The following is a 69,140-nucleotide window of genomic DNA, read 5'->3' on the forward strand; positions in this document are numbered from 1 at the left end:
AATCCCTCACTTGGTAAACTTATCAATAACAGCTGTCATGAGGGTAGATGACCATTTGGTGGATTAAACAAGTGTTTAATTAATGGTAGATGTGGAATATCATGCAATTTTGTCACAAGTTTTGCTACACTTTCCTCTCTGCAGTGTCCCTATGTATTCCCACTTTCTGAAATATCACTGTCTCCACTGTAGAGTAGCAGTTTTCAAAAAAAATTTCTGGCGACCCAGTTTAGGAAAATTGTTAATACTCATGACCCAACGGAGCTGGGGATCAGGGTCTGGGAGGGGCTCAGGGCTGGGGCAGAGGGTTGGGGTGCGGGGGTAAGGACTGCGGGGTGGGGCCAGGAATGAGTGGTTCAGGGTGTGGGAGGGGGCTCTGCAATGGGGCAGGGGTTTGGGGCTCTGGGATCGGGGTGCAGACTCTGGGGGGGGGCCAGGATGAGGGGTTTGGGGTGCAGGAAAGGGCTCCAGGTTTGGGGCAGGGTCAGGGCTGTAGCAGGGGATTGGGGCACAGGCTTACCTCAGGCAGCTCCCAGCCAATGGCACAGCAGGGATGCTAAGGCAGGCTTCCTGCCTGTTCTAGCACTGCGGACTGAGCTGCGCCCCAGAAGTGGCCAGCAGCAGGTATAGCTCCTAGGTGAAGGCACGCAAGCGGCTGCACGCAGCTTTCGGACACAGGTGCCCCTGCCTCCCCCCCCACCCCCCCCAGCTCCCATTGGCTGGTTCCTGGCTCATGGGAGTGCGGAGCCGATGCTCAAAGCAAGGGCAGAACAGGTAGTAACTAGCCTGCTTTAGCCAGGCAGCACCGCTGATGGGACTTTTAACGGCCCAGTCAGCATTGTGGACCAGAGCCGCCCCAACCCAGTGCCTTACATTCCGTGACCCGGTACTGGGTAGTGACCTGCAGTTTGAAAATCACTGCTGTAGAGCATTCTCACACCACACACACGTTTTGCCCCCATCCCATATTCAGGAACATGGCCTGTACCAGGGCTTAAATTCTTATACAGTATTTCCCAAAGCCCTGGGGCTGGGAGCTTCTGCCCCATGCAGCGGCGCTGGGGCTCAGGGCTTCTGCCCCACAGGTTTGAAAATATTTACCAGGCTCTGCTCTGGACAGCTTTGGCTGAACTTAAGCCCTACCTAGCCCTCTCCCAGACAGTACAAATATTTCAAGTCTATTATTCCCTAACAAGAATAATATGCCAGTTTATTATCTCAAATAGTTATTCAGAAACTTTTGATATAAGCACACTGGATTAGATAAAACAGTAGAACAAGTTTATTAACTACAAATAGATGAATTTTAAGTAAGTTCAAGTAATGAGGCATAAAACTCAGCTATGGTTACAAAGAAAATAATAACATTTACTAATGCCTAATTAAACAAACTATATTAGATTCAAGCAAAGTTTCTCACCACATGCTTTCAGCAGTCTTATTGACCAAACTCTGTAGGTCAAGATCCCTCCCCCACAGTCCAACAACTCTTTCCCTTTTCTCTTCAGGTGTAGTGAATGCAAGGGGAGGGAGGAATAGAAAGGGGTGCCTTTGGCAGATGTTTGCCCCTCCTTTTTATAATTTCAGTCCCCCTCCTGGAAATCATTTCCACCTGGGCAATAGAAGACAAAGAATCTATGGGGAATGATGTTCCCTCCTGGCTTTTTCTCACCCATTTGAGCTTTCTCTGTTGCCTCTGTTTACTGCTTAAATGCAAATTAAGCAGAGCACACATTCCTTTGTCTAGGACAGACCTGTTTGCCATCTCCCATTTGGGCAGGGCTGTGGGGTTTGGAATGTGTTAATAACACCATACAGGCTACTATTATAGCATCACATAAAATATGTCAACATTGAATCAGGATAATAATGACTGACAAATTATGAGTTTTCAAGTGATTCATAGATATTTAGGTCAGAAGGGACCATTATGATCATCTAGTCTGACCTCCTGCACAACGCAGGCCACAGAATTTCACCCACCACTCCTACAAAAAAACCTTCACACCTATATCTGTGCTATTGAAGTCCTCAAATCGTAGTTTAAAGACTTCAAGGAGCAGAGAATCCTCCAGCAAGTGACCCGTGCCCCATGCTACAGAGGAAGGCAAAAAACCTCCAGGGCCTCTTCCAATCTGCCCTGGAGGAAAATTCCTTCCCGACCCCAAATATGGTGATCAGCTAAACCCTGAGCATATGGGCAAGATTCATCAGCCAGATACTCCAGAAAATTCTTTCCTGGGTAACTCGGATCTCACCCCATCTAATAGCCCATCACAGGCCATTGGGCCTATTTACCATGAATATTTAATTACCTTACAAGGCATATTTTTAACAAAGATTAGTACAATAGGGTGTAGGGTGCCAATACAAGGGTATTAGTATGTCACACATGCATTCTGGGAAATTTCTTTAACTCTGAAGCACTTTGGCCTGTGGCCCCCTAGAAAGAAGAATGTGAGGGTAGTGGGGATACTGAGGGGCAGGGGAATGTGAAGAATAGGAATTGACTAAAGAAGGGCAGGTGGGTGTCTGAGTTGATGCACCAGAATAGGGGGTGGCCAAGAAACAGAATGGGTGGGGTAGAAGACTGTGAGGAGAAAAGGAGAGGGAAAGGGGGACAGAAAGAAGGTACCTATTATGGTATCTGGGATATGGTGGGCCTCGACCCACCCAAGGCTAAATGCCCACCCCTTCAGCCCTCGGTGAGGAACCATTGATCCCAAACGACTTCTTGGGACAACAAATGAGAAAACAGGGACAGGAGTGTGGGTCAAAGATTAAAAATTAGGGATCTAGAAGGAGACATTGAGCAGAGAACTCTGGACTGCTCCTCAAAGCTGTCTAAAGAGCCAGTGGACACTGCCCAGAGAAACTCTGCCTGGAGGTGTGATTGGACGAGGGACCAGAACTAGGATCCACAGTTGCAGAGCCCTTCCTCCCACGCCATTCAGCTTCCTCTTCCTGGTTTAGTGGATGGCCATCTTGACAAGTGCCAGGAAGAGGCTGATGAGGTTGATGAAACCATGGATGTGAGAGGATAAAGAAGTGGGGGGAAAAGTGCAGCCAGAACCTCTCAATGAGGTTCTAGAGGAGCTGGAAGAGGGAATGCATCCTGATGCATTCTACATCAGGATCTCCCTCTTGCCACAGAGGGATGGGTGTCGGGATTCCTTGAACAGCATCAGGCACACATGATTCCATGAAGGAATGACAGTTAATATCTCCAGTGACCAGAGTGGAGTAAAGACTACCCCACTGGAGCTCCCTGCCCTCCACAGATGCAGCAAGTCTCATCACTTGACATCAGCATGGGACAAGAGGGCAAGGAAGTAGATAGTATGTGGCATGAGTGTGTACAGATGTTGTCTATGTGCAGTTTGTAGATGGACTGGCTGGATGGTGTTCGGCTGATTCAGGTGATGCATTGGGCCTAGCCAGGAAGGCTCATGGGTCAGTAGGCCAACAATGAGCTCCAGAGGTCCAGGGTGAGAGGTGGGGGGAGAGCACTTTCCCGCAGGGCCTGCTTGAGAAAAGGGAGAGAAGCAGGGGTACAGCTGCCCTCATCTCCTGGAACATGCTAAAGGGAAAGCACCGAGGGGACAACCCCATGACCTGTCCAAGTGCCATGGAGTCCACCCAGTCTGTCAGACCATAGTCCAGAAAGTCTCTGAGTCTGGTAACACAAGTCAGGGCCAACCTCTGGTGCACCAAGTGGGGACTCCACCACCTGCACATAAAGGTGTAGGCTGTATAGCAGGAGTTCTACAAGGAGAACATCCCCTTCAGCAGCCACTATGGATATGGCCAATGAAACTAGCTTCCGGTCCAGACAGAAGCCAGGCAGCTCAGAGAAGTCTTGGGGAGACCTTTAGGGTGTAGATAAAAGAGCTGCGATCATACAGAAGGAAGGTAAGGAACATGGAAGGAAACTGGAGAGTAGCACAAGCTGGGTGGGGAGGGAGGGACATGAAGAGGGTAATTGGCTCCCTTTTCCAAGCAGCCAGTGAGGATTCCAGCTTTTTGGTTGGTTGAATTTTGAAGCTGACAGGATTAAGCACAAGTGGGGGGATGAGTGGCTTTCCTCCTAACTTCTCAAAAACCAGAAGGTGGAATAAGTCACCCTCCTCGCTGGTTGGTTTGTTTGTTTATTTATAATATCTTGGTTTTTCAGTTTTCAGTTTCATGACTGGGCCTGGGAGTGGGGTTTGACTGACGCGTTATCAAGAGCAGGGGCAGACAGTTATGGTCTTTCCTCCGTTCCCCACTACCCAGCAAACCCAGGATGAGGGTATGGCCCTGGGGGTAGCCTGGCTTCAGTGCTCTTGGCCAGTGTTTTTCAAAATGTGGGTTGCGGCATGTAAGGCACTGGGTCGCTCTTGTCAGCACCCCCGACTGGGATATTAAAAGTCCCATCGGCGGTGCTGCCCAGCTACCTGTTCCAATACTGCGCTGCGCCCTGTAAAACGGCCAGCCAGGGCCAGTGCAACCACTAAGCGAACTAGGCGGTTGCCTAGGGCACCAAGTGGTTGGGGGCAGCCAAAAGCACGCTCCGGGAAGGCGGTGGAGCAGAGGTGGGCTGGGGCGAGGAGAGGACCACCTGTAGCAAGTAAGGGGGGGGGGGAAAGTATGGCGCACAGGGGAACCGCTCCCTGCCCCAGCTCACCTCTGCTCCGCCTCCTCCTCTGAGCGCGCCACCCTGCTTTGCTTCTCTCCCTCTCAGGCTTGTGTGCCAAACAGCTGATTGGCGCTGCAAGCCTGGGAAGCGGGAGAAGCGGTGGCGGCGGTGTGCTCGGGGAGCAGGCGGAGCAGAGGTGAGCTGTTGCGGGGCGTTGCTGCACAGCTCCCTGGGCCGAGGGAAGGGGGGGAGTTGCCACACGGCCCCCCGAGGGGAAAGGGGGTAGCGGGGAGCTGCCGCGGTGGGGGGCGCCTCAGGGCGGAGGGGGGCAGCGGGGAGCTGCTGGAAGGTGGGGGCACGTCAGGGCGGAGGGGGGGTGCAAGGTGGAAGTTTCGCCTAGGGCGCAAAACATCCTTACACCGGCCCTGCAGGCCGCAGCAGGTCCGGCTTCTCGGCATGGGGGCCAAGGGGCTCTGCGCGCTGCCCCCAGCCTGAGCACTGGCTCCGCACTCCCATTGGCCTGCTTGCGTGCCTCCAAGGACCTGGACCTGCTGCGGGTCGCTCCAGGCACAGCGTGGTCCGCGGTGCAGGACAGGAGGGAAGACTGACTCTGCACCCGGGCTGCACTGCTGACCAGGAGCCGCTGGAGCTAACCCCTTGCCCCAATCCCCTGCCCCAGCGCTGAGCTCCCCCTAAAGCCGGAGCCCCTCCTGCACCCCAAAACCCCTGCCCAGCCCAGAGCCCCCTCCTACACCCTGAACCCCTCATTCCTGGCCCTACCCCACATCCCTCATCCCCACACCCCAACCCTCTGCCCCTCATCCCCAGCTCCGTTGGGTCGCGGGCATCAACAATTTTCTTCCACTGGGGCCCCCCCGAAATAAAAGTGTGAAAACCACTGCACTAGGCAGCAGCCGGGGTCGGGAGCCATTTTTACAAGCGGACTCTCGCTTCCAGCGGCAAAGGTCATTGAGGGAGCCGGTGATCATCCTGCCGGAGGGCAGCTCTCACCTCGGCCTGGCTGAACCCCGGAAGGCAGCGGCCAGGAGGCCGGGCCAGGGCGGAGCATAACAGCGGGTTCCCGGCCCGCTCTCTGTCACGGTGCAAGCCCCGCCCCGCCCCGCTGCAGAGCCCGGTCCGGAGTCCCCTCCTCAGGGAAGGCTCAGTTTCCCCTGCCCGGGTGTCTGTGCAGAGCCGCTAGTCTCCCCATGGCGAGCTGCTTCCGCGGACCCCTCCCGGGGCGCCGCTCGCTGCCGGTGCTCCTGCTGCTGCTCCGCGTCTCCCTCGCGCAGGAGAGGGCGGCTGCCACGTCCCTGCTGAGCGGCTATTTCGGGACTAAGTCCCGGTACGAGGAGGTGAATCAGCACCTGCTGCGGGACCCTCTCTCCCTGGGGCCCCCGGACCCCGGGTACCTGCTGCCCTCCGCCGCCTGCGCCCCGCTGCAGCTCCGCGCCCTCATCCGCCACGGCACACGCTTCCCCACCGAGAAGCAGATCCGCAAGCTGGGCCAGCTGCACCGCCTGCTCCGCAGCCAGGAACGGCCGTGCCCCGCCGCGCAGCGGCTCGCCCGCTGGGACATGTGGTACCAGCCCGACATGGACGGGAAGCTGGCGCCCAAGGGCCGCCTCGACATGGAGCAGCTGGCCCAGCGTCTGGCCGCCCGCTTCCCGGGCCTGCTGTCGCCGCAGCGCCGCTTCGCCTTCGCCAGCAGCTCCAAGCACCGGTGCGTGGACAGCAGCGCCGCCTTCCGCAAGGGGCTGCAGCTGGCCCTGCACCGGCAGCCGCCGGCCAGAGGTAACGGAGCGGGAAAGGCTGGCCTGGGTGCCCCGGCACACACACGAGGTGGTGGGGGGAATACAGTGGGGCCCGCCCCGGAACGGGCCTTTGGGCCTCAGCACACCCCAGTGGCGCAGCTAAGGTGGAGCCCTGCCCAGGACTGGTTTACCTGCCCCCAACACTCATGGGGTGGGGGGCTAAGGTGGGGCCCTGCCCGGGACTGGACTAGGAGCCCCCAGCGCACACGCACGGGCTGAAGAGGAGTCCTGTGTGGGACTGGCCTGGGGGACCCCAGCGCACACATGATGAGGGGGAGGGCTAAGGTGGGGACTGGGCTGGGGGCCCCCAGCATACACCACTGGCGCAGGTAAAGTGGAGCCCTGCCTGGGACTGGCCTGGGGGTGGGGGTAAGGTGAAACTCTGCCTAGGACTCACTTGGATGCCCCAAGACACAAGTGGAGTGTGGGATGCAGAAACAGAACTTCCCCCTCCTCACACATGCGCACAAGGGGAGGAGGCGTAAAACCCACCACTGCATAAAGGAAGCCACCTGTCCTTGAAACAATCTTCTCTAGGATCAGTCTTCTGCCATTGTCTCTCCAGTGTTCTCTAGCTCTAAAGACCTGTGATAAATTTTGTTTTAAAATGTTGTTGTACGAGTAGGTAGAGGAAAATGTTTCCATTATAGGGTAGATATAATCTTAAGAATAGTTTGGTTAGCATGGTTCTCAATAGAACAGAGGTGGGCAAACTACGGCCTGCGGGCCACATCCGGCCCACGGGATCCTCCTGCCCTGCCCCTGAGCTACTGCCCCGGAGGCTAGCCCCCGGCCCCTCCCCTGCTGTTCCCCCTCAGCCTCAGCTCACTGCACTGCTGGTGCAATGCTGGTGCAATGGTGGTGGGGTTGCGAACTCTTGCCGGACAGCGCAGCTGCAGAGCCACGGCCTGCTCCGGTGCTCTGTTCTGCGCGGTGGTGTGGCTGGCTCCAGTCAGGCAGCACGGGCCTGTCCTGGCGCTCTGAGCAGCGCAGCCAGTCACCGGTGCTCCAGGCAGCGTGGTAAGGGGCTAGGCAGGGTTGGATCGAGGGCAGGGGAGTTCGGGGTGGTGGTCAGGGGGTGGGGGTGTGGATAGGGGGCGGGGTGGTCAGAGGTTGGGGAACGGGGGTTGAATGGGGGCAGAGGTCCCGGGAGGGGGTAGTTGGGAAGGAGAGGGGGGGTTCATGGGTGGCGGAGGGCTGGCAGAGGTTCCGGGGGCAGTAGGGGAGAAGGGGTGGTTGGATGGGGCAAGGGTCCCGGGGGGGGGGCAGTCAGGAATGAGAGGAGGGGTTGGATGGGGGCAGACAGGGACGGGAGGTCTGGGGGAGGTCAGGGGACAAGGAGGGATGGATGGGGCAGGGGCAGTCAAGGGGCGAGAAGCGGAGGGCGTCAGATAGGGGTGTGGGCCGGGCCACGCCTGTCTGTTTGGGGAAGCACAGCCTCCCCTAACCCGCTCTCCATGCAATTTCGAAAACCCAATGTGGTCCTCAGGCCAAAAGTTTGCCCACCCCTGCAATAGGATCTCTTTACATATCAGGGAAAGCAGTGTTAGAGCCCTGTTTGAAATACATACAATTGAAGCTAATGTAGTTTTCCATTTGTCTTATTCTGGACAGCGTTTAAATCTAATAGATTATAATTAACATCTTAATTCTGACGTTATCTTGGTTTTTGTTATAAATTAGGCTGTCTGACATGTTGACTTCCCATTCAGTCCCCAGAACAACTTTTGTAAAATCTGGAAGGGAATTCTTTAAATTATTTGTTTTTTGTGTGTATTGTAGGGGTTTTCCATTAAGAATTGTTTTTCCTTTCAGATATTGAGAATGAGACGACTGAGATTAATGACAAATTAATGAGGTTCTTTGATCATTGTGAGAAGTTTGTAACCTGTGTAGAAGAGAACGCTACAGCTATGTACGAAGTGGATGCCTTCAAACAGGGTCCTGAGATGAAAAGGGTTTTGGAAAAAATTGCAGCTACCTTGTGTGTACCAGTGCGTGACTTAAATGCAGGTAGTGTACTTATTCTGGTTTTTTATTCCTTAACTTTCATAAATGTTGTTTTCTAGGATCTTCAGATAGTTATGAAGAACAAATAGTTTAAAATGCTCTTTTATAGGCCTTTGGAAAGATTAGTGAAGACAGCATGTCATATCGCTATTTGAAAAGAACAGCTTTTAAGAATTACTTCATTTACCAAAGCCAACGTGGGTAATGTACCCTGACACAAATGTTGTAATACAAAGTCACAAAGAACGAGTTTTAACAGTTTAATTGAGGAACCCTTCTGGGAGAAGGACCAAAGATACAAAGGAACCCACAATTCTGGATTACTTTTAAGGAAAAAAGTATAGTTTTACCAAATCACATACAAATTCTAGTTTTATTCCTCTTTACTTATGTTAACTTAAATTTCTTAAATACAGTATTGTGATAATGAATATTCATTGTTAGTGAACAGTCAGAGAACCTACTGTAGAAAAACCCTTCCCGTTTAGCCCAAAGGAGATATTAACGTGATACAGGTTGAATAAATACTTCTCAAAATGTTCTTCTCTTGAAGAAAAGGCACAGTTCATAGTCTAAACTAAAACTGGTATAATGTGGTAAATGTTTTTGTTTTCCACATTGAAACTCTCCTGTATTAAATTCCATCTTCTATGCAAATTTTTATAGAAACTCTTATTTTAGAATGTCATAACAAAATGCACGAGTTGCCTTTGCTGCTACTGAAATAACTGATGTATTCAGAATCCTTATACCTTCAGCTAAATTGTAAGTGGACAAGTAGTTGCTAAAATAAGAATGATTAGAGTAGCTGGCACTGTGTTCTGCCTAATAGGGGAATTTTGTGCAAGCCTGTGGGGTCATTCAGAGAGAATGTAAGAGATTACTATAATTTTGTAAGATGTAGATTTTTTTTTTCTACGTGAAACTTGCAAAGCATTGAGTTGGACTTGCTGTCTTAAATCAGAAAAGTAGTGCATTTGTTCTTGCCATCTAATAGCCCAATAACAAGGGAGTAAACATAGCCTTATTTCTATATCTTGTAACTATTGTCGACTGCATAATAATAATACACACCTGTAGATGTAAATTACTAAACAGGTGATGGTTACACTCACGTGTCCCTGCCCTGTGAAAGGCTTACAAACTAAGGTCCTGATCATATATACATTTGAGTAGGCCCATAGTGCAAAATTGGAGCCTTAGCATACATTATGTGTTTGGGCTCTGGATTGGCTATTTTATATTCTTGTTTATATTCTTCCTCATAATAGGAGGGTGATGCTGGGAGTGGGTGGTAGAGAGCAAATAAACTTAATTGTCATCTGTCACTTATTTATTTGGATTTATTACAGATTTGGTTCAAGTTGCTTTTTTTACCTGTTCGTTCGAGTTAGCTATTAAAAATGTGAATTCTCCCTGGTGCTCACTCTTCAGTGAAGATGATGCTAAGGTAGGTGTTGCATGTATGTAGTATGGTGGCGATAACTTTGTGTAAAGTTGTTCTGTTCAGTATTTATGTAAACAGTTTGTTATACGGATATTCTTACAAAAAAGAAGTTTTAGTTTAATGTTTCTTTCAGATGTAATTCTGCAATATGAAAGATTTTACATGATTTACTACACTTATGAAAAGCAAATCTGAGCATCAATTAGAACATAATGTAATAGAAATACCCATTTTTCTGAGTTAACTGACAAATCGTTTAGACTTCTAAAAGAGAAACGTTTTCCCTCTCTCTTTTGTCTATCAGGCTTCACTGTGCCTGACAAAAAACATTCAAATGTTTGTCTTGTCTTTTCTTATGGGGGAAGAGGGATGACAAGGTGAAAACTGAACTTGAATGTGTATCATTTATTCTTGAAATTGTGAAATAGTACTCCAGAAAATCAGTGACAGCAACTTAGAGGAGCCCTCTTAATAAAAAAGTCCTGGGCACTCAATGAGGCAGGGCTCCTTTGGAAAAATGTACAGTATGTCATGACGCAGTTTTAGACTCTTACTGAGACTAAACACAAGGGGGCAGAACTAAGTCTGCATGGTAACTGTAATTTTGGCATTTGCCTACTTTTGCGTGCTTGACTTTGTAACCTTAAAATTTGTTTAACTTCATTCATGTTTAAAAAAGGAAATTAGGAAAAATTCAACAAATTCCATCATGTTGAACCATATTGACTCCCACGTGACTGGATCTAGAGGTTCCAATACTGATCACAGCACAGACATCTGCTACTTGAGCTAATGGAGTAATTGATAGCAGTAGTAAGTTATTGTCTACATGGGCCACCTGCTAGAGGGAGATGAGGCACGTTTTACCAATGGCTTTCCCAGCTGCTTGCCGAAAGAAGAATGGTGAGACTCAGGAATCTAGAATTCTGTTCCAGGTTCTGAGGTGAGGAGGATTCTTTAGTGGTTAGACCCTTGTGCGCAGTCACCCCCAGTTTGTCCCAGTCTCTCTCCCTTTATTTTTTTAGAGCATGATAGAATTAGTGTCCAGATCTGCAAGCCCTGAAGGAAGGAACAAAACATAAAAAACAAACAAGCAACAAAAAACAACGGAGTAAATACTTATAACCTTGTGGCTAAGGCACAGGATTTGAAGTCAGGAGATTGGAGTGCCACTCTTGACCCAGATACATACTTTTTGTGACTTTCAGCTTGTCTTTCTCCTCCTGAGTTTCCGCATTGGTAAATTAGGATTAACATTCTTGCCTAGCTCACAAGATTGTTGAGAGTAACTAGTATTTGTAATGCATACTTTACCACTTTCCTCCAAAAGATCTGAAGAACATTATTCACTTCTCCACAGAAAAATATTAGATTGGAATCTGAAGAGCCCAATACAGGGAGATAACTATGCCTGCTAATGTTTGTTGGTGTGGCTCCATATATAATAAGAGTGCCTATACTTCCATCCCCTCTATTTCAGTTCTTCTTATTACAGATATATTCAGGAAAGCTCACTGGTAACTGATGTTGCCGGAGGAGTTCTGGTCTAAACAGTGAAACTTACATTACATCCATTGCTTCATGAGGATTCAGCACTGTAGGATAATTTAGACCTACGCATTAGAGGAAAAAAAACAGAGTTTTCTATCCCTGTCACATGTAACTCACTATGATACTCCTAAGACATTTGAGCAGTTTTGGCAAGAATGTATCCCACTCCCCCTGGCAAAACAAAATAAGGTTTGGCGATATCTGCCGCTTGCATCAGTACTCTGTGGAATCTGCACTGTTGGTTTTTGGGTGGAAATTCAGGATGTTGGTTTTGACCTATAAAGACATAAATGGCTTGGGATCTTCCTGTCAAACAGATGGCTTCTCTTCTTGTGTGACACTGCTGCGGCACCGATCAGCAGAGATGCTTGAGCTGGAGCCCCTTGTTCTAAATATGAGGGAGTTGCTGGCAGGACATATTCTGTAAGGGGCCCTGGACTTTTTTATTCACTTGATCATTCTCCCAGCCCAAAATAGCCTGAACTTGTTGACCATCAAAGCATGCCATTTTTATCAGGCATTGGGGATGCGGGAAAAAGAAGAAAGGGAGGGTCTCTGTGAGATGAGGGTTTTTTGCTTCAGTTGAATGGCTTCTCCTTGTTTATTTTTGGTTAGTCTTATTAACTGTTTCATTTTAAACAAGGGGATTGTATTTGAGGTCAGGGTACCGAGGGCCATTTAGAGAGACACTTTTGTTTTTAGATATTGAACTGTATATATCATGTTTTAGTCTATCCCAACATTGACTCTGTTCTTTGTCACTGGAATAAGCTTTAAGCCTCCTGCGTTTGATAGTCCATATGCTTCTGGCAAACAAAAACCTTTCTACAGCTAAGTCAGCTGCTAGAGATTGGAGAGGATAGTACTTCAGGTATAAGAATGAGGATTGAAACTGATCAGGGTGAAGATGCTCTACTTCTTAGGTTTGTTGACGTGATGTAATAATGCCTGGTACTTAATAGTGCTTTTGGAAGCCCAATAAGACACACTTTCCAAAGATTCTAAGCTTTATAACACAATGGGGCATCCCTTGAATTAAGCAATACCAAAGTACACATGGCATTTATGGGATATGTTGGATTCAACAAAGTTGACTTTTCATCTTCTCCTTTTTTAGGCTTTCAGAGCTGTAAAGATATTGTACCCTCCCAAGATCAGGTATCCACTGTGGAATTTGGAGACACATGTCCCAGGACCAAATTTGATGAAAAATGTATTAATTGCATCAGCTTTCATTATCAGTACAAAGATGTAGAAGTAATATTTGGTTGGTTGAGGTTGTCGTGATGTGTACTGAAGGTGGTCATATGGATAAGGATGAGAGGCTTTTTTTTTGAAGAGGTAGAGGACCCCTTTACATCTATTGCTGGCGGGGGGAGAGGTTGGTTGTTTGCCTTCATCCCAAGGGTGGCTATAGCTTGGCGTGTCAGTGTGTGACAGAGAGGTTCTGGGGATTTTTTTTTTTATTTTTTAAAAGATAACCATGATGACTTAAATGTCAGTCTAGGTTCTGGTATTCTGTTGGAGTTAGATCACGCATGTAAGGGTGATGTATGATCTGCTTCTGCTTAGATTTGGCTTCTGAGAAGATCAGCTCTCCTTTCAGATTATGCTGTGTGTCTCAGCAGCTTTTGGTATGACTGACCAAGTTGGGGACAAAGGGATATTGCTGTATGTTTGCAATTGTCTTTCAGAGGTTGTCACTTTTAAAAGTTGGTCAGAGATGGCGGGCATATCACTGAGGTATCTGCTATGCATCATCCCTGAAGAAGTTCTATGTCCTATGGTATACAGGAAGTCAAACTGGATGATTTCAACTGCACCATCTGGCCTTGGAATCTCTGAATAAAAATCAGTTTTGGTCAGTTGAGAGTCCTCTAAGTGTGAGCTTATAAACACTGTTTAGACCAGAGGTGGGCAAACTACAGCCCACAGCCACATCCGGCCCGCGGGACCGTCCTGCCTAGCCCCTGGGCCCTCCCCCACTGTCTCCCCTCCCCTGCAGCCTCAGCACAATGTGCCACCAGCGCTCTGGCTCACCGCTCCTGCCAGGCCGCATGGCGGCGGCGTGACTGGCTCTGGCCAGGCGGCGGGGCTTTGCTGCTCTGAGCAGCATGGTAAGGTGGTGGGGTATTGGATAAGGGGCAAGGGGTCCCGGGGAGCAGTCAGGTGACAGGGAACAGGGGGCGTTGGATAGGCATGGGAGTTCCGGCGGTACCTGCCTGGGTGTATGGATAGGGGTCAGAGCAGTCAGGGGACAGGGAGAAGGTGGGGTTGGGTAGGGGGTGGGATCCCAGGGGGTGGTTAGGGGCTGGGGTCCCGGGAGGGAGTGGTCAGGGGACAAGGATCGTTGGATGGGTCGGGGGTTTTGAGGGAGGCGGGAAGTGGGAGGGGGCAGATAGGGGGCAGGGGACCAGGCTGCTTGGGGAAGCACAGCCTTCCCTACCCAGCCCTCCATACAGTTTCACAAAGCCGATGTGGCTCTTAGGCCAAAAAGTTTGCCCCCCCGGTGTAGACCAATACAGGAGCATCAGTATACTTATAAGTAAGACTAAGATTTTGTCATGGATATTTTTAGTAAAAGTCACGGACACATCACGGGCAATAAAGAAAACTTCTTGGAAGCTCATGACCTGTCCCTGACTTTTACTAAAAATATCCATGATAAAATGGGAAGGGAGTAGGCAGCTGTGGGGTGGCTGGGAGTTCTGGGGCCCCCACCACCCGTGGAGGCTCAGAGCTCCAGGGTCTCCCTGCCACCAGTGCCGGAGGGGAGCTACAGGATCACTCTGCCCCGGCGGTGGAGAGTGCTGTGGGAATCCCCTTGCCACAGCTGCAGTGGGAAATGGGCGGGGTTCTCCGCCCAGGGAGCAGGCGGGGGTCCCCCTGTGCCCTGCAGTGGGAGCTGCGGCGTACCTCCGCTGCGCATAGCTTTTGAGAGCTTCGGGGCCTGCTGCCTCAGGTGGTGGGGGAACCTTACAGCTCCCCACTGCTGCGGGAGGCGGCGGGACCCTGCAGCTCCCAGCTGCCAGGGCTGAAGTCACGTATTCCATGACTTCCGCATCCTCCATGACAAAACCATAGCCTTACTGATAAGTAGCTGTGTATTTTTTATTTTATTTTATTTTATTTTATTTTTTCCTATCGACCCTGGAAATTGGTCTTTGTCTAAAGCATTTGGACAATATCCCTGGTAGGATGTGTTTGAGTTAGCTTGTCCTCATCCTTTTGGATATAGAAGTCTTGCCATTGGGTAGAAGTTATTGATGGGAGGGTCACTGCTTGTTTGTAACTCCACTTAAATGGATTTAATCAGAAGTAGTGTGCCAAACTAAGAATCTTACCACTTTTAACCAAGACCTTTCTATGGAAAAACAGGTGTGTACAAGTGTGGGGTTTTTTTCCAATTGTGCAACTAGCACATCCTGTTCCCTTATTTATCCCATTATGGCCTTACAAATACACACACCATAGTAATTATCACATTACTGGACTTCAGTGACTTGCAGCTTATTTAGAATGCAGCAGCATATATATTTAGGAATAATGTATATTTATTGCAACATTATGTTTAAGTGTTTGACAGTGGTTCTCTTCTGAAAATCTGACTTTACATAAGATGCAAGAGGTGGCAGTAACAAACGAAGGAAGAGAGGCTTAAGAGGAGGAGAGCATGGGTTTGAATATAAGTTTCTTGTGTATATGTACACAGAATCATAGAAATGTAGGGCTGGAAGGGATATCAAGAAGTTTTCAAATTCAGCCCCCTGCACTGTAGCAGGTTCAAGTAAACTTAAATCATTCCTGACAGGTGTTTGTCCAACTTGTTCTTAAAAACCTCCAATGTTGGGAATTTCACAACCTCAATTGGAAGCCTATTCTGGATCTTTACTACCCTTATAGTTAGCAAGTTTTTTCTAATATCTAACCTAAATTTCCTTTGCTGCAGATTAAGCCTTTTACTTCTTATCCTACTTCCAGTGGAGATGGAAAACAGTTGATCACTGTGCTCATTATAACAGCCCTTAACATATTTGAAGACTGTTATCAGGTCCTGCCTCAGTCTTTTTTTCTCAAGACTGCCAGTTTGTTTGTTTTGTTTGTTTTTTGTTTCTTTTAACCTTTTCTCATAGGTCAGGTTTTCTAAACCTTCTATCACTTTTGTTGCTCTCTTCTGGACTCTCCTAAAAAGTTTTCATCTTCCCTAAAGTGTGGTGACCAGCATTTGACGCAGTACTCCAGCTGAGACCTCACCACTGCTGAGTAGAGTGACAGTTACCTCCCATGTCTTGTACTGCTGTTAACACACCCCAGAATACTAGCTTTGCTTGCGTCTGGATCTCAGTGTTGACTTATTTTCAATTTGTGGTCCATTATAACGCCCAGATCCTTTTCAGCAGTACTACCACTTTAACCAGTTATTTCCCAGTTTGTAATTGTGCATTTGATTTTTCCTTCCTAAGAGAAGTACTTTACATTTGTCTTTACTGAATTTCATCTTCAATTCAGACCAATTCTCCAATTTGTCAGGGTCATTTTGAATTGTAAACCTGTCCTCCCAAGGACTTGCAACCCCTCCCAGCTTGGTATCATCTGAAAACTTTATAAGTACATTCTCCACTCCATTATCTAAATCATGAAAGAAAATATTGTATAGTACTGGCCCCAGGACTGACCCCTGTTGGACCTCACTAGATGCGCTCTCCCAGTTGGACAGTGAACTAGTGATAACTACACTTACAGTATGGTCTTTCAACCAATTTTGCACCCTCCTTATAGTAATTTCATCTAGACCACATTTCCTTAGTTTGCTTATGAGACTGTCATGTGGGACTGTGTCAAAAGCCTTGCTAAATTAAGATATATTATTGCTAAAATTTCCTCCCAATCCATTAGACCAGTAATCTTGTTAAAGAATGAAATTAGGTTGCATTAACATGACCTGGATTTGTCAAGAGTGTGCTGGCTATTCCTTATAACCCTATTACCCTTTAGGTGCTTACAAATTGATTGTTTAATTATTTGTTCATTTGTATTGAAGTTAGGGAATTTATAGACCAGTCGGCCTGAGTCCTCTTTGTTCCCCTTTTCAAACATAGGTACTCTGTTTGCCCTTCTCCGGACTTGTGGGACCTCACCTGTTGCCAGTGAGTTCTCAGAGACAATTGTTTCATCTAGTTCCTTAAGTGTGCTAGGATGAATTGCAGCAGGCCCTGATGACTTGAATACATCTAACTTATTTAGATATTCTTTAACCTGTTCTTTCTCTATTTCCATATGCATTCTTTCCCCCTTGTTGTTCATATTACTTATGTTGAGTATCTGGTCACCACTAACAGTTTTAGTGAAGACTGAAACAAAATAGACATTATGTCCCTTAGCTTTCTTAATGTCATCAGTTCTCCTTCTCTGCTAAGTAGAGGACCTATTCTTTCCTTCATCTGTCTCTTGTCCCTAATGTATTTACACCACATCTTCTTATTGCCTTTTTTGTCCCATGCTAGGTGTAACTCATTTTGTGCCTTAGTCTTTCTGATTTTGTTCCTACATGCTTGTGCTATTCTTTTGTACTCCTTAGCAGTTTGCCCATGTTTCCACTTTCTATAGGATTCTTTTCTGAATTTCTGGTCATTACAGAGCTCCTGATCCTGCCATATTGGCCTCTTAATATTCCTATCGGGCTAGATTTCAGTTGTGCTGTTAATATGGTTGTCTTGAGATACTTGCAGCTCTCCTGAACTTTTTCCCTTAGATTTTCTTCCCATGGTACCTTATCTACCAGTTCTGAGTTTAAAGTCTGCTTTTCTTAAAATCCATTTTCCTTATTCTGCTGCTCTCGCTACTTCCTTTCCTTAGACTCATGAAATCTATCCTTTCATGATCACTTCGACACAAATTGCTTTCCACCTTCAGATTTGCCACCAATTCCTTCCTTTGGTCAGAATCCAGTCTAACATTGCTGCTCCCCTGGTTACTTCCTCCGCTTTCTGGAACAATGACAGGTTTCAGAGTGGCAGCCGTGTTAGTCTGTATCCGTAAAAAGAAAAGGAGGACTTGTGGCACCTTGGAGACTAACAAATTTATTAGAGCATAAGCTTTCGTGAGCATCCAGTGAAGTGAGCTGTAGCGCACTAAAGCTTATGCTTTGATAAATTTGTTAGTCTCTAAGGTGCCACAAGTACTCCTTTTCTTTTCTTCTGGAACAATGTGTTTCTGGGTCATTAGAGTTGCCCCCCTCCCCACCAAAAAAAATAAAAAATTCTGCACACAATATTTGAAATTCTGCATATTTGTCAGAAGCAGTGCAAAGCCCTGGGGGAGTCATGGGTAACGGAAGAGCTGAAGAAGAGGGAAGGAGCCTAGGAGTGAACCTGAAGCATGTTGGGTGTGGATGATAGGGTTTTTTTCGGGGGGTGTGGGTGGGATTGTTAGGGAAGCCTCCCCCACGCAGACCCTGGCTGACCCCCAAGCCCCTCTCATTCAGTCAGCCCCTGTCCCCACACCCCTCATCCCCGTGGGTCTCTGCAGCCCCCTCCCTCATCCCCAGGCTTAACTCTGTCACCCCACTAGCTCCTGAGCCCATGCTCCAGTCTGTACCCCCTACTAGCCAGTCTATCAACTGACACACGCCCCTCCTCCCTCCCCCCGCAGCCCTGTGTGCTCCACTCTGTCCTAGCATGGCTCTGCAGGCAGGGTGCTATGATGAACTTCTACTCCTGGGGGAATTCTGCAGCACTGGGCATAAAATTTTGTATTTTCCTGCATAAAATACATTTTGCTAAGAAGTGCTGCAGTTCTGCCTTTTGCCCGCCACAGGCCGCTGTGGAGCTAGAACAGCTGTCATGAACGCAGCTGGCTGTTCTGGCACCACAGTGGCTTCTGATGGACAAAAGGTAGAACTGCAACACTTCACAGGCAAAATGTTTTTTGTGTGGGGAAAATACAAAATTCTATACCCAGTGCTGCAGAATTCCCCCAGGAGTAATTTGTTTTAGAAATGTCTTATCTACCCCTCTTCCTGATTTGGTGATCTGTAGTAGACCCCTATAATGATGTGTCCTATTTTTGCCCCTTTTATCTTTACCCAGAGACTCACAACTGGTCTGTGTCTCACCTCTTTCTGAACAAGTGTGTGTGTAAGTGTCTAATATATATATATATATTCATATTCTTGATGTATAATGCAACACCATGTTCCTTTTTACCCTGCCTGTCCTTCCTGAACAAGCTGTACCCTTGTATACGAGTCATGAGACTTATCCCACCAAGTCTCTGTGATGCCATTTGTCATAATTTAGCTTATGTACTGATACTTCCAGTTTTTCCTGTTGGTTCCCCATACTCCTTGCATTTGTGTGTAGACTTCTAAGGTGTTGATCAGATTCCCTCTCTGATGTCCCTCTTGTTCTCCATCCAATGAAGTGAGCTGTAGCTCACGAAAGCTTATGCTCAAATAAATTGGTTAGTCTCTAAGGTGCCTTTAGTACTCCTTTTCTTTTTATGACTGTATAGTAATTTTCCATATCCCCCCCAAACATCTAATCCTCTTCTAAGGTCACTTTTCTTTATACTTATTTCTGGGCTTTTGTCACCAGCTCCCTTTAAACCTAGTTTAAAGTTCTCCTCACTAGGTTGCTGATGGTTTTGGTCAAATGATCTTTTTCAAAAGTATGTTTGCTTCCAAACTAGTATGTTTGAAGGGCTGTCTCTGAGAATGGAGCTGATGTATGAGTGTGAAGTAGGGATCTAGGAATGTTGGGACCTGGCATGTAAGTGGGGAGGGGAGAAGGGGACCAGAGGAAGAGCCCAGGCATAATGGGGTAGGGCAGGCCAGCCAGCTAGGTTAGCAACATGAGAGCAGGTACAGTAAACCACATGGCAATCATATCAGTTGGTGATTCAAGTTGCTTTGGTGGGATATTGCCGTCTCCACATCAGAAGAACTCAAGTGTTCATTTGTAATAACATGTTGCTCTGGCTTTGAGGAATGCTAGAGTTTTCAGAAGTCTGCCCCAGGAAGCTGGTGTAGGGGAGAAAAGTGGGGGTCTTTTGATAGTGCACCGGGTTTTGGTGTCCTGTGCAGCTGCCCATAGCAGGGGAAGCTGGGCAGGCTCTGTCTGCATTCATGTCTGGTGGGATTCACTTCAGCAAGACAGATCTTGGCACTAGGCTCTTTAAGTTGATAATTTAATGATGCATTATACATAAAAACAAGGTGATGAAAGCCGTAGAAGTTAAGGAAATAGCATTGCTCTTCTGCTTGAAGCTTTCCCACAATAAAAAGCTACTACAAATATGACATTAGGAGGATTTTTACACTCATGCTGGAAGAGCAGAAATCAGTGGCCATGTTTGTTTGTTTGTGTTTTTAACTCAGGATGCAACAGTAGGCATGTCCAGTTTTTTTTTTTTTAAGAAGACTGATCAAACTTGCCCATTTTCCTAAGAAAGCTGGCAGTGCGATGCTATTTGTAGTAGTGTCTTCATCTAGACAAAAGTTGCGTTTTTGTAACACATTTTAAAATCTTATTCTAGGTACTGGAATACCTGAATGACCTAAAGCAGTACTGGAAGAGAGGATATGGGTATGATATCAACAGTCGTTCCAGCTGTATTTTATTTCAAGATATCTTCAAACACTTGGACAAAGCCATTGCAGAGAGTAAAAGGTAAAAAAGCATTTTTTTTAATTTAATTAAACTTGCTTTTAGCTTCAATTTTCTGCACTTTGGTCGTGACTTGTACACAGCCCTAAAGGGCTAGATCTGAAGGAGATTAATGCTTAGAACTTGGATAATGTCTCAAGAATAAACTAATACTTGGGCTTGGTTAGGATCCTTTAAGGGACTGATTCTCACATATATAATAAGGCAATATTAATTCCTCATGCTGCATCCTGTTTAGCCGTATCAATATCTGTGAATGGAGTTTCATCCAAAAATATTCATAAGATCTGGAGGGGTTTTCTCCTTGTTTTATGACCTGCTCTCTCCTTCTGCACACACGTAGCTCAATGGCTTTAACTCAAACTTTTTAAATTATTTATTTTTCTTAGCTGAGAGAAAGCTTTGCAAGTTATGGCCCACTGCGAAAACTTTTGAAGACGTTATGGTGTTTAGCACACTATTTTTTGTGTTGTAATAATTTCATTGAAAAGGATAAAAGTACTTCTCACATTATTTTATTTTTATTACCATAGCCCCTAGGAACCCTAATCATGGACCAAGACCCATTTTGCTAGATGCTGTACAAATACAGAGCAAAAAGACAGTCCTTGCCCCAGGGAACTTAGTCTAAAGATAATCTCTGTTTGTTGGATTAACAAAAGCCTGTGTTCTATTTTTTTTTTTAAGTTATTGAATCATTTAAGACTTACTTGATTAGCCAGCAGCCAAGTCTGAAAGAAATTAATCATTTTGATTTAGATAGTGTTGATGTTCTGTTCTAGCTCATTAAGAACATCATAATTTTAATGATTTTAACCTGAAATCTCTTAACAACAAGGACATTAGTTTTTTAAAAAGTTAAACTGAAAATGTAGAATTTAACTTACTTCTTACCAGTAATATGTGCTTTTTAAACTCCTGTCAGATTGGATACGAAAGGTAAGTTTGTTCAGGTATGCGTGTGTTTTCTTAGTTGTGTTTACTCTGATTCTCCTGCGACTGGACTGAGATGACTCTCTTTTTTTAATTTTTCTAGACCAGTGGTTTTCAGCCTGTGGTTCACGGACCCCTGAGGATCTGCAGACTATGTCTAAGATTTCCAAAGGGGTTCACACCTCTGTTTGAAATATTTTAGGGGTTGCCAAATGAAAAAAGAATTAAAACCACTGTTCTAGACCAGTTCAGATACTTGAGTATAGTTCCTCCCTCCCTGGAGTCAGAGCATTGGAGCTTCTGAGGTTTAATTTCTCTGTTTTATATAAAGGGCGTATCATCTTAGACTTCTAGGTTTTTCACCAGCCGTTTGAATACAGACAAGGCTATCTGGCTACAAAAGTAGTTTTCGAGCCAAGCCAAATAGATGCTTTGAATCATCTCTTGCAAACCACAGCTATCATCCCAGTCCCACAGGATCTGGAGAGGGCAAGCCATTTACTCAGCATATTCAAAAGGCAGGCTTTCATCCAGGATTTGAAGTGTAAATTGCTCTCTGAGCACCAAACTTTTTCATGAATCCCAAGTCAGTGGTCCATATGGTCAATATAGGAAAATGTCTGTCTGTCCTATGGATCTTCAGGATGCCTATCTACAGATTCTTACTCTTCTACTACTTATTTCTATTGCTTTGCCAACTTGGGACAAAAATGTTAATACCAGGCCTTACTTGGTTTTACCCTCAAATCCCAAATCTTTATTCAGGTTATGATACTCAGGAAAGGCAGTTTCATAAACTTTTCAAGCCTTATCTTGACTGTCCAGGTACATATTATTGTGAGCATACCATCTTCTGAAGTAACATGACCAATAAAGAGGGAAAAAAAGCAATTTCATTTTAATCCAGAGTTTCTTACCTGTGTACACACTCCAAGCCAGGTTCTGCAGCTTGTGCATCTTCTGGGATCCCGTATGGAGTTACTGCAGACCCTCGGGTCTGCAATCACAAGCCTGGATGTTAATTTTTCCTAGGCACACTGGGCCTCTTAAATACCTTGACTATTGGAAAATGCAATCAAAGAACTAAGTTCCTGAGGATACCACCACAAATTGGAATCTCCTTCAAGAAGTTGCTCATCCCCAAAAGTTGCTCAAAGGGATGTCCTTGCATCCCCTTGACTGCCTGTAATCATGGATGTCAGCCTATACAAGTAGGGAGCTTTTGTGGGGAAAGGCTATTGGCAGTGATCATTCATGGGGAAAATTGTCCATCAGCCATCTGGAAGAGGGAGTGGTAAAGCTAGCTCTTGTAGTTGAGGTTTTTAGAATGAAGCATGTAGTTCAGTAGAACAAGACCACAGCTGTATTCGTCCTCCAGCCAGAGAGTATGAACTAAGATGTCTGTTTCAGTGGTCAGCTGCAACGTGTTGCATCAGAAATTCAAAAAAGCAGTTTGTGCTCAATGGGGAGGAAGGCGGCCTCCACGGACGAGGTGCATCTGGCTATCTCTTTCTAAATAGATCTCTGTGACTAGACCTCTGTTTTATTTAGTGGTGGAAAAAGGAATTTGAAATTCCTTTAAAGGCTGTTCAGACAGTGCTTAGCTTTGTCTTAAGTAGAGAGCACCCTTGTTAAAGATCTGCAAGGCAGCTGCTTTGGGTTAGATGCACGTTATTGCAGAACGCAGTGGATGGGATGCTGTAATTGAGCAGAAGGCTGCTTCAGGAGCCTGTAAGGCGGTAAACCCAGTTTAAAACATTAGAATGGATTGAGGAGGTCTGGACCTAGTATACAATAATAAGGGAAAGAGAAGTTTTTTGTTTTGTTTTCTTTTTTAAAGGTGTCATGAGTCTATATACACTTTTAGCCTAACTCAGGACCCCATGGGGTCACTCTGGCTTGTCCAGTGGTGATTGCAAGTTTTTCTTTGCTGCCCTACAGTAGACTTACTGCTTTAAAGTTCACATAGTTGGTTTCCGTCTGCTAGCAGGAGAGAAGGTTTCCATACATTTGGACCTTTATTCAAAAACTCTGAGAACATAAATAGATGCCAACTGTATAAATGAAAACTCTAATATTAAGGCGTATAAAACTGTTCAGCACCAACATTTAAGTTTGTTAAACTACCTGATAACTAATTTATCAGTGGGGTTATTTAGGAATGATATGTAGTGCAGGATGTTTTATTCTACAGTAACATTTAACCTCCTCTGCAAGGAGGAACAGAAGTAAACTTTTATTACATAAGGAACTGCAATTGGTAAGATTAAATTGTTATTTTAAACATATCATGTACTTCATTATGCTTTAGAAAACATAATATGAAAATAGCAAGTGATATGGGAAACCACATTTTTTAGACCTTTTGGATTAATGAACCTTCTCTCTATTCGAAAAACTTTTAAGTGTTACAACCAAGGCTTGGTTGGTCAGACCTACTGTTGGAGTTGGGAATCAAGCCAAGAGTCCAAGCCAGACCAAGGATCAGGAACAAGACAGGAAGGCAAGAACCAGGAGCAAGGCAGGGAAATGGGAAGCAGGGACAGATCAGGAAAGCAAGGCTCAGGCATCAGGATAAGAAGGCCAGATCCTATGGAGCTGCCAGATCCTATGTATCAGCTGGCTTGGAATTCGCTCTGTTGCCTGTAGAACTTCCTGTGTCATCTTGCAGTTTAAACAGTGTACCTAGCCCAGTCAGGGACTCTGGGGTTCTTCTAATCCAGGGATCTCAAACTCAAATCACCACGAGGGCCACATGAGGCCTAGTACATTGGCCCGAGGGCCGCATCACTGACATCTTTTCATATAAAGATACAAAAGTCCCCGGCCCCGCCACCACTCTACCCCTCCATGCCCCCATTCCAACCCCTTCACCAAAGTCCCCACCCCAACTCTGCCCCCTCCCTGCCCTATTCCAACCCCAGTTGCTTCCTACTGCCAAACTGCTGTTTGGCTGCGCTTAGTGCTTTCCAGGAGGGAGGTGGAAGGAGCGGGGAGCCACACTTAGGGGGAGGAGGCAGAGAAGAAGCAGGGCAGGGGCAGGGATTTGGGGAAGGGGTTTTTTATAGCTTTGCAGGTATTGAAATAAAAACTAGATTAAAAACCCAAAAAAAAATTTATTATCAGATTGCTGTCACTGACTGTACCCAGTAAGTATTTACTACTAGTCCCTTAAAAAGAATTCAGAGAAAACCATAAAATGGTAAATGGAAGTGACAGAGGAGGGAGGAAAAATAGGTGAGAAATAGTCAAGCAATGTATTTAAAAAGGCCTAAAACATACTCATTCTGAGACTTACAAAAATTCATTTGTTGTTATGTTTTAGATTATTCAGATTTGTAATCTGAATAATGTTCATCTAATTTATATCCTTTTTACACTTTACTCACTTTGCACATACTCTCTGGTTTCACTCTGGTTCTCATGCAGTAGCAAAAACACAGCTGTATTTGAGTTTCAGACACAGGAGGGAACACTTAAACACTGAGAATTTTGTGAACTATATGACACTGTTTTTTCTGTACTTCTGTCTATGGATACTAGATGAACAGTGTGCCATCTGTACAGCAAATAGGTCAGAATGCATATGCCCAAGTCATGGTCCTTTTCTGTTTAGGTAATTAAACTATAAAACATTACAATGGAGTTTAAGTTTTGAATAAAAACAGCATGTAGTTCCATCACAGAGCAGAAGATGGCAGAATTAAAACAGTGAAGACTTGAATATAATACTCTGAATTAGCTAATCTGTTCACTAAGTAATGCTTAAAAGTACATAGATATCTATCTCCAACCACTATTGCATCTGAGCATTTCATAAATATTAACTGATCATCCTCACCCCTGTGACTCAGGGAAGTATTCATGATGCCTATTTTACAGATGAGGTACAAAGAAGTGTCTTCCCCAAGGAGTGTAGGGTAAAGCTGAGGCTAGAACCCTAACTTCTGAGCCCCAGTCCAGAATTGTAACCACCAGACCAATTTTCCACTATAATTCTAGTAAAACGCTGTTAGTATGTGTATTTTAAACATTATATATGCATTCATTGCTCTCTACTCTTGGTAGAGCAACTTCAAATTGGTGAGCAAATGACATACTGGGCAATAGTTATTCATTCATAAACAAATTATAGCATACCCTTTTGTGGGATGATACCTCACTTCAACATATGTCACAGCTAGGGAGTGGTGTGTGACTTCTATCGCAGTTTACCCTTTGCTTCCCTATCAGAAAGTAATTTTTCTGCGGAGAAGCAAAGAAATCTGCAGGGGACGTGAATTCTGTTCACGCACAGTGGCACAGCATTATCCCCGGAGTACCATATCTACGAAATCCACCGTATCCACCACTGCCCCGGAGCTGCTGGCTGGGACTTTCTGCCCTGACGACCCCATCAAATGGGGGTCATGCCCAACACTTTGGGAACCGCTGACTTAGTAAATGGTAGAACCATTTTTCTCAAACTGTAAATGACCAAATAGGATTAGAATGGATGCAACCTTAACCATAATGGGTGCAGCTGTTCCCATTTTGAAATAGCATGAGCAAAAAAGTCTAGTTTAAAAATTCTTTCTCTTTCTTAAATCTCAGCACAACTTAAAAGCAAAGTATTTTCATTTTCTTAATATGAGATGTAATCGATCCCTTGAAAAGTCTTCCTGATAAAACTTGTGTTCTCTAGTCAATACATACATAATATTTTTAAACATGGCATCAAAATTCTACATCATTTTTGTTGTTGGGCTTTCTTATTTTTAACTGCTATGTACATAAGTCAGAATTCCAGTTAGTGTATTTAGTTTTCTCTGAACAGCTTGATTTTAATCTAGTGGCTTCAAAATATTTGCGCAAGCTGAGGTAACAGATGTCAGCATGTATTCCTGTTCCAAAAGCTGCAGAAAACTTTGTTCCGTGAGTTCAGAAAAGATCTAGAACAAGGGATGTGTGTTTCTGTGTCAGTGTTTCTATTTAGTTTTGGTGGCACACGAGTGCTCTAATAATCTTGATGAACTGGTTCATAGTATAGCTGAAAGTCCAGTGATTGTGTCATTTGCTAGTTGGGATAATGAGGCTTTTTCCCTTGGCCAGTGATATGGGGAGACCTATGGCCTGATACAAAGCTTGTTAAAGTCAATAGGAGGCCCTTTTTCTTAGGTAAATAGCATGTTTAAAACAGATACCGTATCAGGTGTACCCTGTTTAGAGCCACAACCCTCCATTATTGAGTGACTGCTGCTCATTGGAGGCTTTTCGACTTTGTCAAGGCTATCAAGCAGTTCTGGTTATTGCATTGCTTCACTAGTCATTTTAGAAAATCAAACCTCAGTCATTTTTCTACTTTTACATTTGCTTTTTGTGATATCCATACAATTAAAAATGACTTGTCCTCCTGCTTTGTTAAATATGAATTTCAACCACATTTGAAATATCTTGTGGGATTCCACGGCTTTAATGACTGAAGCCACAGCTCTTGCGTCTATTTTAGAAAAAACATTCCTCATAGTATGTTTAATAACTTTGCATATTTTAGTCTGAGGTGGAATCTGGTTTCAGATGTTCATCCACATGTCAGGGATAGATTTGATAAAATATTGTGTGACTAAATGTGTGAAGTGCTCTCTTCTTCAGTAGTTTGTTGGTATTTGGTGCTGGGTCACTGTACACTGTTAACTCCTGCTCAGAGTTACACCAGTTTCAAATCTCTTTGCTTGTGTAACTCCCATATCCACTGTGCCAAAGTTGAATCAATAGGACCATTCTGTGAAAGTAAATCAGTAAGACTGTTGTGGGGCGAATGGCATGTCAGGAGCATGACTAACTAGCCCATGATTACTTTGTGGGCTACACTTGGGATTAATCAAGTGCTCTAGGGTGGTGCCCAATTAGCTCATAGAGCAGGTATACTAGAAAGAGGTTGCTAGAACACTAAAGGAAAAGATGCTTAAAAGGAAGGGGGAGGGGAAAAAAGGAGCTCTCCAGAGAAGATCTGCAACATACTGGAAGGAGTTCACAGCAGGTAGAGTAGGCTTCTGTCGGGGTGAATGAGAAACCCAAGAGAATGGTCAGGGTCCCTTGGCAAGGGAGACATTGACAGAATTCCTCTCACGAGGCTCTGAGAAGAAAGCTGGTGTAGGCGTCCAGACCAGAGTCCTATAGGTGGACTCTGGCTCCTGGGAAGGGGTTAAGAAGGAGCGAGATCTGGTGGAAGAAACCCCCAGAGAGCAGAGTAGACTCCCATATGGGAAGCCCTGAGTTAAAGCCAACAGTGGATAGTAGAAACCCACAAGAAACAGGTTATGCTCCCATGGGAGAAGTCCTGCGATTGGACCTTTAACTGGGAAGACAGAGACCTCCACAGCAAACTGCCGGAGCCCCGGAGTAAGGCAGGAAGCGTGGGGAATCCTGCTGGAGAAGTAGTATCTAGTTTGGCTTGAAAGGGACCAAAGAAGAATTATTACTTTGGATTTGTTAGGGCTTTCTTTTGAACCTTTTTGTTCCCTCAGAAGGGGGGTTGGATTTTGTGACTTTGCCAGGGAACTGAGCCCTGGAACACCTCGTGAGAGGAAGACAGCTAACAGGAGGTACCGGGGATGAGGACCCCTTACAGCGTCACACCCTGACACAATGGGCCACTATAGGTGGTGAGTAAACCACCTTCCTAGACCTTTTTATTGAAAAAGCTAGCTGCTCCCATTTCTCTTGGGAGCTTTAAGGCACCCTAGAGAATGTTTGTTTCAACTTACTGAGTGATGAGAGTGAGTGGCGAAAGGTTGGGATATCTTACCTAACACAAAATACGTTGAAGTCTTGTCTCAGAAAGCCTTTTAGTAGTACATAAAAGATTAAAAATGTAGTATTGGAAAATCCTCAGAGACACTGAAAAAAAGAAAAGGAGTACTTGTGGCACCTTAGAGACTAACAAATTTATTGAGCATAAGCTTTCGTGAGCTACAGCTCACTTCATTGGATGCATGCAGTGGAAAATACAGTGGGGAGATTTATATACACGGACAACATGAAACAATGGGTGTTACCATACACACTGTAACAAGAGTGATCAGGTAAGGTGAGCTATTACCAGCAGGAGAGTGGTGGTGGGGGGGACACCTTTTGTAGTGATCATCAAGGTGGGCCATTTCCAGCAGTTGACAAGAACCTGTGAGGAACAGTGGGGGTGGGGTGGGGGGGAATAAACATGAGGAAATAGTTTTACTTTGTGTAATGACCCATCCACTCCCAGTCTTTATTCAAGCCTAAGTTAATTGTATCCAGTTTGCAAATTAATTCCAATTCAGCAGTCTCTCGTTGGAGTCTGTTTTTGAAGGTTTTTTTATTGAAGAATTGCCACTTTTAGGTCTGTAATTGAGTGACCAAAGAGATTGAAGTGTTCTCTGACTGGTTTTTGAATGTTATAATTCTTGATGTCTGACTTGTGTCCATTTATTCTTTTACGTAGAGACTGTCCAGTTTGGCCAATGTACATGGCAGAGGGGCTTTGCTGGCATATGATGGTATATATCACATGAGTAGATGCGGAGGTGAACGAGCCTCTGACAGTGTGGCTGATGTGATTAGGCCCTATGATGATGTCCCCTGAATAGATATGTGGACACAGTTGGCAACGGGCTTTGTTGCAAGGATAGGTTCCTGGGTTAGTGTTTTTGTTGTGCGGTGTGAGCTCTCCTTACCTGATTGCTCTTGTTACAGTGTGTATGGTAACACCCATTGTTTCATGTTGTCTGTGTATATAAATCTCCCCACTGTATTTTCCACTGCATATATCCGATGAAGTGAACTGTAGCTCACGAAAGCTTATGCTCAAATAAATTGGTTAGTCTCTATGGTGCCACAATTCCTCCTTTTCTTTTTGCGGATACAGACTAACACGGCTGCTACTCTGAAACTGAAAAAAAAGGACATGCATCCAGGTCTCTGAGAAGCTGCTGGTTAAAATTCTAGGCATGTTTAGATAAAAACTAGTGATTTATATTTGGTAAGTAAGTTAGCTTTGATATAGTATTTTTCTTTCTGATATGACACATATTTCCTTTACTTGAAATATATTTGAATTAATTCTTTTTCTTTCATTCATTTTTAAAACATCCTTAGGCCATAAAGTGGGTTAGATTTAAAAGTAAATCTTATGTCTGCTGTGTAATTCAAGGAAAGTAATAATTTCAATCTCTCCTTAATCTGTTGTGATTTCCGTGGGCTCAGAGCAATTTATTCTTGAGCAGTAAGTCGTTTTGAACTTTAGGTGTAAAACTCCAAAATTTCTTGTCTTGGTCTACTTTTGGGTATTCAGGAACTGACTGGAACATCGCACTGCTTGATATGCACCTACTGTACTTTCGTAGTTACCATAAGGCCATTCTATTTGCCTTTTAAAATTAGCCCTCCCATAATATTTGACAGACGTGGATCCCAAAGTCTGGTTTTGAGAACTGGTTGGAGTATGTTTTCAATGAATACAGTTATTTTGCCATCTGTTATGAAGTGAGGATAACTGAAGATGCAAGCCTAGAATATCTAGATTTAACGTTGGTTCTTCAGAGGAAACACAGAACGATGTTTAGACCACTACCCTATTGTCCAAGTGCATAGTTAGAAGGTTGACTATCAAAAATGAGCAATCTCCTTTGCACAATAATCTCTTAATTGCACCAATATTTTTGACAAAACTTTTGTGTGCCAGTAATTAAGTATGGATTCATAAACTCCATTGAAATTCTTCTTTGCATCACTCTATTTGAACAATAAAACCCCGCAGATTTTTATGCATTAATTGTAAGATAGCTTGTTTGGATTTAAAACTTACTCCAAGAGCAAGATACATAATTTCCGTGTGCTTCTGTGCTTTGCAGAAATGGCCATAATGTTCAGCTGTCTGTCTGTCTTTTTCTTTCTTTTTCTTTCTGTCTTTCTGTGTTAATGTTAAATGGCATGCATCTTTTGGATGCCATGATAAATAAACACAAGAGGTAGCAGTCTGGTACTCCGGTTTGTGAACAAAGTCAAAATTGAATATAATTAGATGTGCAAGGTGTTACCGCTTCGGTTGATCTGTGGCTTCCTATCCCATGTCAGCTATTTCTTTAGGAATTATGGAGATAACTCATTTAATGGTTGCCAGTACACTTTGAAGAAAAGGCACTATTTCTTTGTCACGGAAGCAATTGATAACTGGACTTAACAAGCTTGCACAAATTAGAGGACAACTGATCAGTGTGTTACATAACATTAAGAGCTTTATTTAAGGAAATGGTCATATGATCGTTCTCATACAAAGGCTTATGGTTTCATACATAGAGGATTTTCATTTGATCTATTATATATAAACAATGAATATATGGTTTATAAGGAAAGATCTGTTTTTGAGTTTTCTTAAGTTATTGATGTTTTCAGGGAAGAAAACAGCTACAGGTGTCTCAAAGGTAAATTGATCTGTCCAGTAAGATGACGATTAAACATTCATAGAGCATAAAATATCAGCTTTAGTAACAGAATACAATGGGCAGGTATTGGGTTAGTTCTGTGCTGAATAGTTTTTAATTCTGATTGCTCACACTTTTGTGTTAACTTGCAATTCTAAAGAAACATATTTCTCAATGGCAGTTTATCAAGTGAAAGTCACTGTTAAGGGGGCCTCGTGACTTTCATGACAGTATGACTCCTGGTCCTGTAAGAGAACAATAGTTGGTTTATATAGAAAATAAATAAGGATGTTAAGATTTAAAATCTAAGCGCTCTGCAATGAACAATTGGTGTACTGTAGCCAACACTATAGGCCTCTTATGCTTTCTGCTTTCTAAAATGTCATTTGGAGGTTTCATATGCAATTAGGGAGAAATGCTACTTGAAGTTGAGGATAAGTCATATTTGTTTCCTTCCCTATGTCACCCATACAACAATGTCAAAACTATACTCGTTATCTGAAATTTTGCTTGTGATTTTTATGTCATAAAAGAATTTTTCTGGAAATTTCAAGGCAAATTAGACAATGAGAAGATTTTTCACTACTGGAAGTTTTTTCTTAACAGTTCTTGTGTCATAACTTCTTCAAGTGCTGATCTTTATGTGTATTCCACTGTGGGAATCCACGTGTCCAGAGTTGGAGCATTTTGCAATTAGTATCCAGTGACCCACGCCTGTGTCCTTGCCCTCCTTGTGCCTCCAGCTGAACAGATAAAGGGTGGGGTCGGCCAACTGCCTCTACAGTCCTGTCTGTACCATGAATCTAAGTATGGCCCAAAGCAGATGAGGAGGAGGGTGGATAGTAGAATACAGAGAGAGACCACACATCTTGAACAACCGCCAGTTATTATAACATAAGTAACCTCCTCTTCTTTGAGTGCTGGTCCCTATGTGTATTCTACTGTGGGCAACTGACGAGTTGTACTCAAGAAGGAGGATGGCGCAAGGATGCAGGGAGCAGAACTGTTTGAAGGACCACCATCCCAAAGGATGTGTCAGTAGCAGAGGTGGTAGGGTCTAGTAGACTGAGCATGGGACTGGATAGTAGCATTTTAACAGGAAACATACTTTTTAAATGTACAGCCTTATAAGAATAGTGATTTTAAAAGTAGGTGAGGGAATGCCTGGAAAACTTACACATATACAAATGAGCCAGTCCTGGTGATGAGTGTTCTTGAATAGTAGGAGAATTGGCCAAGAAGCTTCCAAGGGTAAGATTATGGCTTGCCACTACGTCACCACCTAGAGTAAAAGATTGAGCCCCACTCCCTGAGCGGCCTGCTTGGTTTATGATTTTGGGTGTGAAGAGAAGTGGAGAGGCATAGGCTCTGGGGTGATGCTGCATGAACTTGGTGGAAGGGGAGTGGCAGATACATAGTGGTCCTTCCTCTTTATCCCACAACACACTGGCCAGCTAAGCCAAGCTGGTGTAAGGAGGGAGTAGCCCATAAGGGTCTTCAGTAATTTATATCTTCTAGGATGATACAGTTACGTGCTGCCCCTTACATGGAGGTAAGGGGTAGGTCACAATCCAATCCCAGATCATGGGGAGTCAAGAAGAGCTAGTAAAGTACCAGAAAATGGAGAGAAACAAATGTTGTGATCTTGAAAAAGGAAAGGTGTCATCCTGACCTCTATTGTCCAGTGTGTGTGTGTGTATGGAACGGCATCCTCTTTATAATAATGGAATAAATATTCAGAGACAAACCTAAATCATCTTCAGGATAAAATCCTGAGCAATAAGCAATGTGGTTTTATAAAGAACAAATTTGGCTAGAGAAGCTTGATTTGAGGGCGTGCTATATTATTCAGGAATGGAATTACAAAATAAGTGTTTGAAAGGGACACAGGAAATGTTGCCTGGCTGTAATTCAGTTGAATTTAGACTTACAAGTACTCAATGCTCCAAGATAAATTTTAAATAACTTTGTCTGTCAGTACTGTCCAGTGAATTGTAGGACGGTTAATATAGCTTATTTTGGAGAATGGAGTGTTCCCTTCAGATTTTGTTTAAGTATTGTATGTGTCCTGTTTTCTGTCCTAGGTGAGAGAGCCTGATATGTTGTATTGTTTTCTGGAGACCTTGGTACCAGAAACATATTGACAAACTGAATCAGAAAGATCAACAGAAATAAATAGAAGGCAATATTGCTGTGGGAGGAGGGGCAAGGAGCAAATCCTTGTAGGTGGATGGGAAGGTAGAAGGGAGATGCAAAAAACTTAGTATTTAAAAGGTGAAACACAAAGAAGATAGAATTGTTCAGGGTAATACAGAGAATATTAAAAATAATTAAAATGGGACAGCTAAACTGAATGTCTTAACAAACTTCTGGTAGTAGAAACCCATTTTTTTGGCACATCTAAAACTCAACTAGATCTAGCACTAGGAAATGTATATTGGGGAATGATCCTGTGTTAGATGAGGACGGTTTAGATGATAGGCCTTTTCAATCTCTCTTGTCTAAGATTTTGTTAGCTGAAGTATTGAAGATGATTACACATGGATAAGTCCCTTCTAAATTGTTTTGGGGTTGAATAAACTTAATGATTGTGCTCCACTGTTTCTTTTTAGCCTTGTTTCTGGGCGCTTTCATTTTAGTTCTGCAGTAAATCTGTATAGCTCAAACCTTGCAATGGGGCTTTGTGCTTGTGGACTTACGCCAGTACAATGCCCCCATTAAAGTCACTGGGGCTGGGTAGAAATACAGGAGTTCACCCACACAAAGCAGTTTGCAGCATCATGATCTTAGCTGCTACAATAATATTTATAATTAACTGGACTTGATCTACACATGATCAGATGCAAATCATTGGATTTGTGAGGATGAAGAACACCATCCTGGTGCTTTATTTTGAGGAGTTTAGGAGTACATAGGCATTTTATTGGTAGTTTGCATGGTGGCGAATTTCCCATCCCTATGATGCTTTCAAATGCAATTATGTGTGAAGGTGTACACCATTATCTAACAATTATATAAATTGCACTTAGAAGAAGGGTGGTGATGGTCATAGATTCCCTTCTGAGGGAGATAAAGGCATCCATCTGCCAACCTGACCTCCCAGGATGTGTGGTTTCTGCCTGGAGGCCAAATCCAAGGCATCATGGAAAGGTTGCTGAGGCTTGTCTGGCTCTCTGACCACTACACCATGTTACTCATCCCATGTGGGCATCAATGATACTGCCCGATATGCCTGATCAGACCATAGTGACTGCAAGGGTCTGGGAGTGAGGGTTAAAGAATCAGGCACACAGGTAGTGGTATCATCAGTCCTTCCAACTGATGGTAAAGGCCCAGGTAAGGATGGACACATCCTGGAGGTCAATAGAAATCACTGCAGATGGTGTCAACAGGAGGACTTTGTCTTTCTTGACAATAAGGAGATGATCTGTGGAGGAGGACTACTGTACCTGACAAAGGGGGAGAGCTTATCCACAACTTCTAGGGAACAAAGTTTCAACCAGTGTGGTCGAAGACAGCATTTTTCCTGAGCTTCTGTCTATCTGTGTAGCTGGAAGTGATTTTTGGCACTTAGGACATAATTTTCCCATTCAGCATGTGTGTACCTTACTGCTTATTAAAGGTAGTATTTAGAGTAGGAATTATCATTTTACAGGTGGAGAAACTTTTGCAGAGGTTAAACCCATGATCCCAGAAGTCAGCCAAGATTCCAGTTGGCTCATGAACTGAATTCTGTGTTCATGCTGCTTGACACTGTATAGAAAGAATTTTTAATAACATTTTTGGTTCTAGCTTTAATAAACTATTGATCATAAGATACATAGATATAGATTTGTATAGTTCTGAACCATGTTTAATTTGCTTAAACGAGGTTAATTTACATTTATAGTACATATATTTATACAGCCTCATATAAATAACTCCTTCAAGGAAATCAGCAGTGTCTTGTCATTATGATGGCAGTTTTCATAGTGGTGAAATTGACTCCCTAATGGTCTACTTTCAAGTGAAGTATGTGTAGAGATGCACATAACTATAGAAGAGTTATATAAATTAGCCCTATACAGCACTTGAGGTTGTAACTAAGCCCTGCCATTACCATCTGAAGTAAGGGAATTCTCATAACTCAAAAGGGAACTAACTGGAGAAGTATCTCTTTTTTTTTTTTTTTTTTTAAATGACAAAGCAAAATAAGTAGCAAACTTTGGCATAAGTTGCTATGAATTCTTCTTTTTTTTTTGGGAGGACTTGAATTAACTCACTGGTGCTGGACATTCTCCAATTTCATATCAGTGTGGACATCTTCCACTTACCTTCATGGCCCTTGGAAAAAGCTATAGTACCTTCTTTCACTTCTTGGGTTCACTTTTTTGTTTTTGTTTTTAACAGGAGTCTTTTTTTCTAGCATTCTCCTCTAGCTGCTGATCCTGTAATTCTGGGAGAGACTGGCAGATGCAATTGTAAATTGGATATTGCCAGTCTTCCTTCCATCTTTTTTTAGCCCCTTTTATGGTTGGTTCTTATTTTCCTACTCCTGAGATGGTGCATTCTTTTTGGCTATCTAGTGTCCTCAGGAGTTTTACCTATGCTCCTCATTATGACTATGCCTGGCCCCTTTACAGATGTGCTGAGGTGGAAAAGTTCCACGTATCCTTTCTTGAAGTTCTTCCTACCTCTGGTCACAATCCAGCCTTCAGTTAGAAAATGTGCACGACGTCTCTGCATAATGAAAGTAGAGAGAGAATAAGGCAGTAGCGTCTGCCAGAAAAACAAATGTTTCCTTGGTAGTAGCAGTTGTGAATGGCTGCAGTAAGCTAAACATAATTCCCCTTTTTTAGCATGATACACGAACACAGAATCTGATACTATGGATGTATATCGTTTTTTTTAGTGTGCAAAATAGATAATCCTGTGGTAGTTATACTGCACCAAAGAAGAAATATACCTTTTTTTAAAAACTATGAATTTGTTTGCTCTGGTGTGATTTGAAGTTCACACTTAAAAGTTTCAGAGTAGCAGCCGTGTTAGTCTGTATTCGCAAAAAGAAAAGGAGTACTTGTGGCACCTTAGAGACTAACAAATTTACTTGAGCATAAGCTTTCGTGAGCTACAGCTCACTTCATCGGATGCACAAATGCTGTAGCTCACGAAAGCTTATGCTCAGATAAATTTGTTAGTCTCTAAGGTGCCACAAGTACTCCTTTTTTCATTTTACTTAAAAGTTGTAACCTCAAAAAACACACTTGAATTTTATTGCAGTTTGATGTTATTTATTAACATGAAGTGCTAATAAATTGTGCAATTAACATAATTTATACCTTAGCACTAATTTGCCCTTATCTCTTGTATGTTTGTCATAACAGTTAGAGGTTCTGAATGGCTTACTGTACCAGAATTGCTGTTTTGAAACCTTAAAGCTTGCCAGCTTCAAGATGATTGCAACTTGCGGGCTTTATTAAGTAGTCCTAGGTGCTATCCCTTGGATTCACTCTAAAACATGAGGTGATTTAAAATGGCGCTGTCATATAAAATGCTGAGCTGACTTAAGTATTTATCCAGGGCATTTGAAGAGGAACAGTATCTTAAATACAAGTTGTATTACTTTGCTAAACAATCTTTGCTTTTTTCCCTAAAATAAGCAAATGGCCAAAAACAAGAGACCCTGGTCGCATCTCCCCTAGGTTACCTTAGTTACACGGTGTAATGAAGAACCAAGCATTGTCATTCTAATAATTCACATTCATCAGAACAAAATACAGTGAAAACTATATTGGCTATCCAAAAACATTGTCTTATTTACGCATCATGTTTTCGATTGTTTAGGCTTAATAACAATGTGTTAGAGTTTTGGCAAACTTTTCAACACACAAGTCTCATGATGGAGAGCAATCTTGGTGTTATATTTTGAAACAGATGGAGATAGGTGCCTTCTCTGTGTCCCCCCCATAATCTCCCAAATCAATCCTTGTAAGGAAACTCCACTTATATAAGACTCCATAAAGCTTACTTTATAGTGGTTTCCTGCTTATCTGCCTCTTCCCAGGGTTTCTGCTGGGGGAGGAAGCAATGGGATCCCAAAATTTGTCTTAAAGTTCATATCCAAGTTCTTAGCTTGTGATTGATTAGACACGTTAGTTAACTTTGAGAGGGAAGAGGTTGAACCTGACAATTTGCATGGACGATCTGAGATAAATCTTCATATATCATATGGATGCACACAGTTCAACTCTTCTTGACCTGTTTCAACATAGTTATAGTGCACTGCAATAAATCATAGATATGTAGGGCTGCAAGGGACCTCAAGAAGTCATATGGTGATCCACTGATGCTGAGACAGGATTAAGTATACCTAGACCATTGCTGATAGGTGTTTGTCTAACCTGGTTTTAAAAGCCTCCACTGATGGGAATTCTAAAACCTCCCTAAGTAATCTTTTCCAGTGTTTCTCTACCCTTTTAATTATAAGCTTTTCCTAATATCTAACCTGATTCCCCCTTGCTGAAAACTAAGTCAATTACTAGTTGTTGTACCCTCCGTGGACACAGAGAATAATTGATCATCATCCTCTTTATAATAACCTTTTACATGTTTGAAGACCGGTATATCTCCCCCCCCCGCCCCCAGTCATATTCAATTTGTGATCCACTATAACCCCAGATCCTTTTCTGCAATACAGTTGCCTGGCCAGTTTTTCTCTGTTTTGTATTTGTGCATTGGATTTTTCCTTCCTAAGTAAAGTACTTTGCACTTGTCTTTATTGAATTTCATTTTGTTGATTTTAGACCAATTTTGAAAGGTCATTTTGAATTTGTGCTTACATCCCCTCCTAGTTAGGTGTTTCCTGCAGATTTTATAAGCATACCCTCTGCTTTTTCATCCAAGTCATTAATGAAAATATTGAATAGTACTGGGCCCACCCTCTGGGGCCCCACTAGTAATGTTGTCCTAGCATGTCATTGAACCACTGATAACTACTTTTTAAGAACTGTTAATGCAGTTATGCACCCACCTTATGGTAATTTAATTTAGACCGTATTTCCCTAGTTTGCTTTAGAGAATGTCATGTAGGATTGTGTCAGAAGCCTTACTAAAATCAAGATTTATCATGTCTACTGCTTCCTCCTTAGCTACTGGGCTGGTTACCCTATCAAAGAAGGAAACTAGGTTGCTTTGACATACATACTCATATTGGCTAGTACTTATCACCTTATCCACTAGGTTTGAACAAATTGATGGTTTAATAATTTATATCAGTATCTTTCTGGGTATCAAAGTTAGACCAGCTGGCCTATAATTCCCTAGGTCCTATCTGTTCCCCTTTGTAAAGATGGGTTCTGTTTGCCCTTCACTAGTACTCTAAGACCTCCATGAGTTTTCAAACATAATCACTAAAGATTCAGCGATTACTTTGGCTAGTTCCTTAAGTACTGTAGGGTGTACTTCATGTGTCCCTGCAAAATTGAATACATCTAATTTATCCAAATACTCTTTAACCTGTTTTGACCCAAGATTGTTTCCCTTTGTCAATATTAAATGTGTTTCACATGAGGTCATAATTAACCTTTTTAGTGAAGAATGAAGTGAAATAGGCATTAAACACTTCAGTTTCTCTGTCCTCTGTTGTTTGCTTTCCTTTCCCGTTAGGTGATGGACTTACAACTAGCCAGGAACATAAAGGATAAAAAGTAATTCAGTTACAGTTTTGCCTTTCTGATTTTGTCCGTACATGTTCATACTATTATTTTGTGCTTTCCCTTGTATGTTCTTGTCCTTGTTTCCAGTTTGTACAATTGCTTTGACTTTCAAGTTATTAAAAAGCACCTGACGTAGTCATTGTTCTTAGTGATGTTCTTATCTGTCCTCCACCTTGGGATAATTTGCTGTTGTGCATTTATTATTGTGTCTCTCTTAGAAACTGCCACCTCTCCTGAATTCCTTTTCCCATAGATTTCTGTCCCATGTGACCATGCCTACCATTTCTCTGATTTTCATCATCAGATATTTTTATTCTGCTGCCCTCACTCTTTCCTCAGAATCACAAACTCTTTTTTTGTGTGTGTGTGGTCACCTTCACACAAGTTGCCTTCCACCTTCAGATTGTCAACCATTTCCCCCATTTGTCAGAATAAAATCTAAAATAACCAGACCCTATTTACTCCCTCTACCTTCTGAAACAAAAATGCTGTCCGCAGTACATTCTAAAAACTTGGTGGACAATCTGTGTCCTGCCATATATTTTTTGAACAAATATTTGGGCAGCTAACGTCTTCCATTATCACTAGGTCCTGTGCTTTGGATACTTCTGTGGTTTATTCTAAAAATGCTTGATACACTTCTTCTTCCTGATTTGGTGGCCTTATAGTAGATTCCTGCCATGACATTGTCCCTGGTTTTTTTTCCTTTTATCTTCACCAAGAGTCTTTCAACAGGTTTGCTTTTCACCAGATATCAGAGCAAGTGTCTTAGTATATAATGGAACCTTCATCTGTTTTTTTCCGTGCTTGTCCTTTCTGAACAGGCTTTGCCTGTCTATACTAATATTTCAGTCATCTGAATATTTCAGTAATGCTAAATAAGTCGTCATTTTGTTGGGGTACTAGAACTTCTGGTTACTACTTAGCAATTAATTGATAGTAATAGTACTTAATAGGTAAAATACAGCTGCTAACGTTTTTTAAAAGTGCAATTACATTTTTGATTGTTACAAAATGCATTTTAAAATGTTTTGGTTTTTTTAAAATAAAAGGTTTCAGATAGTTGGACACCTCTGTTTCCAAATGGGTTTTTAGTAAACGTCAGTGTAAAACAAATGTTTAAAATAATCTACACTTTTTGCTAACAACTGAACGCTAGTATTTGCTTTTAAACACAGATGACTATCTTGCTTATGCTTCACTTTTATGTTTTCTAGTTCCATGCCCATTTCTTCACCTGTAATCCTGCAATTTGGACATGCAGAGACCCTTCAGCCACTGCTTGCTCTAATGGGTTTCTTCAAGGATGAGGAGCCCCTTGCCGCTAACAATTACGAAAAACAAATGCATCGGAAGTTTCGTAGCGGTCGCATTGTGCCTTATGCCTCAAACCTGATATTTGTGCTTTATCACTGTGACCAAGCTAAGACCCCTGAGGAGGAGTACCAAGTACAGATACTATTGAATGAAAAGCTGCTGCCATTTCCTCACTCGGAGGAAACTGTCTCTCTGTACACAGATCTGAAGAACCATTATAAGGACATCCTTCAAAACTGCCACTTCAGTGAAGAATGCGAATTATCAAAAACTAATGATACTTCCACTGATGAACTTTGAGGGAGCAGAACAGAGCAAATATCATGGAAATTGATTTCTGGTATGCAGTTTGGTGTGTGTGTGGTGAACAAGTGTTTCTCATCAGTGTTGGTTTTTTATTTCCTGCTCATATATTCACATTCTTCTCTTACATCTTTAAACTGATAATAAATGCTTATTCCTATGTCTTAATTCAGGGATTTCTTAAAATTCTAACTATATTGTCCCTATTGCGTGAGCATAATTTTGAAAATAATTTCTTTAATTAACCTGGCTGTTGGGATAAGCATTTGTTACAAATATGAAGATGCAAGGTAAAGTATATTTATACATTTATATGCATTACTATATAATTTATTTATATTATTCCTGTTTTCTAAGCTTGCACAGTAGATAGGTTTAGTGGACCAGGAGACTTTAGCTTACCAGAATAGCACTTAATGGGATTGATGGCATTTCCCTCTCATCTGACTCCCTCGTTCTGTCCTTCCTTCTGTTTCTTAGTGTTTCTCTGATGTCTCAGGCATAAAATGATCCTCTCCTATTTGCTTATTTTGCAGCTAGATATTGGCTGCCCTTTCAGGGTTCAAGAAGGAAAGGGCGCAAAGTGCTTTCTCCACAACCACTGTCTAGGCAGGAGTCAGCCATGATTCTAATTCCTGCACTCTTCTGAGCATAGCAGCTTCCTTGGATAGTGCCCCCAGGGGTATTATCCGTCCAAAAAGACGCAGGGAGTTGAATTTCCATGGCATAAAGCCTTCTTCAGCCTACCTGCCAGAGCTAAATGGTCACTGAGGGAGATGTGTCCTGAATTTTCTGAAGCCGTGCAGTGGCTGTTGCTCTAGAAGATGTACCAATCCTCTGCCAGTCTTATAGGTCTCCTTCAATGTCACACTGTTCTTGTTTAACAGTTCAGGGTAAGGCGTACGAATATTGCATGTTTGGCCCCATTCAGACTGGATTTCCTCATCCTCTGACAAGTGGTAGTGATCGTGAAGTCTAATAACTATCAGGCAGAGATTTTTTTATTATTGTTCTGGAACCAAATGCTATCATTATATTAGCCACCTTGGGCTTTTTTGGCTACGTCTACTCTGCAACTGGGGCTGTCCTTCCCAGCTTGGGTCAAAAGACATGCACTAGTTCCGCTTGAGCTAGCGTGCTAAACAGCAATGTAGCCAAGAGTAGCATGGGTGGCCACTCGAGCTAACCACCTGAGTACTAACCCACTGGACACCCTGGGTTCATACACGTTTGGCTAGCCCCAGCTACTACCTGTGCTGCCTCCAGGTACACTGATGGTTTTTGCATGCAGCTCGAGCAGGGCTAACATGTGTCTGTCTACCTGAGCTGGGAAGCACACTCCCAGTGCAGTGGAGATGTACCCCCGTCTATGTGCCAGCCAGTCCTTGAAACAGGACTGTTTATTCTAAAAGAATGGACTACTTGTTCCTTGAGTACAGTATTGCTAATTTTTAAAGGAGATTGCACCTGTATTAAAGTAGGATTAATTGCCACTGAAAAATGTAAGATACTGTAAAGAAAATTTTAATATAAAGAATGCAGATAGTTACAAAGAATAAGTGTCTGAAATAGAATACAGATACGGAAAACAGTCAAATAGAATCCATTATCATGATTGTCTCATTAGGCAGATCAGATTGAGAAACGTCAAGACCCCGAGAAACATCAAGACCCATAGAAACTAATGAAACTCGAGCAGTTGCAAAATTATAAGGAGTAAGATTCTAAGTGCCTAAATCCCACTGAGTTTCACTTGCGTGCTATTGAAAATTTTGCTCATGTATTCTATTGTTCGCAAGTCATATTGGTTAATTGAATGAGTAGGGTCAAATCAGATGATAAAATAACTTTCTGGAATATAAAATTTGAACTCAAAATAATTTTGAAATAATTTGATTTTTAATACGTTTCTAATGGAACCATACCTATATTTTTATAGTTTCAATCTGTTTTGCAAGGCTTAGCATTATGCTGGGCAGTACAATGCTGTATTATAAATATGACAATCTCAATGAAGGGATAATGGTTTGTCACTGAATGGAATTACTAAAACGGTGGGAATTTCTAAACATTTGGAAACATTCTTAGTGAAATATTAGTACCTTTAGTAAAGCTAAATCACTGCAGTTATCTTTTAAGTGAATCAAGTACTGATAGGATGGATAAGGAACATCATTCATCCTGAAGCAAATGTGGCAAAGAAATGAACTGTCAGTATTTGTATGATCTTTTCTGTTTTATCTCCATCTTCATATCAGCTTTTTCTCTTGCTTGATCCTATCTTGAAGCTATAGTAGTATATGACTTCAGTTACTTGTCATAATAAGCATTTTCATAATACTCATTTTTATGGGCTTCACTGCAGGAGCAAGTGGGAGAAAAGCTATGAAGAATTAAACTTTTTCTAAACACACTTAGCTTAAATACAAAGTAAGCATAAGGAATCGTGAAAAGCCCCCCTGAAACAAATAAACTTCTGTTTCCAGGAATGAGTCACCTTGTTTTAATGAGACTGTGTTCTGGTTTTGAACCTTATGGGATGAAATGTTTTCCCCATTGAAGTTGGAAGTTTTTTCCACTTCTAGGAGCTAGGATTTCACCTATGAAGTTTATTAAAAGGGATCAGATGACAAAACTGGAGTATAAAGACAAATTGGACATAAGCCTCCTATAACTAAAGCAGCTGCCTTGTTCATTCACTTAAATTTGCTCCAAGATGGAGGTACCACTGAGTAGTCCCATCCACTGTAGTGCATGGAGACTTTTGGGGGGTGGGGTGGGGGGAGGAGGAATGTGTAAAGGGAAGCGGAGGTGGGTTCTGTTTTTCAGTGGAGGACAATTCAGTAGTGTCTGCCAGTCAATCAATGTGCTTGGTGGAAAATCAGTTTGAAAATTGAAATTGTGCTATTTGGGTACTGCTGTATTATGTGTAAGGTGTTTTGGAAAACTGAAGCTTGATTTACTCGTTTGGCATAATCAAATGTTTTTGGAGCTGGTTATTCCCGACAGTGGCTTTAATTTTGCAGAATTCTAATAAAAGGTTACAGATGCAAATACATATTTTGAAAATGTACTACATGAATGTTGTAACTGCTCCTTAAACTTTTAACTTGGGTTGGGTGATTTTAGTATAACCTGGTAAATTTAAAATAAACTTGCTGTATAGTAAATGAAAAAGGAAACTAAGAAAGATGGTAAGTGTGCTCTATTTCAGAGTTGGGTCCTAGTCCTGCTGTCAGCAATGCACAGGTAGACTGCTGTGTCTTGTGGCCAATTGCATGATTGGAACCTTAATGCCACAGTATTCACTATGACTTGAATAATCTTTTTCCTTTGGCAAGCTTTCTAAGTTATGCATTTGAGACCTTACTTGTGCTGATGCAAGGTACTCCTTGTTTCTGGAGAGGTATGAGCAAAACTAATTTGTTACTTTTTTAATAGTAAAATCTTGGCAAAGTAACACTGTAGGTACGTTTTACTTATCAGTTGAAGCCTTAATTTGCAATCGTTCTGCAATCAAAAACACTCTGACTACAACATTGGATCTCTTATATTTAATGCTACTATTGAATACTTGAAATAGTCTTTACTAAGAATTGTTTGAAGCTAGAGCAATCTTTCTGGCATCTTTTAGCTGACCACCTCTTAATTTTTCATACTAAACAGCAAATCTCAACGCTGTAATTCTGGCTAGCTTAAAGTTGTCCAGTATTTTTTACTATATGTAGTATGTATTTGCAGAGGTGCTGTAGGTGCTTGGATGAAAATAATTGGCTTTGGCCAAACCTTTTAGTACTGTGAAGTATGAAAAGTCTCACCCTATTTGGTGTAAAGAGATATCTAATCTCAGTAGCTCTGTCAGCAACAATAACTACACAAGGGTCTCTGGCAAATACTGCAATTTCTTGCAAATACAGTTAGTAACTGCTTTATTTGAAATTTTATATTAGCATAATCGTATTGATGTACCTTTCTCTGGTTAATGTAAACCTTGAAGTGGGGATTGATGTACATTACCTACATAGTAACCAATAACTTTATTTTTCAATTTGTATTTTGGAATGCATTGTATTTACTGATCTTTGTGGGGGGTCTTATTTGAAAGGATAATAGTATGCCAAATTAAACTTCTAACAGACTATATTAATATTTCTGATACACAACTTAAAGGAGTGAAATGCAATTTAAAGAATTAGAATAAATAACTATCATGACTAGGGCCCTACCAAATTCACAGTCCATTCTGGTCAATTTCACAGCCATAGGATTTGAAAATTAGTCAGTTCCATGTTTTCAGAAGTTTCCATCTGAAATTTCATGGTGTTGTAACTGCGGGGGTTGTGATCCAAAGGGAAGGTTGTGGAGGGGTCGCAGAGCTCTTGTAGTGGGGTCATGGGATTGCCACTCTCACTTCTGGGCTCTGAAGGCAGTACCCCTGGAGCTAGAGGTGGAGATGGGTCTGACCTAGAGGTGCTACTGGGAGTGTCCCAGCCGGGGGCTCCTAGCTGCTAGTTCTGGCCAGATTGGGGAGGGACAGGACGAGCTCTTCCCCTGCACAGCCACTCTTGGGGCAGATCAGACCTGCTTCCAGGTATCTCCTGTGGCTGCAGGAAGCTTTGGGACTGGTCAGCAGCCCTGGAGCTTCCTGTAGCCACAGGAGGTTGCTGGAGGTTCAGGTGGGTACCTCCCCTGGCTACAGGTTGCTCCCAGCAGCACAGGGTAAGTACCCGAAGGTGGATCTGATCTCCCCCGCAAGTGCGGCCCTGCAGGGGAAGAGCAAGTCCTGTCCCTCCCCAGCCGAGCCAGAACTAGTAGCTAAGAGCCCCTGGCTGGAGTGCTCTCAGAAGCACAGGGGAGATCAGCCCCATCTCTATCAACTTCCTACCACTGCAGGAGCTCCAGGGCTGCTGCTCAGTCCTGGAGCTTTCTGCAGCTGGGGTAGGTACCCAGAGGTGGGTCTGATTTCCCTTCCCCGCCCCCCCACTTCCCACAAGTGGCTGTGCAGGGGAAGAGCAAGTCCTGTTCCTCCCCAGCCTGGCCAAGACTAGCAGCTGAGCCGAAGGCCTGGTAGGTTCCCCAGCCGTTCCCTTCCCCTCCAATAACTAGATTTCACAGGGTTGGTCTGATTGCATGGTCCATGACACGTTTTTCACAGCCATGTATTTAGTAGGGCCCTAATCATGACTGAAGCCAGTCTTTTTTAAAATAATTACAATAATATCTTAAGGAAAAAATGAGTATATTTCTTGCTCTCATCTTTTGTGCCCCAGAAATTTGACACTTTAAACATGTGTTTGTATAGCACCTAACACAGTGGAGTCCTGCTCTGTGACTAAGACTTCTAGGAACTATGGAAATATAAATAATATTGTGAGAAATATTTTTCTTCAGTAAACTTAAACCCTGAACATGTGTACCTTCTCATTGTAAATAAACATGCCATTTCTATTCCATTAAAGTTTAATTTCCTTGTATTTTCATCAGTGTAGCAGCTCTTGAGCATCAATTCAATGATGATTATATAGCAACATTCAATAAGTTCCTATTTTTATTTTTTGTTTAAAGTACTATTTTTGCCTTCATGTGATGATTTTTCATCTGTATTAAACTGCAATTGCTGAGAATTTTACTTCAATTTGCTTTACATTTCCTGTGTGATGAACAGCTCTTCAGAGAGCCTTATTGATTTTGCAGCTACGGAAGGAAAAATCTGGCTCCCAAAGCTGGGGGGGATTATACAAAAATCCATCTGCATAAAGCACTGTAACTTATAAATCACCAGATGGAAAATGCTGATTGTGTACAGCTTAAACTACATCTCAAGCTCTTTCAGTCCAATCCAGTACTTATCGAGCTGAGAAATATTTTTACTTAAATTACCCAATGACTATCAAGGGGGGAAAATGGGTGACTAAGACAATTATTCTCAACTTTGCCAGCTGTAAGGGAAAGCAACGGGGGAAGGAGCTTGAGAGGAGCAAGCAGGGGGCAAGGCCTCAGGAAGAGGTAGTGCAGAAGCAGGGCCTTGGGGGAAAGGACAGTGTGAGGGCAGGGCCTTGGAGGGAATGGGCAGCACGATGGTGGAGGGTTAGAGAAAAGGTGTGGTGCGAGATCTTGGGAAGAAGGGGCAGCAAGGGGGCAGAGGCACAGGTTGGTAGCCCCCACACTTCTAGGGAGCTTCTGCCACTCCTGCCCTCAGTACTGTCTAGAGGGAAACCGTTCCTGCCTGCCTTGACACAGGTCTTCCCACCTCGGCACTGTTCCCCAGACTGACAGGTATTGCCCCTCCATGGTCTCTGGAGGAAGGCTCGTTGTCAGCCAGTTCCGCCCTGGGCAGCTCTGCCAGTTGATGGACCCAGACACAGAGGTACTGCCGAGAACTTGGCCCAGTGGGCACTGGCCTATGCAGATGCAGTGGCCATTTTGGAACCCATAGGGGTTTCCCCATATTCAAGGGCCCTCTTCCAGATACTCATACTCCATAGACTCAGAGAGAAGAGAGCTTCCATCCCTACAACCGGCACCTGACCTGGACTCCAGTACCAAGCCCAGTACCGAGCCTCAGGAACTAGATCTACAGGACCCGGTTGGTGCATAAGGAGAGGAAGAGGACCCCCTGCCGGTGCTGGTCTCTTCTTCCTCCTCCCAAGATGAGGAAGTGTCTGGGACACATGTATCCCTTCCCCCACCTCACCCCCAATGACTCTTAGCTCACTCGGAGTTGTTGAAAAGTGTGGCCTCGGTGTTTGGGCTGGAGCTGGAGTTAATCAAAGAATTCTCCCACTGCGTGGTCGATACCTTGTCTGCTGCGGGCCCATTGAAGCGGCCCTCTCGATTAGGCCATTATGGGATTGGTTAAGGCCTTGTAGCAAACAAAGGGCCTTAACCAAAACCAGGGCGAAAAAGAAGTACTTTGTCTGTGCCCAGGGCTATGAGTACCTGTACGCCCACCCCCTTCTGGGGTCCCTGGTGGTCTTGGCAGCCAACGAGAGGGACAGCAAGAAACAACTTTCAAAGCAAGAGAGTACAGAGAATAAACTTTTCTACCAAAAAGGTCTAAACTATATGGGGTTTTGAAAGTAGAATGAATTATATTGAAATTATAATTCATTAAAGAAATGCTACTTGAAGGGTTTGTTGAAATATAGTTGTCAGGAAGAGAAACATTAAGGAGTGTGAGACAATGGGTCCTCAAACTAATCAACTTAGAGCTCCTACTGAGCTAGGAGATTGGTAAACGTTAGTATGCAAATAAGATATGTATGTATATTTGTCAGTTTCTGCTTTCTTTTGTCTCTCTTATGTTAAATTGGCTTTGGCTTAGCTGTGTAAATAGGTTATCTTGGGCCTCAGAGAGGGGCTCACATCTGGGTGCATTAGCAAGGCGCTCTGCTAATAAACAGAGTGGTCTGACAAATTATGTGAGTCCTGAATCTGACTTTGACAGGGTCTACAGCTCTGCATCTCCAACCAATAGATGTTGCTGGGGAGATACGGTTTTAATGTCTGGGAGTCAATGAAGAAGTACAAGGACTCTCTTCCCCAGAATTCCAGGCAGGAGTTTTCTTCTGTGGTGGAGGAAGGGAAGTCTGTGGCCAGGGCCTCCCTACAGCCCACCCTGGATGCTGCAGATTCAGTGGCTAGTTCCATGGCTTCTGTAGTGATCATGCGCAGATGCTCTTGGCTCCAGTCCTCAAGTCACCCAGCGGAGAACCAACAACCCATCCAGGACCTTCTGTTTGAAGGCACTTTGCTCTTCTCTGAGCAAACGGATATGAAGCTTCACAGCCGGAAGGATTTTAGAGCCACTCTCAAGTCCCTGGGTCCATGTGCTGTAGTGCCTTTGAGGAAACACTTCGGGCCGCAACAACCAGTCCACTTCTCGGCTTTGCCGCCACACCCAGACCTGTTTAAGAAGCAAAACAGGTTATAAACACGATCATCCACCCACCCCCGCTTCAGCCTCTCTACCGAGTCTTCACAGATGGGAGGCTCCAAGCAGAACTTTTTATGGGGCGCCCAAGGACATTATACCAGTTCTTGTACTGGATACTGCCCCTTTCTTGTTTTCAAGCCATCTCTCCCACTTCAGCCTGGCATGGTCCCTCATCACCTTGGACTGCTGAGTACTGAGGACGGTGGAGGAAGGTTACACTTTCCAGTTTATTTCAATTCCTCCATCCCACCTCCCTTTCTCGTCCCTCTTCAGGGACTCTTCTCATGAGCAGTTTTTGCCCAGAAAATGCAACCCCTCTTCTGGGTAGGGACTACAGAGAAGCTACTTCAGAGCTTGAGAGGGAAAGAGTTTTACTCCCATTATTTCCTAATCCCGAAGGCCAAAGGGGGTCTCAGACCCATCCTAGACCTGCACTTCCTCAACACTTACCTGAGGATACTGAAGTTCCACCTGGTCTCCCTGGCCTCCATTATTCGCTCCCTGGATTCAGGGGACTGGTACGGTGCCCTTGACTTAAGATGTCTATTTTCACATCTCCATACTTTGGGGCCACATAAGATTTCTCAGGTTTTGTCATGAACCAGACCCACTACCAGTTCACCATCTTCCTCTTCGGCCTGGCGACAGCCCCTCAAGTATTCACAAAATGCATGGTAGTAGTGGCAGCCTTCTTCAGAAGGCAAGGGGTGCCAGTCTACTCTTGATGACAGGCTGATCAAGGGCTGGTCCGAGTCCCAGGTGAGAGCTGGCATCCACCTGATCCAAGCTACCTTCCAAGCACCAGGCCTGCTGATAAATTAGGAGAAGTCAATGCTCATCCCCATTCAGAGGATAGTTAATTGGTGCGGTGCTCGATTCCACCTCAGCCAGAGCCTTCCTCCCAGAGGCTTGCTTCCAGATAATGTCATCCCTGATATCGCAGGTCAAGGTCTGCCCCATCATGATAGCCTGTTTCTGCCTCAGACTATTGGGTTATATGGCTGCGTGTGCATACATGGTAAGCAGGCAAGACTGCGCATCAGACTCCTTCAAGTGTGGGTGGCCTCAGCATACTTGCCAAATCATCCTCATTTGGTCTCAGTGCTTGCAGTTCCTGCCCAGGTCCTTGCCTCTCTAGATTGGTGGAGGGACCCCTAGATGGTAGGCTTGGGCATTCCCTTTATCGGTTCCCAACCCTAACTATCCCTAAGCTCGGATGTATCTGAGCTAAGTTGCGGGGCTCAGCTTGAGCACCTCAGAACTCAAGGTCTGTGGTCCTAGGAGGAGCTCTCCTTACTTATAAATGTCAGAGAGCTCAGAGCAGTCCACTTAGCATGCCAGGTGTTTTTACCCCAGATTGCAGACAAGGTTGTGTGAGTCCTTACAGACAACACAGCAGCCATGTTTTATATCAGGTGGGGTCATGTTCTTTCTCTCCTGTGTCAAGAGGCCATTCACTTGTGGGAGTTCTGCATAAAGCACTTGATCCACCTAAAAGCTTCTCACCTTGTGGGTGCCTGGAACAATCTGGCAGATCACCTCCGCAGGTTCCTTTACCCCAATTGTAGCCAGGACCATCTTCCAGCAGTGGGGGAGGAGGGGCTCCTCTCAGATCTATTTGTAACCAAGAAAAAAGGAAGTCTCAGCAGTTTTGCTCTCTACATGGGTGTAGCCTGGGCTCATTCACAGGTGCCTTCCTGCTCCCTTGGACAAAGCACCTGTTCTATACATTTCCTCCCATTCCTCTTGTGCACAAAGTCTTACTCAAATTCAAGCAGGACAGAGCGAAGGTTATTCTTATAGCCCCAGCATGACCATGCCAGCACTGGTTTGGCACATTATTAGACCTGTCAATAGCGACCCCGACGCTGCTCCCTTCACTCCCAGACCTGATCTCACAGGATCACAGCTGATTGCTCCACCTGAACCACAAGGCCCTCCTCCTGACCGGGTGGAAGCTCCATGGTTAAACCAAGCAGAGCTGGCCTGTTCAGACAAAGTCCACCAGGTATTGCTAGGTAGTAGGAAACCATCTACTAGAGCAACTTAGCTTGCCAAGTAGAAGTGTTTTTCTGTGTGGTCATCCCAACAAGGCTTCTGACCCACTAAGTCATCTCGCCAGTCTGTGCTGAAGTATCTGCTTCATCTGAAACAGCTGGGCCTAGCCATTTCATCAATTTAAGGTACACCTAGCAGCCATTTCTGCCTTCTACCTTCTGGTGGATGGTAGGCTGTCCCCACCCCCCAAAAAATGTCCGTTTGCTTCCTCAAGGGCTTAGAGAGACTATACATGCAGATTTGTGAGCCCATTGCACGGTGGGACCTCGTCCTCTCAAGACTGACAGGCCCTCCCTTTGAGCTGCTTGCATTGTGCCCTTTGTTGTACTTCTCCTAGAAGGTCACCTTCCTGGTAGCAATTACCTCGGCCAGGAGGGTCTCAAAGATCGTGGCCCTTACATCAGACCCCCCATATATGGTGTCCTTTAAGGACAAGGTACAGCTTTGCCTCCACCCCCTTATTCCTCCCGAAGGTGGTTTCGCAGTTTCATAGTAATCAGGCTATCTTCCTGCCAGTATTCTTCCTGACACCACACAATAATAAGGATGAGTAGCATCTTCACATACTGGACGTTAGGCATGCCCTAGCTTTCTATATAGAATGGACTAAACCATTCTATAAGTCCACACAGCTCTTTATGGCAATAGTGAACGGGATGAAAGGCCTGCCAATTTCAGCCCAAAGAATTTCCTCCTGGATCACTTCCTGCATTCGCAGGTGCTATGGGCTGGCGGGTGCCCCACTTCCTGCCATCTTGACTGCCCACTCAACGAGAGTTCATGCTTCCTCAGCACCATTTCTGGACCAGGTCCCAGTCCAGGATATTTGTAGAGTAGAGACTTGGTCATCGGTACATACTTTTTCATCCCACTATGCCATCACCCAGGAGGCTAGAGATGATGCTGCATTTGGTAGAGCAGTGTTTCAATCCACATGTCCTCTGAACCACTGAGCTCACCTCCTATGGTACCACTTGGGAGTCACCTAACATGGAATGGACATGAGCAAGCACTTGAAGAAGAAAAAATGGTTACTAACGTTTCTGTAACGGTTATTCAAGATGTATTGCTCATGTCCATTCCACAACCCACTGCCCCATGATCAGAGTTAGCCAGCAAGAGGGAACTTAGAGGGTGGGGAGCCAGACAGGCCCCTTATACCGGGTGCATGAGCGTGCAGCACTGGAGGGCATTAGAGCCGGCACAAGGGATACCACGGAGCAAAAAATATCCGGTGACTCTGCTAGCAGCGTGCGCACAACTAACGTGGAATGGACCCAAGCAACACATCTCGTTGCTTTGCGTGTATATAATAAGATCTACACTTTCCACGGTAGGCATCCGATGACGTGAGCTGTAGCTCACGAAAGCTCATGCTCAAATAAATTGGTTAGTCTCTAAGGTGCCACAAGTACTCCTTTTCTTTTTACAGAAAGGTTAGTAACTTGTTTTTAAAGGTAATTCTGTAGTACTCTTGTGTCTTTCTGCAGCAATTATTTGTAGTTAGGCAGCTCTCTGCTGGTCTCCATTTTATGACTTGTTCCCGGATCACTGACCCTTCAGTGTTCTGTATTAATTAACCCACCAGACAGGATAGATTTATTAATAATGTTAAATAAAATACTTATCCAATGTAGAAGAAGCCATAAACTTTAGGGGCCTAATTTAGAGTTTGAGAAACTTTGGGAAAAAAAATTAAATGAACCATTTAAACCATAATATAAGAGCTGTTGTTGCCTTTTGTTCAGACCCAGGCTTGTGACAAATAGGTTTCACCCAGGGTATTTCATTTCTCTAGATAGCTCTTAGTGTTAAATATAGTCACTTCATGGAGTTATATTTGATGCTTGGGTATCGCTTAACTTCCCATCTTGTGTAATTTTAATAGGTAAAAGATACTTTCCCCTGGTGGTGGGTGTCTTGTGTAGTTGAACATTACCAGAGCACTGCCTGTTGCTGTACAAGGTAAAAGGTAGCTGTGGAGACTGTCAATAGTTTTTCCATATTTGCTGTACTCTCCTATTGATGTACGTACGAGTGCATCCTTCCCTCCCCCTTAAAGCTCTCTCCTAATGCAGCTTTAGCCATTGTCTGTGTCTTGAAATTATATAGTGTATTTTAGGAAACTAGCGGTTAATGCAAATGAAGTCCTAATTACTCTCCATTTTACAGTATTAGTATAAGACCTAAAAGTTGCAACTTTTTCCATAAATATATATTGAAAATGCTGGATAAAATAATACAATTGAGCTGTAAATGAAAAACTCGTACTCCAGCCACTGATTTAAATAAATGTTCCTGTATTTCATCATGAATACAGATGAGAATCTGCAAACTAAACTTTCAAAAGTGACCAACTTGAAATGCTTTTACAGAAAAGTTTTTGCATGAATTAACTTGTAAAGTACCATGGAGAGGAATGCTGCATATGAGTTCAAAACCAATCTCAGTTTCTCATGATCGAAAGTTATTTTAAAGGTTTCTGATATTTCAGAAAGGTATGGATGTCTGCTCTTTGTCCCCTACTTACCTGTAGTGTGGGAAGGTTCCATTAGTTTGGAGGGGACTAGAGCACTTGTTATGGGCTGGCAGGGGGAACTGGATAATACATAACTTACCTATTCAAAACACCCTACAAATACTCAGTTTTGCTATATTCCTGTAAAGTAAATTTTAAAGATGGGGAAATTAAGACACAAGCTTAGTGAAAAGAAAAGGAGTACTTGTGGTAGCTTAGAGACTAACCAATTTATTTGAGCATAAGCTTTCGTGAGCTACAGCTCACTTCATCGGATGCATACTGTGGAAAGTACAAAAGATCTTTTTATATACACAAAGCATGAAAAAATGGGTGTTTACCACTACAAAAGGTTTTCTCTCCCCCCACCCCACTCTCCTGCTGGTAATAGCTTATCTAAAGTGATCACTCTCCTTACAATGTGTATGATAATCAAGGTGGGCCATTTCCAGCACAAATCCAGGTTTTCTCTCCCTCCTCCCCCCTTAGTGACTTGCCCAAAGCAGAATATTGTTTAGTCTTATCTGAGAACTCAGGAATTCTGGAGTCTAGGCTGTTTCTCAGTCCACTAGCCCATTCTACCTTTGCGATTGTGAAATAGCAGAAAAATCCCCAAGTATCTGGTGGCCCTTGCACTTGACATTAAGCATTGTTTATTTTATTTTTTTTTTTTTGCTGTATGGGTTTGAGATTTTTCAAGAATTGCTTGAAGCTTTGAGAATAACCTTTGCTGCTGTTTTTCCTCTCTGTATGTTTTCTGCATTTGACATACTTAGCGCGCTTTGAAAAAAGTCAATATTAGCTGTCTGTGTTGGAGTTCTGCACCAATGCAGCTGTCTTGTAGCGATGCCATAAGTATATACCTCCAGATTATTTCTGATTGGGTCTTCTGCAAAGTTCTTACTTCATAAATACTGTGCCAAAATAAGAACTCCCTTTTTGTAAACTTCCTTTGTTTAATCATTTCATACTATATAGCATGCCATATAAGCTATAGTGTACAAAATGTATTTGATCAAGAGTAATTTAGAGCAATGAGCTAACTAGCTTGCAATACGGTACGTTTTAGAATTAATTCTGTAAATATAATACATAGTTCTTTGGGTTGAATTTGTAGTAAAAACTGGTTAATCTCCATTCAGTTACTCTTAATGTTAATGAAAATGTAAGGGATTAGTGAAGTAGGGAACTGAAATTTTTCTAGAGTTACTACAAGAAAAATTCGCTGGGAAGAGAAATCTGGGGGTCTCTGTTCTTAAATAATTTGACTTTACGTTGCTGTGAATTTTTAGTAACGGGAGAAGACCTTTACTGATGAAAGTGGCAGTTCAGTGCTTCGCAACCTTTTTCAATACCTGGACTTCATGTTATGAACAGAAAAATGTTTCAGGATCCCTACCTCCATTCTGCCCATAAAGAAGGGGAGAGTGATTTTGTCACTTCACTCCACCCTCGAAACCTGCTTGTGATCCTTGGGTTGAGAAGCAGCGTGTTAGTCAATCCAGGGAGGAGAGGGGTTTAAAAAGCCAGCTCCTAAGTGACCAGAGAAGCTAGCAAACAGAGGAGTTTTACAAGGGAGCTCTCCAGGTATAAGAAGAGTGACTATTATGACCCTTGGGGTAAGTTTGTTTTTGTTAATTTTTATGTTCTTGCTTGCTTGAACTTCATAGTGTGGTCTGTTGGTGGGCTATGTGCTGACCTTAGCGGCCTGCTAGGCAAGGCTGAGATCTTCCTAATGAGGCTCTAGCCTGCGATTTTTTGTATCTCTAATTTCTTTAGGCTTCCTTAATGAGGAGGTGGGGCTAACTCAGGGAGAACAGGAGTTTAAAAAGCCAGCCCCTCAGCAAATAGAAGAGCTAGCAAACAGGAGCACCACATGGGACTTTTGTGGGGGAATTGGGAGGGAGCGTGAGAGCAAGATACACCTAATATACAGTCTCTAAACTTAAGTCAATAACACCCCTCCCCCAAGGAAAAAAAAGTGACACACAAAGAACCAACAACCCTACCCCACCCCCACAAGAGTAAAAATCCCGCAGGTGGAAGTCCAGCAGCAGAGTAGGGGTTGCCCACTGAACGCAGCATATATGATTAGCTGCCTTGTGGGCAGGTGGCAAGTGTGTACATTCGGTGCAAGCCACTCAGGGGCATCAGAGATAGAGTATGGGCTTTTGAGACCAGAGTGGCTGAACTGGAGGAGCCAAGAGAGACGTACATAGACAAGACTTTCAGGGACACAGTAGAGCAGTACTAGCCTGACACAATAGAGCAGTCTCACCCCAAATCTGACAGCCTCTGTGCTGTTGAAGAGGATGAAAGTCTCTGGGAAGGATAATATCAAGCTGGAACAGAGGGAAACAGTCCTGTAATTGGGATCCTTTTGCCATATGATGTCATGGTATTCTTTTGCCTGAGGATACCACTCTGGGGGAGGGGACCTCAGTTATTAGGGAGAGACTGATAATAGTAATGGGGAATTTGATTATAAGAATATAGTTAGCTGGGTTTGCGATGACCAGGAGGCCCACTTTGTGAATTGCTTACTGGGTGCAAAGGATGCAGACCTCTGCACAGACTTGTGTGTAGTGATGGCTAAACCACAGCGTAAAAAAGGTAGTTAAAGACAAAAAGACTTTCTGGAACTCAAATCCAAATGAGGAAAATAGGAGCATAAAAACTGTGGCAAGTCCAGTATAATTAGGCAGGCCAGACAAGATTCTGAAGAACAACTAGCTAAGGATGAAAAAAACTAACAGCTTTTTTTTTTTTTTTAAAGTACATCAGAAACAGGAAGACTGCCAAACAATCACTGGAGACTCAGGGTGCTAATTGAGCACTCAAGCAAGAGGAGGCCATTAGGGAGAAGCTAAATGAATCCTTGCATTGGTCTTCACTGCAGAGGATGTGAGGGAGATTCCCACTCCTGAGCCATTCTTTTTAGGTGACTAAACTGAACGACTGTCCGAGACTGAGTTGTCATTAGAGGAGATTTTGGAACCAATTGATAAACAGTAATAAGTCACTATGACCAGTTGGTATTCACCTAAGACTTCTGAAGGCAATCAATTGTAAAATTGCAGAACTAACAACTCTGGTACATAACGTATTACTTAAAGCAACCTCTGCACCAGAAGATTGGATGGTAGCCAATTGGATTGGATGTGATGCCAATTTTTAAAACAGGCTCCAGAGGCAATTCTAACAATTACAGGCTAGTAAGCCTAATTTCAATATGATGCAAGTTGGTTGAAACTATAGTAAAGAACAGAATTGCCAGACACACAGGTGCCCGCAATATGTTGGGGAAGAGTCAATATGGCTTTTATAAAGTGAAATCATGCCTCACCAATCTATTATAATTTTTGAGGGGGTCAACAAACATGGAAAAGGGTGATACAGTGAATATAGTGTACTTGGACTTTCAGAAAGCCTTTGAAAAGGTCCCTCACTGAAGGCTCTTAAGCAAAGTAAGGAGTCATGGATAAGAGGGAAGTTCCTCTCCTGGATCAGTAACTGGTTGAAAGATAGAAAACAAAGGGTAGGAATAAATGTTTAGTTTTCATAGTGGAGAGAGGTAAATTGCAGGGTCTGTACTGGGACCAGTGCTGTCGAACATACTCAGAAATGTTCTGGAAAAGGGTAAACAACGAGGAGGCAAAAATTTGCAGAGGTAAAATTACTCAGGATAGTTAAGTCAAAAGCTGACTGTGAAGAGTTACAAAGGGATCTCACAAAACTGACAGGTTTCAGAGTAACAGCCGCTCGGAAACAAAATGGCAGATGAAAATCAGTGTTGATAGATCCAAAGTAGTGCACATTAGAAAACGTAATCCCAACTATACGTACACAATGATGGGGTCTCTTGGAGTACATCTGCTCAACGTGCAACAGCAGTCAAAAAAACTAACCATGTTAGAAACCATTAGGAAGGGGATAGATAAGACAGAAAATATCATCGTGCCACCAAATAAATGCATTGTATGCCTACACCTTAAATATATTAGAATTGGAAAAAGTAAAGAGAAGGGCAACAAAAATGATTAGGAGTATGGAACAGCTTCCATATGAGAGGAGAGAGAAAAAGTCTGGGACTGTTCACTATGGAAAAGAGATGACTGAGGGGGGAGCAGGGGATATAATAGAGGTCTATAAAATCATGAATGGTGTGGAGAAAGTGAATAAGGAAGTATTATTTACCTGTTTACATAACACACAAACTACCGGTCACCCAGTGAAATTAATAGGCATACTTCTTCATGCAATGGACAGTCAACCTGTGGAACTCATTGCTGTGGGATGTTGTGAAGACCCAAAGTGTGACTAGGAAGTCACAAGAATTAGATAAGATCATGGAAGATATGTACAGCCAAAATAATCAGGGATGCAACCCCGTGGTCTGGGTATCCCTAAACCTCTGACTGCTAGAAACTGGGCTGCATGACCAGGGATGGATCACTTGATAAATTACCCTCTTCTGTTCTCTCCCTCTGAAGCAGCTGGCACCGGCCACTGTTGGAAGTCAGGATATTTGGCTAGATAAACCATTGGTCTGACCCAGTATGTCCATTCTTAAATACCATTTTGACTGGACCATGTATTATTGTGTTCTGTGTTTCCTTTTTGAACATGGCATTAGCAATAGCATATATACTTAATATTGTTTCAGTTCTTTTAGAGAAGTCTTATTTGATTTGGCAGCGGTTTTCTTGATGTGTTTTGTTTAAAACTTTAATGTAGAGGCAGGGCCAAGATTCTGCCCTGCTCAAACACCATTTTTCACTGAAAGAGACTGATGAGCTGCCAGGTTGCCTCAGCTGGGAAAACTCCTAGCACAGAGGACTCCCTAGCTTGCATAGCACTATCCTAGGTGGCTCCTACGTCACTTCCCTACAGCTTCGGGTGTGCAGGGCTGTGGACAATGTGCACTCTGGCTATTTCCAAATGGCCCCTTAATGTTCAAATCCAAATGGTGTAGAATAGAGCATCCTCAATATTGCTCCTCCATACCAGCCCTGGTGTAGAACTGTACCAGAAACAGGGAGTCGTAACTACCTCCTCTGTACGCATCTATGTCCTGTGGATGTCATGCACAGCAGAGAACTCTGCACAGGATCTCTGAGATCATCTGGATCATCTCTGCCGTCAGTTATCTGACCCATAATCATTTTTTTTCCTACTGACAAAACTTATTGTAGAGTCAGAAGCAAATCTTTTTTTTTTTTTTTTTTAATTTGAAGGGGATGGTCAGTGGTAGTGCTGGGTTGTGAAGTTCTTTACATCTCTCTTGACTTTGTAGTTTAAGGGAATCTATTATCTTTAGAAATACAAATACTTTGATTTCTCAGTGGCTGGAAAAGGTCTCAAACAATCCCCAGAAAATCATCAAGAATAACTTCTGAGGTCTAGTTACACCAAAATAAGATTACTTTTAAAGTTACTAGACACATTCCCTGTGTATCTGTAAAACTCTGTCCTTATGTCATATTAGAAATGAGGAAGAGGCCAGAACTTTGTTTTGGATATAATTTTGAAACATTTACTTTTCATATTGTCTCATGAATTTCACTTGATATATATTTTTGTTTGAAAACATCAAGTCTGACCAGTGGTATGTTTTGGTTTTTTTTTAGCAGCAACCTAACATAGACAAAAAGAAAAGGAGTACTTGTGGCACCTTAGAGACTAACCAATTTATTTGAGCATGAGCTTTCGTGAGCTACAGCTCACTTCATCGGATGCATCCGATGAAGTGAGCTGTAGCTCACGAAAGCTCATGCTCAAATAAATTGGTTAGTCTCTAAGGTGCCACAAGTACTCCTTTTCTTTTTGCGAATACAGACTAACACGGCTGTTACTCTGAAACCTAACGTAGACAGTGGACTAGGTAAAGAAGTTGAATTAACAAATGTTTATCCAAATCTGAAATTGAAAATCTCTCTCTAGTCTTGTCATAATCATTCTCATTAAAATTGTGTGTTTAATGAGAATGTGTGACATTTAAACAGTTAAATTTCCCCAGGTGCTTGTTAAAGAAATGGGGCAGGGGGTTGGGGTGTGGGAGGGGGTAAGGGCTCTGGGATGGGCCTGGGGCTGAGGGGTTTGGAGTGTAGGAGGGGGGCTGAGGCTGAGTCTAATGTAAGTCTCCTATCACCTTTGAACAGTTTCTCCGTGTGTCCCCTAGCCCTAGGGGGGATCCACTGTTCACAGACAGCCTCCTGGCTTCGAAACTGTCCCTCTGGTTCTGGATGAAGATTTAAGTTTCAACTCTCCTTTTAAAGAAAGGGCTCTTGTCTTTTCTCTCCTGGATCATGGTTACATAGAGTGGGGAAATTCTAGCCAGGATGTCTGTGTTTTCCCTTTAAATTTAATGGCCCATCATTTGTTTTTTCCTGGACTGTATAATGCTTAGTGCTTGGAGCTAAGTCTCGTCTAGTTGGGAAGGTGGACATTAATCCAGTTCTCTGTATACATAAATTCATAACCAGTTCTGTAAATATATGTCATAATGACCACCAAGTTCAGATCATTACAAGCTTTCATGAAAGGCCTTTCTCAGCATATTTTTATGCACTCTAACACCATATACAACCAGTTGATTCAATTGCTTAGTCTTTATGGCTTAGAACCCCCCCCACCCCAGTTCTTCCCTTGGGGTGGTTGGACGTGATTGCCAAAGCCTATTTGATCTGACTTTCCGGCTGAAGTCATCTGCTTCCTCATACCAACATGCTAGGAATTGCAACAACAGGGAGAAGATGCCAACAAGAATGGAAACAGTGGAAGCACAACAACAACTTCAGTGAGGAAGCTGAGCGTATAGGTAAGTGGCAAGGGTTTCAAGTGTTTTTGAGATGTAGAACGTGGTTTTGATGGGGGACTCATCTTTGGTGGCATCAAGAACATTTCAGTTGTGGGGAAGGTCATGACTGCTGGAAGGTGCTGTGGCTACTGGAGCACCCAGCAGAGCAGGTTGGACGAATCGGGTGTGCAAATAGTCAGCGCCGAGGAAGGACAGTAGCTGTACAGGAATGTATTGAAATTGAGGGAATTTGTTGAACTAATAAAGTATTCAGGCATCTGTCCCAAACCGGCAAGGCTGGTGCTCCTCCCTCCCACCCCCACCCTTGTTTTTTCTCCCCGAAGAGAAAATCTTTACAGCGTAAGGAGGTATACATCAGTGTGGAGTCAAAGGCAGCAATTTTTCTCCCAATGCTATTTTTAAAATTAGTAAAAAACTTTTCTTCAAGTAGTTCAGTTATTTCAAAAGTGGGAGTAGCTGTTTATTATCATTGTTTAAGTGATCATGATTACTCACCTGTTGTGACAGATGGATTGGACCCTTATCGGAGATGCAGTTGGAGGGAGCAAACTTTAAACAACTAGCTACATTTTCTCTGCAAACTTGATTGCGTTCTCGCAAACAAAAATTAGACACTTTGACTTAATCCTCCCCCAATCAATTTTCTGTGTTTCTTTAGCGCTCTAAATGGGTGCAGTGTCTCTCTTAAATCTGCATGAGACGCATCATTGTTTCTATTATGCTGAAGCTGGTCATAAGCTGTCATCCATTCAGGGGGACGGTGTACCAATCCTATCTCACCTTGTCCTATGCAGGTGAGGAAAAATTGTGATTTTGTATGCACTTTGTATTTTGACTCTTATCTCCAGCTGCTTAATCAAAGAGAGCACTTTGTTTATGGTAAAGTATCTGCTAAACCTTGAGCTATTGTGAATTGTCGGGGGAGGGGAGTTGCTTCTGTATCTCTGCTCTTATATAACAGCAACATCAACACATTTTCTAAACAGATGCTGTGAATATTTGCACCCTATATTGGACACAGTCTTACAGCCCTGGATGAGTTCCCCTCGTGGAAGATCACCAGTCTGCTTTATTAGACCCACCATTTGGATCCCACATGCTTTCAAGCCAACTGGGTCTGAGCAACATCCAGACACTGTCTGGTTCTGGCATCACAGGCAAGCTCTGGGGCACAGCCTCCCTCTCTGGCACCCTCCTTAGGATGTTTGGCCCCATGGCTCAGCTGCCATCGGCCCCAAGGCTGTTGAACCCTCCTCACAAGCTCTCCACTCACTTATTCATGCTCTCTCCAGAGCTCTACCCTCATGGGCCCTCCACTTCACAGTTCAACTCTCTAGGGACTGCGTGGCCCTTACAACTAGGAACACACAGGCTTGGCAAAGGAACATTGTGAACACACTTTACTCTTAAAATGCACAAGATACAGATGTATGGAAAAACAAACATCTTCCCCCCATGCCCCCGTAGATTGAACTCACCCCTCAGATTTGGGTCCAAGCTCTGTCCTTATTCTGGCTATGGAGAGACTCCCTTGTCTCTATGCAGCAAGTCCTGCTTGCTGCCTTTGGCCCCTTTTGCATACACAATCCCTCTTATAAAGCCACTCTTGGTCAGGATGCCCAATATAATGTACCCATACACCAGCCATGTGGAGTTTGGTAAGCCTGTGTGTTTTCTGAACTCAAGCCAGGGAAAGGGAATGATTTCATTTGAGACTGTCAGGTACTGTGGAAAGTTGGGGGCTTTTTGTCTGGGCCCTTTTTATGAACTAGGAAGTTGTCTGGGCCCTTTTTATGAACTAGGAAGAGAAGGAAAGCCATGTATTTTTTAATTTTGTAGGGAGAGAGGAAAAGGGGGCCATTCTGGTTATCAGTAAGGAGAACTTTGATGGGAGCTTTGCCTAAGTAAGGAGTTCAGGATTTTATCCCATACAAATAACTTCAGTATCTTACCAGAAACCAAGAAAAAGTATCCAATTAATATTTTAGACAGTATTTTAAATTGATTAAATGTAACAAAAAAATGGTGGAGTGAAACTTAACAAAGCCCCCTTTTAAAATAAACACTATAGTTCTTTCCCTTCTCTCCCACCCCTTTATTCTGACTATATAATCCAAATAATTACTTTAATAATACATTCCTCCTGACAGTACCAAGACTTTCCACTTAATAATGCTAAATAAACATTTATGTTAAAAAGCAATAAAACTACAATTTAAAAAATTATAGCCTTTTTTAGTTGCTTTCCAGTGGACAGAATGGGCACCGCAGTTGTTGTTTGAATTCCAATTCATTTTCATTTTTACTAGGGAAACTTTCTTACAAATAGACTGAAAATACAGTATAGCAACAGAGAGAACTAAGGCAGATCTTTGTAGGGCAAAATTCAATCTTTATTTGAAGTATCTCACTAACAGCCACCTTTAAGCAAGACTTCTAAACGCAGCAACATCCTGCCATTCTGGTACTTCTGTAAAATACCTTCAGATCAGTGGATTTAACTTGTGAAATGTGACCAGATTAGCTGCCTGTGCTATTCTGATCAGAGTCCAAGCAGTACACTGGTGAGCAAATAAATAATTGCATGCCTAGTTTATACTGTACTTTGATCAGGCTGTGAACTTTCTTCATGTACTGTGTGATAAAGAGGAGTGGCAACGACAAGGAAATATCATATGCCTCTCATTCACAGGAACTCTGACACAGTTCTTTGTACTTGGCTGCTACTGCTAAAAAATGTCAGGTTTCAGAGTAACAGCCGTGTTAGTCTGTATTCGCAAAAAGAAAAGGAGTACTTGTGGCACCTTAGAGACTAACCAATTTATTTGAGCATAAGCTTTCGTGAGCTACAGCTCACTTCATCGGATGCATACTGTGGAAAGTGTAGAAGATATGTATATGTGTGTATAAAAGATCTTCTACGGAAGCTTATGCTCAAATAAATTGGTTAGTCTCTAAGGTGCCACAAGTACTCCTTTTCTTTTTGCTAAAAAATGTGAAAGCCTGGTCAGCTGCATTCAGGAGAAGTCTTCCTTTGGAGATGCACTTTCTTTTCTTATTTATTCCCTCATGTTCATTTTGATGTTTTAGTTTTAGATTTAGATTAAATGTACCAAATACTGTTGCCCTTTTGCTGAGTGGAAGCAGAATTTGACACCTTGAAGGTCAGTTTCCCATTTGTAGCAGAAAGCCGTGACACCGAGACAGTTTCTTGGTGTAACTTATTTACAACTGTACACCAGTCCTGTTTCCTTGAACGAACTGTACTGAATCTACTCTGTTTTGCAGAAACCTCAGGTCAGACACCGCTGCCTTGTCCAAAGCAGCTGCGTTGGGCCTCTGTCACTCTCCAGGAGTCATACAAATCTCAAACACAACCAACTGCTTAAGCATACGTTGTGCATTTATTCCTCTTTCTGCCCCTGCACTTTTCATCTGGGAAAGTCTCAGTCTAAGGCTCCCCTTGTACTGCATGCTCTGGAAAAGGTGACCAGGGTATTGTCCTTTCTTTTGCACAGCTACTATGTAGCACCAAGGAGCCTGAGAAATATCTAACAGCCCTCAAAAGGATCATTTAGCCCATGCAATATCCTAATTACTCTTTGGGCACAGTTACTACAGGGCATCCTTAACCCTTTCTGTGAATTGTTTCATCTTGGGTGCTTAAACATAAGTGATCCCTAATGTGCAAGCCATGAGCATCATATGCCATACAAATACAGCTAAAAGCCACATGCAAAGCAGATATATAAAGGTCAAACTAAATAACAGGTGCTTAATGTCCTCTGTTCATAAGAATGGCCATAGTGGGTCAGATCAATGGTCAAATGGTAACACATGAATAACATAATAGATTCTGCCTCTGCATTGAATTCTGTGTAATCAAATGCTTAAAGAAGAAAGAGGCACTAACACAGAACGAACAAAGATAAAACTGAAAAAAATCTACTGATGTATGTAAGGAAAGATGAGAAATAGACATTTTCAGAAACCTCACTCTTCTGTCTACTGTACACCTGATAATCAACAGTTTCCTTAACAATTTGATAAATAAAATTGTTGAAGGGTTAAAAGAACACAATGTACATTAACTTTTCAAATTTAAAAATAAAAAACAGTTTTCAATGAAACTCCTAAACTGTGTGTCCAGGTATACCAGAAGGAGGATAGGGGACGTTGGATATAGTTTAATTCTGGTAACTTTATTCCTAAATGTCTGGGAGTATCTGGCAGATAAAATTGTAGGGTGCAGGTAATTCCATATTCATTTACATATACCCATGGGACAGCTGGCAGCCCTCTCCTTTTCCTTTCCTGGTCTACAGCCAGCCTGCTGCTGGGACCTCACCCTCTCCTCAAATGAGGGTTAAGGAGGAGTATAAAGGAGGGGGATTTGACTCCCTGCAGTACGAGTAATAAAAGTGCAGAACCACGCGCTGTTTCCACTCCTTTAAAGAATACTTCCTTTGAATCCTTTATCAGACCATCTTATTAGATTTTGTATCCATTCCCTATGGAGTACCTGCCCTGGACATCCGCCCCAAGCTTACATAATGAGTTGCAACATCATAGCTTAATTTCCCCTTTAATTTTTGACACTCCCTTTCCTCCTCCCCCTCCACTAAGCCCTAACCTGGTGTAAGGAAGGTGTAAAAAACCCACCTTGCCTTGGTCAATCTGGTAGTGAGGGAAAATTTCCTTCCCAGCCCCTTGAGAAAGGAGTGACCTGGCATTTCAACTGGTTCCATGGGAGGGAGCGTGGGCGCTGCTCAGCCTGGTCCAGGTAAAAAGAGGGTCTCTCCTGCACAGATGTGGGCATAAGTACTCCCCTTCTCTTCTAATCACCTGGGGGTGGGGGATAGGTCAGCATCCCCAAGCTGGTGTGGCACTGCCTGCAGGTAGCAGGTAACTTTAGCTCTTAGAAGAGCAACACACCTTTTCTGACAAGCCAGACAAAGGGCCCTAGCTTCTTAATGTGCAATGAGGTCATTTTCACAACTGGTCTGAGATAGAAGCCCTGATTTCTTGACACTGAAAGGGTTTTCCCCTACAATAAATCACTTGTTTGTATCCTGTTTCTTAAAGAGTGCTTGAAAAATTGCAAACTTCAAATACGTACCTGCTTCAGTGTGAAGATCTATGGTGTTATGAAAAAATTTAAGATACAATTATTTAAAACTTACCCAGGATGTTTACTTGTGGTAGCAAATCACCGGCAAGTTATAAAAGTTAAAATGCTTGTGTTAGCCTCTGAGATAACATCCAATACAGAGCGACTGGTAACCTGTATGACAAAGCACCCTGGAAGATGGTGCAGAGAGAGGGAGAATATAAAATGATGAAAATGGAAATAAGTGATGTATTGCCAGCATTGAAGGTAGAGACACGCAGGATAGAGATGGGAGGAGATACCATGAAAACTGGGGAAAGAAGAGGCTACGGAATGTCAAGAATCTGTTCCTATTTATTTTCAGTTTGGGGCTGAGAATGGGCTTGATACTGAAGAGGCAGAAAGAAAAGGAGTACTTGGAGGGGGGGGGGGAATAAACAAGGGGAAATAGTTTTACTTAGTAGAATGACTCAACCATTCCCAGTCTCTATTCAAGCCTAAGTTAATTGTATCCAATTTGCAAATTAATTCCAATGCAGCAGTCTCTCGTTGGAGTCTGTTTTCGAAGTTTTTTTGTTGAAGGATAGTCATTATGAGATCAGAAATCGAGTGACCAGAGAGATTGAAGTGTTCTCTGGCAGGTTTATGAATGTTATAATTCTTGACATCTGATTTGTGTCCATTTATTCTTTTACGTAGAGACTGTCCAGTTTGAGCAATGTACATGGCAGAGGGGCATTGCTGGCACATGATGGCATATATCACATTGGTAGATGTGCAGGTGAAAGAGCCTCTGATAGTGTGGCTGATGTGATTAGGCTCTATGATGGTGTTCCCTGAATAGATATGTGGGCACAGTTGGCAACGGGCTTTGTTGCAAGGATAGGTTCCTGGGTTAGTGGTTCTGTTGTGTGGTATGTGGTTGCTGGTGAGTATTTGCTTCAGGTTGGGGGGCTGTCTGTAGGCAAGGGCTGGCCTGTCTCCCAAGATTTGTGAGAGTGATGGGTCGTCCTTCAGGATAGGTTGTAGATCCTTGATAATGCGTTGGAGAGGTTTTAGTTGGGGGCTGAAGGTGACGGCTAGTGACGTTCTGTTATTTTCTTTGTTGGGCCTGTCCTGTAGTAGGTGACTTCTGGGTACTCTTCTGGCTCTGTCAACTACAATACCCACCTGCTGAAGTGAAGAAACAGATTATCAACGCATTATCAACTAAAACCTCTCCAACGCACTTTCGACTTTATGCATCCAGTGAAGTGAGCTGTAGCTCACGAAAGCTTATGCTCAAATAAATTGGTTAGTCTCTAAGGTGCCACAAGTACTCCTTTTCTTTTTGCGAATACAGACTAACATGGCTGCTACTCTGAAACCTGAAGAGGCAGAGTACTTGCCCTAAGGGCAGGAAGACAAGACAGGGTGAGCTGGGAGATAGAGGGCGTGAAGACTTACAGCACTGAATTTTCCTTCTTTGGGAAAGAGTTAGTATCTGCAGTCTCTTTAAAGAAGTGAGTCTTAGGGAGGGAAGTGATTGACAACACAGCAGAGGCCTTGCGCACTGAGACTTGATAGGTTGATCCCTGGATAGGAAGCATCATGGGAATGGGAACAAAGATGGGCTTGAGAAAAAGGAATAAAGAGGTTAGTGAGGGAAAGCAAAGGAGGGGAGAAAGAACTGCCAGGAACAGCATCAGAGATCAGGGCTTTGCTGCGGGGCCTTGAAGGCAAGGCAAGGCAAGGCAAGAAGCTTAAACTTAATTCCTGTTTAAGAAAAAAGAGGATTGGGGGAGGCAGTGATGGGATTCTATGTGAATCATTATCAGTGCACTTTCATTAACTCTTTTTGTGGAGGGGAGGCTCCTGCATGTGGTTGGATGTGTGGACACAATAGCAAGAGTTAAATAAGTATAACCGAGAACCTTGTGAATTGTCAAGTTAAAGCCTTCACTGCAGGAGAGGGTAACAGTGTATGATAATCAGGGATAGGTGTTTTACCACGGGAAAGCAGCAAGTCATGACTTCTGTGATTTCGTGGGGAGGGACTGTTGTTTTTGGAAAACGGTGTGCTTCTGAATCACTCTTAGAAGCAGGAAGATGGGACAGTATGTGCCCATCCATGGAAAATTTAAAGAATAAAAAAAGACCTGAAAACGTTATGATTAGAGTAATTCATGAACGAGTGGCATAGACCTTCCTTCCACAAACAGACAGGAGACCATTGTTTTTAAGGGTAACTTGTTTTGCTGCATGCGCACGGCACTGTGGTCTAATGGAATGAGCAAAAATGTAAAAACTAATAAATTCTAATCTTGTCTTGGACATATCCTTGCTCTGTGACCCTGGGAAAGATGTTGCTCACATGGTATTTGTTTCCCCATTTGTAAAGTGAAAATAATGATTTCAGACAGTAAGCACATAGATTAGATGATTATACAATGCTTTGAAAATGCAAGGAACTATATAAGTGCTAATTATTGTTATTATTATTAATATTTCATGGCTCTGTTTTATCTATTAATCTGTGCTGTGAAGCCTTGGCAAACTATTTTTGAGTATCTAAAGTGTGTGTTTGTTCTTTTCATAGCAATCACTCGTACTGTTAAGGTTGCAAAATTCCTTTCATTATTACTTTTTCATGAGCTTTTAACTTTCCAAAGAACTGACCTTTTGGGATCAATGTTTCCATGAGTGGTTTGTACCTGAAAAATTTTGGGCTTTTTTGCTTGTTTTTGAAATTTGGCCACAATCCTTTTAAGGCATTTTTGAGTTACAGGATATCGGGGAGATATTTTTTCCCCTATTGTCATTCAAAAACTCTAATTGCACTGTCCTTGAAAGGGGTTAGAACCAGACAAGCAGAAATTTGAAGTTTGACATGGTCAGCATCTCTGATGATATATATATATAATATGCTTTGCTTAGTTTCTGTTAATTTTTTAAGTTATACTTAATTTAAAAATATTTTCTGAGCATGTAATTCTGGAAATTTTGTATTTCTGCAGAAGTGTGAATGAAGTTTTCACATACAATTTCAAACATGGCTTGTACAATATATATTTTTTTAAATAGTGGATGGAAAGTAGAGTTGGTAAGCAGGAAATGCAAGCTGGAGTAGTTCATTATCAGAGCTAATGTCTTTATTGGCACGAGAAGGTATAAGGCTGATGCCAAAATTATTACATGCATTCAACTGTGGCATAATAATTATTATAGGAACACGTCATGTATACAGTATTTGAACTATAGACACTGCCATCCTCTCAGGGACTGGAGGAGCAGGGAGCTACTACGATATGCCTTGGGACCCCCTCTAGGTCCTTTCTGCCAGCATGAGCTTGTGAAACCTGGGAGAACATCAACTTTACCTACTTCCCTCAAACAGTGTTTCTCTCTGGTGACTCCTTCTCCATGTCCTTTGCTCCGTCCTGATAGCCCTTCATATACTGTTTGTCTCCTGCATGGTCTTTCGCCCTCCCAAAACCCCAATCAGCAATGACTTCTGTGCCCTCTTACCACCAGGAGTGCCTCTCTCAGACTGTCCTTCCTCCCCACTCACACTTTACTTTGATCTACAGTTAACTCCCATCCCCTGCACATCTCAAAACTGCTGCAGATAGATTAATTCATGAGTGTCTTTTGATGAATGGCATGGTGATGTTTTCCCTGGGGGACCACAGAATGTGGCTCTCTGTGGCGGGTGTTTTATTAAGTACAAAATTAAAGAAACTCAATAGAGATGAGCCATTTAATAGCAGTGCTAGTGTTGCCAGATAACCCCTCCTCACTTCAAAATGACAGACTATAGAAACCACTTAATAGTGAAGCGTTTGATCAGTGGAGGACCTGATACTAGATAAACAAGTAAAAACAAGAGTAGAGGGAGAATCACAGCTGTCATTATCATGGTAATGTCACAGTAATAGAGAGCATCCCCTCATGGTATTAGCTTGCCTGCTACTTGCAGCAGTGGTGGACTCCTACAGTGTAGCTGTTTCATGCTGCTGCTTCTATCTGTTTTCTCCACTTTACCCACCCCCTATAGAAAACATCACCTTTGCTTTTACAAATGATGTGCAAAACAGAGCAAGCAAAATATAGCATAGGTGATGTAGTCAGTAATAATACTGCAACTGCTCTTCAGCTTTGTGCATTCCCAAGATGAGATGATTATTAAGGCAAAACCATTTCCCTGTGGATGTGAGGGTGAGGTTTCATAACCCACAGAATTGAGGAGATAAGCTTCGTCATAGAGAATCACTATGGAGATAGTGTCTGTCATGTGGGGAGAACAGTATTCAAGCCAAAGAGGACAGTGCATGTCTTATGTACTTTTCAAGACCATCCTATGGAAACTGTCCTCTGAACCACCAGGGCTTTCATCAAAATGGTGTGTAGTATCCTTTTTTGGTTGATATACTCTGTTTCTGTGGGTGGAAAGAAAATGAGCAGGTAAATTCCACCTGTTGCAGTGCTAGTGGTGGGAAGCCCTGCCAGAGATTAAATGATCTTTTGTTTTTCCCAAGGGATCTCTGTGTGTTCAGCACATCTCTGCAGGATGCTATTCCTTGCACACCTCAGCAATAGTGACTGTTGCAATGGACTTGCCAAGACCAAACAAGTGTGCATGTGAGTCATTATCAGCATTTCTGGCCAGCTTCCATCAAGCAATACTTACACACATGACTGTAGAGATAAGAACTCTCCTTGGGATGTTGTGAGAGCATGTTGCGAGAGCATTCACTTGGCTGACAGTTGGGCAGCATTCTATGGGTTACCTATTTTACTTTGTCCTGTCTAAATGTCCTGTTAGTTTAACAATAAATATGTTGTATACTAGGCTCTTCAGTGAGTTCTTTGCCTAGAGAACTATAGCTGTAACACTGGCCTTTAAGGTTGGGGTGTTAAGCAACAGAA

At 43.0% G+C, this 69,140-nt stretch overlaps 1 protein-coding gene across 1 annotated transcript; it reads left to right on the forward strand.

The window, feature by feature from the left end:
* The first annotated feature begins 5,446 nt into the window (after window positions 1-5,446).
* On the forward strand, window positions 5,447-45,336 carry MINPP1 (multiple inositol-polyphosphate phosphatase 1). Its single transcript, XM_084634844.1, has 5 exons — window positions 5,447-6,412; window positions 8,248-8,445; window positions 9,795-9,892; window positions 19,976-20,109; window positions 39,388-45,336. Exons 1-5 carry the CDS (start codon window positions 5,827-5,829, stop codon window positions 39,785-39,787), a joined length of 1,416 nt encoding a protein of 471 aa, XP_084490970.1. The 5' UTR covers window positions 5,447-5,826; the 3' UTR covers window positions 39,788-45,336.
* The last annotated feature ends 23,804 nt before the right edge of the window (window positions 45,337-69,140 follow it).

This window comes from Lepidochelys olivacea, assembly GCF_965140295.1.
Source record: "Lepidochelys olivacea isolate rLepOli2 genome assembly, chromosome: 7".
Classification (NCBI taxonomy): domain Eukaryota; kingdom Metazoa; phylum Chordata; order Testudines; family Cheloniidae; genus Lepidochelys; species Lepidochelys olivacea.

Bases quoted from the DNA above. Each gene is read 5' to 3' on its own strand.
- MINPP1 (XM_084634844.1), top strand. From the start codon at position 5,827: ATGGCGAGCTGCTTCCGCGGACCCCTCCCGGGGCGCCGCTCGCTGCCG. The intron at 8,446-9,794 runs GTAGTGTACTTA...GATTTATTACAG, and splicing joins AGTGCGTGACTTAAATGCAG to ATTTGGTTCAAGTTGCTTTT. The intron at 20,110-39,387 runs GTAAAAAAGCAT...TATGTTTTCTAG, and splicing joins GCCATTGCAGAGAGTAAAAG to TTCCATGCCCATTTCTTCAC.